The 72,089-nt window shown below is 38.4% G+C and overlaps 1 protein-coding gene across 1 annotated transcript; it reads right to left on the bottom strand.

Annotated features, from left to right (window-relative positions):
- Window positions 1-16,137: 16,137 nt before the first annotated feature.
- On the bottom strand, window positions 16,138-54,798 carry LOC147005664 (rho GTPase-activating protein 20-like). The gene is made up of 15 exons (XM_085836071.1): window positions 54,653-54,798; window positions 51,663-51,815; window positions 49,678-49,719; window positions 48,222-48,303; window positions 47,066-47,143; window positions 38,729-38,792; window positions 34,069-34,248; window positions 32,990-33,165; window positions 32,581-32,742; window positions 30,871-30,980; window positions 30,295-30,478; window positions 27,790-28,042; window positions 26,785-26,858; window positions 22,809-22,982; window positions 16,138-16,203 (listed from the first exon to the last, which is right to left on the bottom strand). The coding sequence occupies exons 1-15, from the start codon at window positions 54,796-54,798 to the stop codon at window positions 16,138-16,140; spliced, it is 1,944 nt and encodes a 647-aa protein (XP_085692197.1).
- Between the last annotated feature and the right edge of the window lie 17,291 nt (window positions 54,799-72,089).

The following is a 72,089-nucleotide window of genomic DNA, read 5'->3' as shown; positions in this document are numbered from 1 at the left end:
TAGCAGCCTTATTTACAATAGCCAGAAGCTTGAAAGTACCCAGATGCCCCTCAACAGAGGAATGGATACAAAAAAATGTGGTACATTTACACAATGGAGTACTACTCAGCTATTTAAAAGAATAAATTTATGAAATTCCTAGGCAAATGGTTGGACCTGGAGGGCATCATCCTGAGTGAGGTAATACAATCACAAAAGAACTCAAATGATATGTACTCACTGATAAGTGGATATTAGCCCAGAAACTTAGTATACCCGAGATATAAGATACAATTTGCAAAACACATGAAACTGAAGAAGAACAAAGACCAAAGTGTGGACACTTTGCCCCTTCTTAGAATTGGAAACAATCACCCATGGAAGGAGTTACAGAGACAAAGTTTGGAGCTGAGACAAAAAGATGGACCATCTAGAGACTGCCATATCCAGGGATCCATCCCATAATTAGCCTCCAAATGCTGACACCATTGCATACACTAGCAAGCGTTTGCTGAAAGGACCCTGATATAGCTGTCTCTTGTGAGACTAGGCTGGGGCCTAGCAAACACAGAAGTGGATGCTCACAGTCAGCTATTGGATGGATCACAGGGCCCCCAATGGAGGAGCTAGAGAAAGTATCCAAGGAGCTAAAGGGATCTGCAACCCTATAGGTGGAACATCAATATGAACTAACCAGTACCCCGGAGCTCGACTCTAGCTGCATATGTATCAAAAGATGGCCTAGTCGGCCATCACTGGAAAGAGAGGCCCATTGGACTTGCAAACTTTATATGCCCCAGTACAGGGGAATGCCAGGGCCAAAAAATGGGAATGGGTGGGTAGGGAAGTGGGGGGGGGGGAGGGTATGGGGGACTTTTGGGATAGCATTGGAAATGTAATTGAGGAAAATACGTAATAAAAATTATATTAAAAATAATGATAGTAATAATAAACAACCAGCTCATATTGTCTATAATCTCACTGTCCTTTTTGCTATAGGTGTTGGTAGATAGCAACCAGGTAATAGTTAACTTTTACATCTATACTACATGGAAAACATACCCTTGTATGTATATAATTTATTCCTTGAAATGTAAGTGATAGAACATTTAGTCAGCAAATATATTTTATTGCCTTTTTAAAGTTTTATTAAAATATAAATCTCAATGAAATTTTATTAGGTATGTTCATTTTCTTTACCATTGTCTAGGATTTAGGAACCAGTGACATGTTTGCTTCCGTGTTTTATATGTATTCTAGCTGGGTACAAATTTTATTTGATTTAATCCTTTGGAAGCTTGCATGACGTCTTTTGGTACCATGAAAACTTGTTCTCAGTGAGGAGACATTTATACCTGTTCTTGCTGAAGGGCATGTTTGTTTTTGACTGAAATATGTGGTGTCTTTAGCAATATGGAATCTTCGTCTACCTCTGGATTTCAACTGATGGAAATAGCCATATGCTGGCTCTGTGATGTGGGATTCCCTTGCATAGTCCTAACCACCAACTAAAGAGAGACTTCTCATGTATGGTATAGAAACCAAGTTTCTCACATGGTTCCTGGAGTTTAAACAAACAAACAAACAAACAAATAAACTTATGCTTCTGGATCAAACAATTAAAAAAATAGATATGAGCATTTATGTACATAATTGGGCATATTATAGGTGTTCTAGGTAAATAGTCAGTAGCATAATTCTTTGTGGCTTTATAGGTATCCCTATTGTTCTGATCTTCTTTCTCTGTATTTATCTACACATTCCTCTACAATATCCCCATTTTCCTATTTCCTTATCGGAGAACCCATACTATGATATCTCCTCTGTATAGGAGCCAACCTATCATAGCAATGAACCACTTTTACACGACTAGTTTCTGTATTTACTCCAGGGTATATACTCACATAGGAAGATTTGGTGCTATGGGGCTCCAATGACAGAGCATATAGCTCCTGTCTTTCCAGGTCTGGATTACCTCAGAAAGTATGATCTTTCCAATTCCATCCATTTACCTGAAAAGTTCATGCTTTTAATTTTCCTCATAACTGAATAGTGTACATGTACCACATTTTCATTATCCATCCAAACTCTGACAGGTATTTACCTTGCTTCTACTTCACATACATTGTGAATAGAGTAACAACGGACATGACTGAACAAGTATCTGTGGAGTAGGACATAGGGTCTTTTGGGCATATGACAAGGAGTGGTATAGCTGGGCTATGTGGCAGATTCCTCTTAGATGTCTAAGAATTCTCCACACTGAGTCACCAGTTTGCAGTCTCCCCAAGAGAGCCAGAGAGCTCCCCTTCCCCTTCTTACACTCCTTTACCTGTTCTGTGGTGTGTTGTTGATCCTTGTCATTCTCTCTGGAATAACATAAATTCTCCAAGTTCTTGTCACTGATTTTCCATAGCAGCAAGAGACTAAAAACATTATTTTTTAAATTGTTAGCCATTTATTCCTTTGGGAACTCTTTGGCTCTAGGCCCATTTTCAAATTAGTAACTTTTTTCTTCTTGATGTTGTGTTTGTTGTATACTTCCCCAGTTCTATTATATTTTGGAAACAAACTATCCGTCAGATATGTCATTCATAAAATGTTCATTCCTAGCCAATGACTGTTTTGACGTCCCACTTGTCAACATTGACCCTCATTCTTGGACAAATGGGTTCCTCTTTAGGAAGTCCTTTCCTATACCTACATCATTCAGGGAAGTTCCTAGTTTCTCCTTCTGTTTTCTTCTAGTACTTTTAGTGTTTCTTGTTTTATATTTAGGTCTTTGAGCTATTCAGAGTTAGTTTTTGTGCAAGGTAACAGATACAGGTGTAATTTCATTCTGCTGATGGTGGACATACATTTCTCTGAACCATTTGTTGAAGGTGTTTCCCTTTTTCTACCTTATATTTTGGCACCTTTGTCAAACATAAAATGGTTCAAGTGATTTGTATTTATGTTTACATCTTTGATTTTGAAAACACACAAGTACCATAATCTGGACTGAAAGGCTATATTTAGGAATATATACATATGTGTATCTACATATATACATACATGTAACAACTAAAAGGAAGGAGGTCATCAGATTGAAAGAGAAAGGAGGAATTGGGAAGGGGGAAAAGGAAGAAATCATTTTATTATATTATGATCTCAAAAATAAAAGGAATGTTAAAAAATAAATACGAAAACTGTATTATTTTAGTACAGGCTTAAAACTTGGATTAAGGACAGGCATGATTAAGTGCAGTTAATTTTATCTTCCTGTCTCCCTCTTTCTCTTTGTGTGTGCCTGTATGTGTGTATACACTTATGTACAACAATGTACCTGTGAATACATATATAAACTTAAGATTTTCAAAATACACTTCTCAACTTGCCAGTAGTGTTTTTCAAAGTATTCTATGTACTCCAATGGTAATTTCGTTGTTTCAGATAAATATCTTAAATTCTGTTTTCTTCTTTTCTATTTTCATTTTATTACAAATAACTATTTTCTCATATAATATATTCTGATTATGGCCTCCCTTCTCTACTCTTCCTGCTTCCTCTTTGTCTTCCCATTCTTTCATTAGAGAACATGCAGGATCCTAAAGATAATAATAAATTAAGTAGAACATAGGATGATAAAATAAAAACTAACACATTGGAATTGGCCAAAAAAAAAAAAAAACCAAAACAAAACAAAAAAAACAAACAGAAGGAAAGAAGCCAACAGAAGTCACAAGAAATAGAGACTTACTCATTTACTCACTGGGGAATTCCACAAAAATAATAAACTAGAAACCATGATGTATACTCAAAGAACCTCGTGGAGACTGTGCAGGCCTTGTGCATGCTGTCTCAGTCTCAGTGACATTATAAGAACATTGATCACATTTATTTAGATGTTCTTTTTTTCATATTGACCCCAGCCCCTCTTGCTCTTTCATGGATTTTGCCCCCTCTAATTCAGAATTCCCTGAGCCCCAAGGGGAAGGATTTTATAGTGACATCCCATTTAGGGCTCCAAGTTCTCTTATCTCTACATAAGATTTAGCTGTGGGTCTGCTGCAGAAGAAAGCTTCTCTGATGATGGCTGGGCAAGACACTGATCAATGAGTATAGAAGAATGACAATGGGAGTCATTTTATTGCTATTATAAATTTAGAATTGTACACTTTGATTTTCCCCTATGTCCCTGGGCTATCTATTCTTGTGTTCTACATCACCCAAGCAGTATCAAGAGTTGGTTCCATCTTGTGGAGTGAACCTAAGGTCAAATCAAATCTTGGCTATGTAACTCCCACAAGCTATGTGCCATTGTTGGACTAGCATAACTTTTGGGCGTGACATCATTCCAGGTCAAAGGCATTTGTGGCTGGGTGTGTTTCTGTTTCTGTTTCTGTAACATGCAAATTATCTTCCTGTAATATAGATGCTAGGATATAGTGTTGAAGGCTCTATATAGGCACGGGCTCATCCTCTCATGTTCAATATGTTGTGTTCAGCAATGGGTTCTTGTTTTTAGTTTGTGGAGATCAAACTATAGTCTTGTCAACAGCATGTGTTTGGGGAGATTCCTAAGGGATTTCTTTGGCAAACATCTCAAGAATGCTTCATCATATCACAAAGAATTTGCTAAACCATGTCATTGCTGCTCTGTTCATAACAGTCAGGTACTGGAATCAACCTGGATACCCAGATGCCCCTCAACAGAGGAATGGATACAGAAATTATGGTACATTTACACAATGGAGTACTACTCAGCTATTAAAAAGAATGAATTTATGAAATTCCTAGCCAAATGGATGGACCTGGAGGGCATCATCTTGAGTGAGGTAACACAATCACAAAGGAACTCACACAATATGTATTCACTGATAAGTGGATATTAGCCCAAAACTTAGGATACCCAAGATACAAGATACAATTTGCTAAACACATGAAACTCAAGAAGAATGAAGACCAAAGTGTGGACACTATGCCCCTTCTTAGAATTGGGAACAAAACACCCATGGAAGGAGTTACAAAGACAAAGTTTGGAGCTGTGATGAAAGGATGCACCATCTAGAGACTGCCATATACAGGGATCCATCCCATAATCAGCTTCCAAATGCTGACACCATTGCATACACTAGCAAGATTTTGCTGAAAGGACCCAGATATAGCTGTCTCTTGTGAGACTATGCCGGGGCCTAGCAAACACAGAAGTGGATGCTCACAGTCAGCTATTGGATGGAACACAGGGCCCCCAATGGAGGAGCTAAAGAAAGCACCCAAGGAGTTAAACCCTATAGGGGTATGCAACCCTATAGGGGGAACAACATGATGAACTAACCAGTACCCCGGAGCTCTTGTCTCTAGCTGCATATGTATCGAAAGATGGCCTAATCGGCCATCACTGGAAAGAGAGGCCCATTGGACTTGCAAATTTTATATGCCCCAATACAGGGGAATGCCAGGGCCAAAAGAATGGAAATGGGTGGGTAGGGAAGGAGGGGGGCTATGGGGGACTTTTGGGATAGCATTGGAAATGTAATTGAGGAAAATACGTAATAAAAAATATTTAAAATAAAAAAAAAACCTAAATTGTTAAATTGGCAAAAAAAAAAAAAGAATCAATAGGTCGTAGGTCGTATACATCCAAATTTTTTTCCTTAAGTCAAACCAGCAAATAAATTATCAGGTGTCTATTACGTGCAAATCCTATATTAGTTAATGACTTAGAATCAATTTCTGCCTAGATGATTTACACCCAAAGGATCAGGCATGTGCATAGTCATGAAATTCAGATTCTGGAGATTCTGCAGGATGCAAGGAAACAGATGTTTAAAGATAAACAAAGCAGACGTCATGTTTGCTGTGAACAGGCTGTGTTGCAATAAAAAATAAGGTGATGATGCTTTTTGTCATTGCTAACTCTGAGAGTGCAGTGAGACATGAGTAGGTGAGATTTTGAATGGGAAGAGTCCAAAATTAGAGAGTGGAAACAGTAAAGTAAGGCGATAGATGGGAGGAGCTATGCATAGATTCCTCTGCAAAGAGAGTAGAAGTTGGGAAATGTGGTGACAAGAAATTCAAACCAGGCATCCCCAATCAGACTAAGGGACTTGTGTGAGAGTAATGTCCTGAGTCACAGTTGAAAGACATCCTATGACTGGGGTCAACATGGTTGGAGGATCCTTCTGTGGGTTTTGTAGTAATAGTAGACAAAGCAGGGGGCAGCATGGTAGCACTCACCCAGTAGAAGAAGAGAGGCACGTGGTAGAGCAGGTAGAGGAGCAAAGAGCTGAAGGTGCACTGGGAGGGGCTTTTGTAAAAAGGGAAGGGTTCCAATAGAGCGAAAGGGAGGAGCAAGTGACTTAGTAAGAAGTATTGTCCACATGATGGAGCCCTGAAGGGTGTAGCAGAAATATACCTCCATGGTTGGTGCTCTAAAGAGATACCCACATAGTGGGAACCCTTAAAGACATAGCATGGAGATGCCCAGACAGGTAGGCCAGAAGTAGGTATAAAGCCCCAAGAGGCAGATAGACACTTACTGAGTAGGCAGGGAGTGACAGAATGTTAGAACAGGTAAAGGAGCAAAGTCAAGAATTTGGAGACAAATAAGTTGGGTGGCAGTAGTCTACCTGAAGGAGGGCAAACTTGGCATTATGGCTCAGCTAGGGGAGGCTGAAGCCCTTAGAAGGGAAGCTCATACATGACCTTCTCCGGTTTCAGCACCAGGTGAAGGCAAAATGGGTGCAGTAAAGAAACCAAAAGAGCTACTCTGTGGGCAAAAGGGGGAAAACTTTGGAGCAACTGCTATCTGCATTGTCAGGATATTAGTAGTTCATTTCACATGTATCATCAGAGCTGCCAAACTGCCAAAGCTTTCTCCCGGGAAAGCAGGGAGAAGTAACAGGAGAAATTATCCAGGGTTATGTGGGAATGGGAGAACAGGTTTTTGTGAGCTGGCGTGAATGTCACGAGTAGGCAGGAACTGAAGGAGCCCAGAGGCTAGCATGGATCTTGACAAGTAAGTAGTCACCACAGTTATGTTAATGGAAGAGCCACATGTCTCTTTTGTCAGAGATGAAAGAGGTACGTTTCGTTTTTGATTTTTATTTTATTTTATTTCTTTAGCAATAGGGACTTGTGGGATTCCTGTCTTTTGCCTAAATGCCCAACATTGGGAAAAGGAATTTCTTGGGGTACCAGACAGACAATGTACTTCCAAAGGGATATTTTAAATTACAAATTTAATCTAAGTGTGATGAATTTATTTATGAGTGTTTAAACTTTCATTTATCTGACAGACAAAGTCATTCCTAGTGTGCACCATCCCAGCAGCCCCTACCACACATTTTCAGGCCCACAAGGATATTTCAAGATTTTAGTTCTAACACACTCTCCTGCCTCCGGGCCAGTATGGTCTCCTATCTAGACCAGCACTTAAGTATTCTGCTCCCACTTGCAAGTCATCATTTCCTTGAGAAGGATGCACTGAAGAGTTCTAGTAGCCTTACATGTCCAGTTTGGAGAGGCAGAGGTTTGGCATTGACGGAGTTATCCTTCAGACAAGGGGCTGAATTAATGCTACAACTAGCTAGGAAGCTGGAGTTTATAGTGAAAGAATTTTCAAGAGAGACTCTGCAGGAAGAAAACAACTTAATATTAGACCTGTGTCAGATGAGTTGAATAAATTGGCCTCCAATTCCTAGAAGAGATGTCTAGTGAGATTTGACCATTTATGATAGGAGAGAGAGAAGAAGGGCTTCAGTAGTGGGTACAGCATATCAGCTCTTCCAAGTAACTACAAGGGGAGAGAGATTGTGTTGGATGGAGTAGGCTCTCTGAAGCTCCTCCTGGAAGCATCCTTGGGCTCTGAGTTCTAATGCTGTAATGTCTAGAATATTCTCTGGTACAAATGCTCATGACTTTTCACTTGTGGCATATATCTGAAGTAGAAGTTTCCCTGGAGGCTCAGTTATATCATGTGATGTCTTTCTGGAAACTGTTTTATGAGAGGATGTTTTTGCTGAAGCAGACACACTGGGGGATGTTTTGCTGAGAACTGACACTTGGTGCTTTTCTGGAAGCCGCCTGAGAAACAGGCATGTACTGTGTTGCTGAGGCGGATACTTGAGAGGTCACATATTGTTTGGAAATGTTACAAATATAACCCAACAGACAATGGACAACACTGTGTGGTGTTGGTTCACCCTTCCATTCTATGCTGGTCTAAGTTGGTCATGAATTCATAGACAGAAATGCAACAAAGAACTTCTGGTAGTGTTCCAGCAGCTTCCTGCCACTTCCACCGACTCAGCCTGATTGGCAGTCTCTCCGTTTCCTCTGGATAAAACTGCTGCTGCTGATTTGAGAACAGTGGTTGTAAGTGGATGGAGCTCTGATGATACATGTGAACTGAACTACTAATATCCTGACAGTGCAGATTGCAGTTGCTGCAAAGAACTATTTCTAAACTGCTCCACACCTCCCTTTACCCTAATAACATTTCCTTCCTATACCTCTGGTGGGTAGTGGGCTAGAAAGGAGGTTAAAATATTTAAGTCTACTTATTTTTAAAAGTTTTGAAAAATATAAGCCAACATATACCCATTAAGTTTCAAAGCAAGGACAAGTGGCTGAGGTGCCTATTTAACATGTCAAAGTGGACCTGGCCTCAGGTTCTCCCAAGGGCCCTCAGTTCCTACCTGGCTGGTATACTCTGTACTCAACCTTGTACTTTTCAGGCCAGAGACTGGACTGCCCTTCCCCCAGAGGCTCTTCCTTACATAATTCATACAGTTTAATTACCTATGCTCTCTGCCCCTTCTTTGGCTTCTGGCTACTGTACCTTGTTTCCACCTGTCCCTCCCCTTCCTCTCTTTCCCCATGCTCCAGCATCATGAGCACTCTGAACTCTCCCAGAAGTGTCTGCCTCTGGCTATGCTCTCCCACATATCTACAACCATCTTTCTCTTCTTCCATACCTAGGAGCAGTCATGTCCTTTCTCTTCTTCTGGTTTTGATGGTTTTTTTTTGTTTTGTTTTGTTTTGGTTTTGTTTTTTCAAAAATAGTTAACTTATAACACAAGGGTTTGTAGAGACTTAGCTGTGCATAGTATAGGATGCTCACTGTGTCTTCATAACTGAAAGGTACACAGAAAATAGAAAATAAAAAATGTGAGGGGGGGAGGATGTTTGAAAATATGCAAAAATTTTAGTACACTAAATTTCTTTATCTACAACTACAACCTAGTTGGAAGGCAGTCAACACATTTATTTATATACATTGTTACACAATGGGATGCAGTGCAGATACAGTGATGGAGGAGAATGTCCCATCAGAGTGCTCAAGGACTCCAGCGTCTGCCATGCTTTCCCCAGTGTGGTCTCCATAGAAAGAACTCAAGACATGTTGGCAAGATTGAAATATGAACAATAAGGAAATGAAACTGCTTTGTTCCCGAATCAGTTGCAAGTTAATAAAGAATCTAGCTAAAATTCATTCTGCTGTGAATTCAGTCATCCTTCCCAAGTATTTTAGAATGTGATTAATCTCAGAGTAATTACAGAAGAAAAAATAGTCTTGGCTGTCCCTTAAACTCTCACAACCTTCAGTCTATGCCCCTCTACACTAAATCCCCATTTAAACTTTCAAGGAAGCCAGAAAATTCAATTCCAAGGATTTTGTTATAAAGGAAGGCGAGCACCCAGAATAAGGTTACCAAAAAACCTGTCACTAATCCCAAACTGCAATTAAGCAATACTGACCCCCAACCTGAAACTTCCTTCAGAATTAATAATTCTTCCAAAACTCCCAGTGACTCCATGGAGCCTCAGTCACTCAGAACCTCCTTGGGAATGAAGGGAGAACTGTAGGCAAAATGTGTTTATGGCTCAAAGCATCCCTAAACTTATCTTTTCCATTGCTTTATGTGAGTTGGGTCTCCATGGCATTCATTGTAGGAAAAAGCCAATCTTAATAAAGATAACAGAAAAGGAAGATTGAAATTCAAAAAATAGAGTGGGAGATTTCTTTTCGGAGATTTCTTTTCGGAGGGTTGGAAGGGAGGATGTAAATTATGCATAGAATATTTAGCCTTTGTTGCTGGCTTTTCTCTAGTGGTCAGAAATACAAAGATGCAAATACATATGGAACACATAGATTTATCACTATAGTAAATATGAAGTGAAGGTACAGCTATTGATAATGTTAGATTAGGTGCCACCATCTCACAGGTCAAGCCACATTCTCTTCAACCCCCACCCCTTGCATCTGCTCTCATCTGAGGTCTTTCCTTCTAACCTTGTAGCCCTGGGAACAGAAGCAGCCTGACTGTAGACACATAGTATACTTAATAATTATGTGCCATGGTTCCTCCTTGAAACCTTTTTTAGGAGGAACCCTGTTTTGTCTGGAGAAAATTAAGGCTTTCCCTCTCTGTAGATTTCAAACATTAAGATAACCAGGTTTTCTGGAGATTCATATGTCTCCTCCCTTGGACACTGAAGATTATCTATCTCCCTTAGACAAATGAGGACTCACTAAACCAAGGAGTTTAAGAGACATATCTAAGTTCTATCTTGAATAGGGCTGGACGTAAGCCCAAGTTCTATTGACAGCAAGTCCAAAACAGTTTAAAGAGCCAAGCACCAGATTGGAAAAATATCCATATTGACACTGAGATAAGTAAAGATAGCAGAAGATATCTACATATTTTTCTTCTACAAACAAAACTAAAACACACAGCATCAGATATACACTTGGTTTATCCATTTGTATGGTCCTCATGTATGAATCCAGACATCGCTTCTTGCATGAGACAGACAGGATTTGCATGATGGAAAATTCATTAATTTTCCTAAAACGCATCAGGTGGGCTAAGAAACTCCAGACACACTGACACACTGAGACACTGACTGCATTAATCAGTAGATTGTTTTGATGTCTTTGATATTTTCCTGGTTTTTGAGTATTTTATTGAGTATATTTTGCATCAATGTGCATATCAGAAATCAGTCTGGAGTCCTCTTTGTAGAGTTTTTGTATGGTTTAGGTATCAAGATGGCTGTGGTCTCATACAATGAGGTTCACAGTATTCTTTCTGTTTCTATTTTGTGGAATAGTTGGAGGAGAATTGGTATTAGCAACTATATGGTCTGTTTTGGAGAAAGACCCAAGAGTTGGGTGAGAAGAATGTATATTCTTTTGAGTTTTATTGTATTGATGCCTGCTAGGTCAATTTGATTTATAATGGAGAGACATATGAGGGAAACAAAGTTGAGGGACTGGCCCAAATTGGGATACACCACAAGAACAAGCTCAAATGCCTGACACTATTACTAATGCCATTGTGTGCTTACAGACAGGAGCTTTGTCTGGATGCCAAGAGGACCAACAAGCAGCTTAAAGTGTCAGATGCTGATCCTTACACCCAAACAATGTACAGAAGCTGGGGATTCCTGTGTTTGAATTAGGAAAAGTGTGGCCTCCCTTCTCCCAGCCTGGAACCTGCTTGCTCAAGGGTGGAGCTTCCTGTTCATTCGTCCTGCCACGCCTACTGCTGGACCCTGCCTTTGCTGCTTGGAAGAGGCACACACGTGTTCGTCCTGCTACTGGACCCTGAGTTACTTGGCGGGAAATCGGGTTCCCTCCCCCTTCCTTTATAACTGAGTGTCTGGAAATAGTAAAATTGAGCTTTGATCAGAATCTTGTCTTAGCTCCATTCTTTCTTCCGCCCCATCTAGATTCCTCTCTTTTCAGCTCGAACTGCCATTCTCAGTTGAACCGTTCGTGTTGTGGACTGCGGGCAGGCCGCAACAGTTGGCGCCAGAACTGGGACCTGAAGAATGGCAGAGGGATGCTAAGAGAAACGACTGCTGTGTGGAGCTCCACAAGAAAGGAAAGGATCTTCGTATCGGAGCATCGGAGCAACGGACAGGTACACATGCTAGCGCTAGCCTAAAATTTCAGTTTTGTAAAGTGTTGCTGAGGATGCGGTAGGATACGAATCAAGTTTGAATCAGTGCTAACCCAACACTGGTTCTGCTTGGGGTCAGTAGTTCGTTAATCGGAACTAGATACGGAGACCGGCGGTGTGCCGCAGCTTTTTAGAAAGCTGCTTAGGTGGAAGAAGGAAGGGTTTAAAGTCATGGATCAGGCGGTTGTTTTTAGTTTTCAGGAGTTGTTTCAGGCCAGAGGAGTAAGGCTTGAAGTACAATTAGTAAGAAATTTTTTAGATAAGATAGATAGCTGTTGTCCATGGTTCAAGGAAGAAGAAATGATAGATTGTGGAACCTGGGAGAAAGTTGGTGAGGCCTTGAATATTGCTCAGACAGATAATTTTACCCTAGGCCTCTGGGCACTTGTAAATGATGCTATAAAAGATGCAACTTCTCCAGGACTAAATTGCCCTCAGGCGGAGCTTGTGGTATCTCAGGAGGAGTGCCTATCAGAGAAGGCCTCCTCAGAAAAAGATCTTCTTAACTAAAAAATTGATAAATGTGAAAACTCTGATGATGGACTGAATTTTAACAAAAATCACTCAGATAGAGGAATTGCCCATTACCTTAATGAGAATTGGTCCTCTTGCGAATCTCCCGCTTCACCTATAGTCACCACTTCGGGAGGTGCTACTCATAGGGACACACGGCTACGCGAGTTAGAGTTTGAGATTAAGCTTCAGAGGCTGACTAATGAGCTTCGGGAACTAAAAAAGATCTCAGAAGCGGAGAAGAGTAACTCTTCTGTAGTTCACCAGGTGCCGCTAGAAAGAGTTGTGAGTCAGGCTCATGGGAAAGGACAGAATTCGTCTAATACGCTAGCCTTTCCTGTGGTCGAGGTAGTTGATCAGCAAGATGCTAGGACCAGACATTACCAGACCTTGGATTTCAAGTTGATAAAAGAGTTAAAGGCGGCTGTTGTGCAATATGGTCCTTCAGCCCCATTCACTCAAGCATTACTGGACACAGTTGCGGAGTCAAACTTAACCCCCTCAGATTGGAAGACTCTTTCCAAGGCTACCCTGTCAGGAGGAGATTTTTTGCTTTGGGATTCTGAATGGCGAGACGCCAGTAAGAAAACTGCTGCTTCTAATGCTCAGGCTGGTAACTCAGACTGGGATAGCAACATGCTTTTAGGAGAGGGTCCATATGAGGGACAGACAAATCAGATTGATTTTCCCGTTGCAGTGTACGCGCAAATTGCGACAGCCGCACGCCGTGCTTGGGGAAGGTTGCCAGTTAAAGGAGATACTAGTGGAAGTTTAGCTAGCATTCGGCAGGGTTCTGATGAACCATATCAAGACTTTGTGGACAGGCTGTTGATTTCAGCTAGTAGAATCCTTGGAAGTCCAGACACCGGTAGTCCCTTCGTTATGCAACTGGCTTATGAGAATGCTAACGCAATTTGCCGAGCTGCAATTCAACCGCATAAGGGACAGACAGATTTGGCGGGATATGTCCGTCTTTGCGCAGACATCGGGCCTTCCTGCGAGTTCTCGCAGGGAACCCACGTGCAAGCAATGTTCTCGAGGAAACGAGGGAATAATGCATGCTTTAATTGTTGAAGTTTGGATCATTTTAGAAGTAATTGTCCTAAGAACAAGGTCACCAAAGGCTCATCTTGCCTTCACCTTATTTATCCTAAACTTTTTGCAAACTGACATTAAAGGTCAGTCTGCAGCGGAACGCCACTGGCACCCAGTTACTTCTAATTCTTATGCATTGGTAAAATGGAAGGACGCCCTGACTAATGAATGGAAGGGTCCGGATCCAGTTCTAATCTGGGGAAGAGGCTCGGTTTGTGTTTTTTCACGAGATGAAGATGGAGCACGGTGGCTACCAGAGAGATTAATTCGTCAGGTAAACACAGATTCTGTCTCTTCTCATAAGTATCATTCTAAAGACTAAAATTCCTCTTGTGCTTAGAATTCAGCTGGGAGTGGAAGCTCCCAGAAACGCTGTTTTCCTCTGAGCCAATTCCCCTACAGGAGGCCGGAGATTAGCTTTAGCTTTACAATTTGCATCTAAATAAAGTACCTTGACTTCTCCAAACAGAAAATTTACAGTGCTACTCTCTCATTGTTTAGATTTCTTTCTTTTCTCAAGCAGGTCAATCCACATTCTCTGGTTCTCCGCCCCTAAGAGCAAACAGGTGGTACTGCTAATCTCCCTTCCAAGGACATCCCAGCACGTGGCTTTCAGTCTGAGATAGGATTTAGATTTACCAAGAGAGCTAGGGAAGTAAAAATTTCATATATTTACAGAGATTAGTTCTTATTTTGATAGAGATGGGCTTAGTCCCTTAGCTGGCCTCTGGCTTTTCACCCTTGCTGTTACTGCAAGGTGTCCTTAGTTACTCAGGCTAGGGAATAACAGGGATGAGGAGAAAAGACTTCCAGCTCCTATTTTAACCACAATCCATGGTGTTAATACTGACATAATTCTTGTCTAGGCCTTGCTAAATCTGAGGTTGACAAGTCTCATATAGAGACCGCACATCGCTCAGAACTGCGAGTACTGATTCATAATCATATGAGTACAGTATGGGTACCACTTGGCACAGGAGATTACTGCGGAGGCAAGGTCCAGCTTGACCGTTTCTGAGTTCCCTGTGCGACACACCTGATTTGAAGGAGGTTGGTATCTGATTCCAGCTAAAAACCAAAAATACCTAAGGCTCTGCCTCCCCTCCCCAAAAGATACCAAGAGCCACAGATGTGAGTTGTTATAACGCTCACGGGAGGAATCAGGTCAATGTCCACCCAAGTCAAGGTTAAAGGCCCACTCATCTACGGATGAGAAAATCATTTGATCACCTCTGTTAAGCATTGCCTATTTAAACTTAATTAATAGGGGGGAGAGAGGTTGGAGACCTTACTGTCGAAAGGGCAAGCCCTTCACTGCCTCCCACCCAAATAAAAAAAAAAAGCCAACTGGCCTTGTACTAGGAGCCAGCCAGTCTTACCCCTTCTCCCTGTTTCCCTGCCTGTCATCCAAAATTGCGGAGGAATATCAGCTCAGTGTTATTCTAAATTTGTTTAGTTAAACTTAGCCAGGGTTCCAACGCCCTACTTAAAATGCAAACAGGTAGTTACCTATTCAGCACTAATTAGCATTATAAAGTCAGAGCCTATTCTGTTAGTGGTTTACTAGGATAATAAAGACAGTCTTAGCCAAATACAGTTTACCATTAGAAAAGTTAGGAAATCCCACGGAAACAGGTTTTTTCTTTAGCCCTAAGAACTCAGGCAGAACTATTTAGCATAGATAATTTTTCTGCCTCAGGCCAGCCCTTTCTTTTTTTGTTAACTAATGGGAGGAGATGTGGCCTCCCTTCCCCCAGCCTGGAACCTGCTTGCTCAAGGGTGGAGCTTCCTGCTCATTCGTCCTGCCACGCCTACTGCTGGACCCTGCCTCTGCTGCTTGGAAGAGGCACACACGTGTTCGTCCTGCTACTGGACCCTGAGTTACTTGGCGGGAAATCGGGTTCCCTCCCCCTTCCTTTATAACTGAGTGTCTGGAAATAGTAAAATTGAGCTTTGATCAGAATCTTGTCTTAGCTCCATTCTTTCTTCCGCCCCGTCTAGATTCCTCTCTTTTCAGCTCGAACTGCCATCCTCAGTTGAACCGTTCGTGTTGTGGACTGCGGGCAGGACGCAACAGAAAAGACTGGAAGAAGCTAAGGAGGAGGGTCACCCTCTAGGAAAACCAAGAGTTTCAACTGACCTAGAAACCTGAGATCACTCAGACACTGAGCCACCAAACAGGTAACGTATATTAGCTGATATGAAGACACCAACACATAAACAGCAGAGGAATGCCCGGGCTGGCATAAGTGAAAGAAAATGCACCTAACTTTTGAGAGACATGAGTCCCGTGAGAGTGGGAAGGCATGGTTGGGTGGGATGAGGAGGGTGGGGATATCCTCCTGGAGACTGGGGTAGGGGAAAAATGCATGGGAAAAACTATAGGAGGTTAGAGCGGGTGGAGGATAGCAACCGGACCATAAAACAAAATTAAAGATAATTCAAAAAGAGAGAAAAAATAAGTTAAATTCACATTCAAAATTTGTATCTCCTTCAATTTAGTATATTGGTTTTACCCTTGGTTTGAACCAACCACAATAACGAATGAGTGACATTGTACTATGTGATTGTATAGGAGGACGGTTTTCTCAAAACCTCAAAAGAGCATGGACTTCTCTATGTCCACATTGAGTAAGTGAAAATTAAGCTGTATCCATCTTGTCTAAAACACAAGCACATAAGAAACCTTGAGCAATTTTTATGCCAACATCACAGCAACCCTTCTCAGGCTATTCCTAGTTCTGCCCATTTACCTTCAAATATCATCATTTCATTTTTTGTTTTCGTCGTGGATGAATACTGTTTGATTGTGTAAATGTGACATGGTGTCACTCCCTGTTCATCAGGTGATATACATTTAGGCTGTTTTCAATTTCTAGCTATTATAAATAGAACAGAATTGAACAAATACAAGTAAACATCTGTAGTAGATATAGAGTCAATCAAGTGGATGGACATTGATTAAGTTTAAGTTTCTGAAGTAGTAAAAAAAAAAAGGCGTGGTCTGGCTCCTTTTTGAGAAGGGAACCATCATGACATACAGTAATAGAATATCTCAGGTGTTCCTCCTGTCCCAGCTTATTAAGTAATGACATCACTGATGTGATCCACCGTGATGGGCTTTTATGATTTGTCTTGTCAAGTTTTGAGATATAATCTTGCTATGTAGACAAAGCTGTCATGAAACTACAGTTCCTCCTGCCTCCAAATCCAAAGTGGTGGGATTATTATAGGTTTGCACAAATGTCCTGAACTAACACCTGGCTCCTTTTGTGAACCTTAGACAGGTTTTTAAACCTCTAAGCCTTGACCTAGGATGGTGGCTTAGAAGATAACAGCATTTGCTGGCAAATGTGATGCTCCTAGTAAATATGATCTACTGAGTCCTTGTACTAGGAAGGAGAGGACAAACCCTATCAAGTAGAAGCACGTGCATAAATACATGAAGACGGACACACACAGAGCTTAACAATTTACATCATATTTCACATATATCATTTTAATTGCTTAATGATGACTAACAATATACACATAATTTTCATTTTTGTTTGCTTCTTTTTATTTGTTTTGTGATCATCTAGAGTTGCCATATACCTATGTGTAATCCCAGAAATTTAAAACAATGAGACAAAAAATTATTAATTGGAGGTACCCAAAGGAAACAAAGAAGATATTCTGTTTGAGAACAGCAAGCTGCATGAAGCTATTTGTTGCCATCTATTAATTTGGGGCATACCGGTGAATTTAATGAGTGGTTGTGTCTTGACTCTTTCTTCTAGTGTCTTAGTCTTAGTTGTTTTTTATATCATTATTTATATTATTATTATTATTATTTTATCTTTTTTTATACTCCAGAATTTGTCTCCCTCCCAGCTCACCCTCTGAATTTTCCACATCTCATACCTCCTCCTTGCCCCCTATCTCCAAGAGGGAGATGACACCACCCACACCACAACAGAACTCTCTACTCCTTAAATCCTCAAGTCTCTTGAGGGTTAGGAGCAACTTCTATGACTGATCCAGGCTCTGGAGTCTTCTGCTGTATATGTGTTCAGCTCCTCATATCAGCTGGTATATGCTGCCTTGGTGGGGGCTCAGTGTCTGCGAGATCTCCGGGGTTCAGGTTAGTTGAGACTGCTGGTCTTCCTATTGGATAGCCCTCCTAACTCAGTTTCTTCCAACTTTTCCCTAGTTCAATCACCAGGGTCATCAGCTTCTTTCCACTGACTGGAAATAAATAGTTGCATCTGACTCTTCGAGCTGCTTGTTGGGTCTTTTAAAGGGCAGTCATGATAGGCCCCTTAGGTGAGCACAACATAGCATGAGTGTCAGGCCTTGCAGCCTCTTCTTGGGCTGTATCCCAACTTGGGCCTATGTAGTCTATGTTGTCAAAGAACACAGATACCAGAGTAGACTATAATACCAAGCAAAAGTAACATTCATATCAACAAAAGAGGAGAAACATTACACAGTATAATCAAATTAAGCTATTTCTCTTTAGCAATCTAGGTCTATAAATCAAAACACTAGTCTGAAGATAAGGTATATACTCTAGGATAGATATGATAAAAAACCCTTTACTCATTCATCATGGGGGGAGTAGTATATGACAACAACTGAATGACAGAGATCCATACATACTGCTCTTTGCAATGCTAAACAATAACTGTCTCACATGAATAAAAATACACAGACTACAAGATTGGATAAGAAAACGGATTCCATTATTCACCTGCATCCAAGAAACACACTTGTTTTAGATACACTTGCATACAAATGGCTAAGGGAACATGGCAGATGACTGGGAGGAATGAAAGTTTAAAAAGTCATTTCTGTAATATTGTGTCTCCTAGAAACATGAAAAGTATAAATTTTATCACACTGAAAAAGGATAGAATCAAGAGAGTATTTTAGGACAGTCATTTTTATTTTTTTACTATATTAACTTTACTGATTAATGGGCACGTGAGAATCTTTTTATTATCTAATATCTTCAATTTCTTTAAGATCTTTTTTTAATCATACAAGTCTTTCGCTTCTTGGTTAACATTAATGCAAAGATATTTTATAATTTTTAATGTTACTGTGAATAGTGGTTTTTCCCTGGTTTACTTCTCAGTACATTTGTAATCTTACAAATACACTGAAGGAATATTAATTTTGTTTGTTAATTGTATATGCTGCTACTTGTTGAGTTTACAAGCTATATGAGTTTTCTTGTGTCATTTTTAGGCTCACTTAGGTTTACTGGTCTTCAATAAAAGATACTTTGACTTATTCATTTCCAATTTGTATCACCTTGGTCTCCTTTAGTTGTAATAGTATGCCTGGTAGTTTGCAAGTCCTGTATATCAAAGAAGAGTTCCTTGAGTTTTATCAAAGATGAGCACATTCAGCCATTCTTAACAGTTCATAGGAAACTAAATAATGGGCTGCATATATTGTAAGAAAATGCCAGGTGATGCAATGATAATCATCCTTGTAGAAACAGGCAATAACTGGAAAAAACCCCAACTATTTACTTAATTCAGTATGGTAAGCTATTTAATAGGTATTCAGGTTTTTATTAGTGGAAATTTCAACTCTTCACAATTCCAGACTATAGTTGATTAAGGCTAACTGAAGACATGGAAAGTAGAAAGTGAAAGTAGACAAAAGGAAGGACTTTTATATTATAATTATTTCATTTGTTTTACATTATATTAGGAAAATGAATTTGTCAGAGAGGAGTGAAAATGTGTGACTTGGTCAAGTCACGGGACCTGCATGGGAAAATCCTATAGACAAAAATCAAGGCATAAATTGTTGAACTTTAGAAGGCTCTTCAGAATTACATTTTTTTCTAAGAAACTAGATGAAAGACCAAGATCTGTGTTCAGTTGTGAAGTAAAGAAAATAAACAAGTTTAATCAAAGACCTCTTGGATACTACCCACATGCAATTGTCACTTATTGCACCTATTATGATATCTTGATGTAAAGGTTACTGTCATCCTTCATAGGTGTTGCAGGTTGGTACAACTATCAATTACTTCCGTAGCATGTCAACTTGCCTACTGTTTTATGTGCCAGAGAAACTAAACTTCACGTTAGAGGTTTTTAAGTCATATACCACTAGAATCAGTTGAATTCAGAGTCATCCCTCTAAGATTTTTTTGACAACAGGCACTCTGTACTGGCTATTTTTGTGTCAACTTGACACAGCTGAGTTATCACAGAGAAAGGAGCTTCAGTTGAGGAAATGCCTCCATGAGATCCAACTGTAAGGCATTTTCTCAATTAGTGATCAAGGGGGAAAGGCCCCTGTGGGTGGAACCATCCCTGGGCTGGTAGTCTTGGGTTCTATAAGAGAGTAGGCTGAGCAAGCCAGGTGAGGCAAGCCATTAAAGAACAACCCTCCATGGCCTCTGCATCAGCTCCTGCTTTCTGACCTGCTTGAGTTCCAGGCCTGACTTCCTTTGGTGATGAACAGCAGTATGGAAGTGTAAGCCGAATAAACCCTTTCCTCCCCAACTGCTTCTTGGTCATGATGTTTGTGCAGGAATAGAAACCCTGACTAAAACAAATTGGTACCAGCAGAGTGGGGTATTCCTGTGACAACCTGACCATGTTTTGGGGAGGACTGTGGAAGGACTTTGGAACTTTGGGCTTGAAGATCCATTCGTTGTTAAGAGCTCTGTCAGATGTTGTGTAGGAGCTTGGAAGATAATGTTGAGAACAGTGCAGAAGATGGAGGTCTGGTTTGTGAAATTTCAGAGGGAAAATTAAAGACTCTTTTCAGGGCCATTACTGTTTTGATTGTGAAGATTTTGTAGTTCTGGTTAGCTGGGGCTGAAGAATCAGCTGTGATTAACAAGATACCAGAACTACTAAAGCAAAAACTTTGCATTACTGGGACTATTGATGCTGGTTAGCTGGAGCTAAGAAATTAGCGGTGATTAAGAAGAGACCAGCATCGTTGAGGTGACATCTTCTGGGAAGTGTTTTCTGAAAGCACAAAGAGGCTGTGTTCCAGAGATTGGCAAGGTTGTACTCCTTCTGCAGCGGGACTTGGTAATGTGTAAGGGTCACCCAGGTGGTACTGGTTTTGAAGGCATGAAGGGGTCATGCAGAGCAGCTGAGGCTAAGCACTGTGAGAGGCCATGGAAGGCCATTGGTGAAGGTGCAGCCTCAGTTGTAATTGAAGGCCCAGGACTGAAGGGGTCATGCAGTGTTTTGGAGATGCCAGTACCATGAGATGACCACCAAGAGCAGCAGCAGCAGTGGAGTATAGGCATCTGGAGCCCAGAGGACGATGTGTGTGCTACAAAGGGCATGGCTGGAGAAGTGACCCAAGCCCTTGGAGGAGCCCAGAAGATTGTGAGTTGGATCCCAGATGTTGGACAGTTGGAGATTGATTTTTGCTTTCATTGTGACTGTGCCCTGATATTTTCCCTCTTGAAGGAAGACACTGTTTTAGTGGAGCCCACAGTTAAGAGACTTTTAATTGTAAAGAGACTTTGGATTTTAAAAGAGATGGATATTTTAAAGAGATTGAAAATTTAAGAATATGTAAAGACTATGGGACTTTTAAAGTTATTTAGATCTTGGGGATAAATAAGAATGTAAGGGTTGAGGCTTACTAGTGATGTGTTTGTGTGTCAAGTTGACAAGGGGTCAATTGTACTGGCTATTTTTGTGTCAACTTGACACAGCTGAGTTATCACAGAGAAAGGAGCTTCAGTTGAGGAAATGCCTCCATGAGATCCAACTGTAAGGCATTTTCTCAATTAGTGATCAAGGGGGAAAGGCCCCTGTGGGTGGGACCATCCCTGGGCTGGTAGTCTTGGGTTCTATAAGAGAGTAGGCTGAGCAAGCCAGGTGAGGCAAGCCATTAAAGAACAACCCTCCATGGCCTCTGCATCAGCTCCTGCTTTCTGACCTGCTTGAGTTCCAGTCCTGACTTCCTTTGGTGATGAACAGCAGTATGGAAGTGTAAGCCGAATAAACCCTTTCCTCCCCAACTGCTTCTTGGTCATGATGTTTGTGCAGGAATAGAAACCCTGACTAAAACACACTCAAAGCCTCAACCCTGAGAAAAAGTCAAGTGCTACCTTAAACTTTGGTAGGTGGGGAAAGGTATTTGAAATACTTTTAACAATAGGAAATATTTCTCTGAACAGGATTGAAATCATGGCTGGTACTAGAAATCTAGTCAGATTTATGGAGATAAGGTCAGACATGAAAGTTTATCACACTAATTTGCTAGATCGGCTCAATTTCTTACAGAAGTATTCTAAATATTATTCTGATAATCACAAATAAGTGAAGCCATCAATCCTCATCAAAGCAGCCTCTGTACATTAAATGGAGACCATCATAGAAAACCAAAACTGGACACAATGAAGATATCAGTGGATTCTCTGGTCATTGAGGTCTTTGAACATTCATATATTCTTAAAAATATGATTCAACTTTAATTTTTTCATGTTTGATGATTAATGTTGGTTGTGAATGGATTTTTATTTAGAACTATCTCTGACAATATATTCTACGCATGACTCTGGGGGTATATTTAATGTCATTAACTTTCTATCTATGCTTAAGTAGCTGATGTGAGCAAACTAACAGTATAACTGGGCTGTCCTATTCCTTTCATGGTTCCTTGAATGTATAAAAAGAAGCAGCTCACTGAATATTAACATTTGTCATTCTCTGCTTCTCAACTAGAAGAATAACATCACTAACTACAACCTCCTGACATCAGAATTGCTACATGATGATATCTTGAGTCCTCAAATAATGAGCTGTTTTTTTTTTCAGAATGTATATAATTTTCTCGAGTACCTTTTCACAGAAATAAGATTTTAAATTTCTTATTAAAAAAGTATTGCTACAATGCACAGGAGTGAGTCTGATTTTATTGCACTACTAAATAGTCGATTCTTAGACATGGGGACTGCTTTATGGTGAGAATCTAGAAGAATTTGGTCAGATTAAATCCCTGACTTTCATTTATTGAGCAGCACTTAGACTGCCATTTTGATTGTAGTTTGGAAGAAAAAATTAATCAATTGATTCTAGTGGATCTGTCTCATGAATACAGGTCCCCGAGTAACAGCGGTTGAGGAGAATACTGAAAATACCATTTTTCAAAGGCTGTGGAGAATCATGAATCAGGCACATTGGAGTAAAAGCAATATAACATAATTTAATATCATTTATTATAATTAATTATAAAATGGATTATACAATATAAAATAAATATAGAGAATGAAACTACTTGTACCAAATACATATGGTTAAATAGAAACCCGAAGTTGTTTCTTCTAATAACTTCTGCTGCCTTCTTTGGGTGGGAGGTAGAAGGGGACATTGAAATACAAGGGCCGACACTTTCTGTAGGCATAACCAAGTTTCTGTTGTAGAAAGTTGTAGGTTGATCTTGATTCATTGACTCCTGCTAAGTGAAACGTAAAAATGTTATTGTTAGACAATCATTCTCAAATGATAGATTTACTCCACTTCAGATAAAACTAGTTTTTAGTACATTTTCTCAACTCTACATGAAAAAATACTTGAGTTAACAATTTATCTGATTTGTATGGTGTTACTTGTTAAATCAGGTATGTTTTAACCTCTATGACTCTTCACATATGTGGTGTAGTGGATCCCATGAAACTTAATATTTCTACAAAATGCTAAGCGTTTGGCAAGATTATCTCTCAAATGAAATTAAACAAACATCAGTGTTTTTGTACAAGGATAGCAAAGCTTGTTGATACATGGTTTAACCTTTGAGTATGTTAAACGAATTTTTAAATCAAATCATTGTTTCTAAGTGATACTTTAAAAAATATTTTCATATCTAAGCTATCCTTCATGACTTATGGACCATAGGAAAAAAGGTGCAAAATATAACAGTTAATATTCTAGAATTCGTGCAGGGGGTAAATAAGGAGTCCCTCTGTCATACATACATGTATGTAAGTATGTATAATAGTGTGTTAGTAGGTATATCTACATATATGTACATATATTCATATATTACTTAATTAAAGTATTGCTTAAAACATTTCTCATACTCTAATATCATGTCCCAATGCTGCTCTGATATATAAAAATTTATGAAATGAGGGAACAATATCATCCTTCCATCCATTTGATGACTAATTAAAACTTCTCTTAACCTGTAGGACCTTCTTCATTAGGAGGAGCAGATAAAATCTGAATTGAAATTTAATTCTTCAATATTAGCATTTGAGGTTTCCTCACTCTGGTCATCTATGGCTTTGTTCATAACAGGTGATTTACCAGCATTATTCTCTAAGGTTTTATGTCATCTGACCTCTTTTGATTATTGTTACAGATTATATGGTCATCTTCTCCAGTTGTCAACCATAATTTGTATAATAGACATCTGTAACAGCACAATGTAAAAACAAGATCCTCTGTCATTTCACAGAGTGTACAAAATTGAAGTCATTAAAAAATTGAAATCCAAAATGATGGAGGAAGATAGCAGTTACTATGAACAGATAGGAACCTGTGGAATGAAATCTGTCTGAAATGGAGACACAGTCTTTTGCAACTTACTGAACCTAGGTAAAGTTTCATACATATTGTAAAGAATGGAAGAACTACTAGAGCAAAGTAACATTTCAGAACTGACATGCTGCCAGAATAACTGTGAGTGAATCAAATTAATGGCTTCAAAGTTTTCTTGAATTGGTGACTTTTTGCAGGGCTGTGAAGAGGAGGTGGAGTTTTATGATGATGGTTTGAGTGGGGTGCCTGTCTAATTCCAGGCTTCACAGTATATGATACTATCTTTGTGACATATTTTTGGTGGGTTAAGTGTCTTGGCTTTCCTGGAAGAAGTATGTCATTGGTTAGAACTTAAGTTTACAGAATTCAGGAGCCATTTGTAGTATACTCTCTGTGCTTCATGTTTCCTGCCTAAGATGAAAGCCATAGGTCTCTGCTTCCTGTTTGGCTGTCCTTCCTTCCTGCAGCCGTGCTCCTCTGTCAGGACTTTGAAGGACTCTAATCGCTCTACATCTCTAATTCTCAAATAAACCTTTACTTCTATGAGGTACCTTAGTCCTGGTGTTTTATTACAGGAATAGAAAAATGACTAAGAAAAGAAGTTGGTGAGAAGGGGGACCACAGTTGAGAAAATGCCTCCACTACATTGACCTATTGTGTAGGGAAGTCTATGGAATATTGTCTTGATTGACAATGGAATTTGTAGGGCCCAGATCTCTAGGATGGGGCCACCCTTGAGCTTTAGTCAGGAACTATGTGAGGTACAGGACAGGAGGAAGCACTCCTACTCAGCTTCTGCTTCAGTTTTTTCGTCCAGGTTCCTGCCCTGCTTCCATTTGGGCCCTGACATTTCTCAGTAGTCAGTTGGTAACTTGAAGTAAATCCTGAAGTCTAACCCGTCCTCCATAAGTTGCTTTTTCTCAGTGTTTTATCATAGAAACTGTATCAAATTAAATTATCATAGCAACTGTATCAAATTAAGACACTTTTGACATTGAACAAGCTATTCCACAGGCTATCCTACTCCATTGTAGGTAACACGACTGTGATTTCTTTCCTATGGACCTTATTTCTGGAAACTAGTAGTTAAAATATACCCTTGCTTTCTTTTCTTTTTTTGTTGTCTTTTTCTGTTGTCTTTTCCCCCAAAAAATGTATGTTCTTTGTTGATTCTGTGAATTTCTAATCATGCCACCCAGTAACTCTCATTTTCCAGTCATTTCATATCTACCTTCTGCCCTGGTAATTTCCAATTAAATTTTTAAAAAATTAAAGAATAAGTAAATTTTTAAATTTGAACTAAATTGATGGAGGAGGGGTTGTGAGGATGGAACTTAGAGGAGGGACCTGCAATCAGGATATAAAGTAAATAAAGTAATGAAAATATTAATTCATATGCCTTTATAGTAAATTTAAGAGCTACAGAAAACAAAAGACTGAGGTACATAAGACTGTACCTGAAATAATGCAAACATATATTATTCTTTCTTATATAAATAGGATTAGTGCTTATATAAGTAGGATTAGATAAAATGAAAGTATATTGCATAGCATATATTTTATCATTATTCCTTATATCTCATATATATGTATATGTGCATATATATATATGTGTTTGTGTGTGTGTGTGTGTGTATGCTATTTTAGTTCCTGTCTGTCCTGGCCTCTACTGTGAATACTGACATTTGTGTTTTTATGGAAGCTTTTCTTTTTCACTATACTCCTGAGACTTTCATTTCCTTCGTCTGTGACTTATTTTCCCCTATCTATATCTAAAATGCTGTCACATGTAAGAATCCATGCAAATTTCAATCATTCTTCTGTGTTTTACTTTGTAGAAATGATGACCATACCCTGATTTACCCCATATTTTCTCTCTTTTCAATGAATTACATGATTATAGTCATTGATGACAAAATTCTGCTGTAAAATACATGAAGAACGGGCAGTAATTCTCATGTATCTAACATGATAAACATGTTCACATGCAACACATGCAGCACCAGGCACAGGCATAGTGCTAAAATAGATCCTGAACAGTAAATGGATATTTCCAATGGAAATCTCATAGCATATGGGAAATAGACTAAGCCATATCAGGTGGTCATTTTATATAATGCAATAGTATAAAAAGATCAATATACAGCAATGAACAGTGTGCCTATCTAATTCATTGATAATATCAAGTAAAGGTCTATAGATATTTTTAATTATAAGACTGAGTAATCTCACAGGCAATGATGTTAAGATAGACTATAGAGTAATATGAGGTCATAACACAGCTGAAAGAATTTATAGATGGAGAATCCCAGCAGGGCACTTCCAAAGATTCATTTCATCCAACAAGCTGGTGAATTTGGGTCTTTGCTGAAATCAGTGAAAAACATAGGAATACTATTTCTTCTCTCTCTCCTCTCTCTCTCTCTCTCTCTCTCTCTCTCTCTCTCTCTCTCTCTCTCTCTCCTCTTTTTTTCATTATTATTTTTTTTTAATTTGAAGACTCTAACTTCAGTGGGATTTTTCCCCATTTTTAAAGGGTCTTATTCTCATGAATAGGTTATCTATACATTCATCAGTTTAATGAGATAATTTGCTTACAACAATGGGTCCCAGAAATTATGGGAAATAGGATAGCTCTAGAAACCCAAAATAAAACTCACATATATAGGAGAAGTCAGCAAACTGTCAACACAATCAATGGATGGAAATATACATACTTGATTTTGCGTTACTGCTGGAGGAGAAGTTTCGTGTTGGGTTATATAGGCATTGCCTTCATCTTTCTGTGGATCTAATTAAGAGGAGAAATCATTATTTGTTGTAATTCAACTCACTTAGCCCTTGCACGTCCTTCCCATTTTAGAGCCTGCATGCCTTCTGCATCACCACAAATACACAGAAAATAACTAATCAGTATTATAACATTTATAATGATGTCATTACTTCATAAGGCACTGGATAGCTAGATAGCTGTATATGGCCGATACATCTGGTAAACAAGATCAACATTGTGTTTGCTTTGGTAGCTAGGTACTAGAATCAAGCAGTAATATAGTACCAATCTTTTAGTGTGAATTTCTGATTGAAGAGCCAAGAGCAACTCTAAATTAACAGCAGTATCTGCACTTCACAACACAACTTGCCTGATTGCACTTCTATTACAGTATCTGGCTTCCTGCAACCCTTGAACCGGGAGATCAAATCTGAGATCATAGTCTCTATGTGTCCCATATGGGTATATTATGCTATATTTTAAGGATTGTGTAAGAGAAAATCATGGTGGCTCATTCCTTTTTACCCAGATCTGAGAAGCTGAGCCAAGAGGATCTCTGTGAGCTTGAGGTCAGCCTGGTCTACAAAAGAAATTTAAGAAAAACCAGAGCTTTTTGTAGAGGAAACCCAATTTGGTATTGAACTGCTGTTCTATGTATTATATATATTTAAATTAATACTCAATACCTCCAAGTAAGTGACACATCATTAATTAGCTATTTAATCTCGTTTCTGGGATTTACCTCTTACATAAATTCAGGACCAGTGGAAAGAGGTACCAAAATTTGGAAGCAGTATCTTACAATAAGGAAATTATCTATAACACACAGGTGATGTTTCACTTCAATTATTTTTGTAAATTCTTCATTGTTATTTGCTATAATTCATAGTTACAGTGCTAAATGATTCTAACTTTTAAGTTATGTATGGTAGTAAACATTTCTACACACCTATAATACCCTCACAGACAAGAGGAGCAGCTGGACTTATCTGCCGTGCATGATGTCCAGGGGTGTCTGTCCTCCCACTGGGACAGCTGCTGAGTTCAGGTTCTGTTTCCTCTATGTTCCCAGTGTTAGATGTAGCATTCTGGGAACATGAGGCCTTTGCTCCTTCTGCACAAAGAAGTGGGGTTCCATCGCAATGTATGTCAATTCCAAAAATTTTAGGAGAGTTCTCAATCATAAAGGTTATGAGAGAAATCTGTGACAAAATGGGGCAAACACAGAGGGTCTCTGTCATTTTTCATGGTAGCAAATCACATTGACTTATGATTCTTGGAGGTTAAACATATGTAGTTCAAATTCTGAGAAAACATTATCTGTAATAAAATATGGTGGTGGGCTTTTTGTTAAAAGTTTAAAAGATGATTGTGAGAACAGATTTACAAGTATGATCATCACAGTGCAATACTATGGAAGAGGATGGTTTCCAGTTTTCACCTTGTGATGGCCAGTATGTGGCACATACTTTCCAGTTTCCAGTAACTTTGGTTGCCTTTGACACATTCATGGATGTGCATATTTGTGCGGATGCTTATAGATAGGCACAACTAAGGAGAGAAGATGACTTCTGAATGTGGGCACCATAATCCTGAAAGTTCCCATGAGCTAACTACAAAGCAAGAGACAGGCAAAGCCATCCATGCAGTAACAGTCACATGTCTCTGATAACTCAGTGCAGATACAATGGTAACAGCTTGAGCCTCAGGTTTTTTTATGTTGGAAGGTATTTCAAATAATGCCTATTTGGAGGAAACTGGACATTTATGGAACTCCAATGGCATGTTGTTTGGAAACCTATTATTTTTCTGTCTGATATTTGGTCCTATATAATCTGAAGAATATTGATTCTCAGTTATGCTGTCCTACAATATATTCCTTTCAGGTCCAAGGGCAGTTGATTCATTAAAAATGAATCAGAAACTCAAATACTGAGAGTCAAATATCACTATTTGATCCCAATGCTGTAGAAGTTTTGGTATTTAATTATACTATTTGAAAGGCAGCTCCCATAGAAATGTATACTCTGTAATTTCTCTAAACCAATCAAAACCAGCATCATGAGGCCAATGTTTCATTTATTCTCACTAATCAGGAGTCATATTAACAATATCTGATAAGCCAGAAGCTGGAAAGAACTCAGATGCCCCTCAACAGAAGAATGGATACAGAAAATGTGGTACATTTACCCAGTGGAGTACTATTCAGCTATTAAAAACAATGGCTATATGAAATTCTTGGACAAATGGATGTATCTGGAGGATATCATCCTTACTGGGGTAACCCAATCACAAAAGAAGTCATTAGATATACACTCACTGATAAGTGGATATTAGCCCAGAAACATAGAACACCCAAGACACAATTTCCAAAACACAAGAAATTCAAGAAGAGGGAAGACTAATGGGTGGATACTTCATTCCTCCTTAGAATAGGGAACTAGATACCCATGAAAGGAGTTACAGAGACAAAGTTTGGAGCTAAGAAGAAAGAATGGGCTATCCAGAGACTACCCCACCTGGGGTTTCATCCCATAATCAGCCACCAATCACAGACGCTATTGCATATGCCAGAAAGATTTTGCTGAAGGGACCCTGTTATAGCTGTCTCATATGAGGCTGTGCCAGTGGTTGGCAAATACAGAAGTGGATGTTCACAGTCATCTATAAGATGGAACACAGGGCCCCCAATGGAGAAGCTAGAGAAAAAAACCCAAGGAGCTGAAGGTGTCCGCAGCCCTATAGGTGGAACCACAATATGAACTAACCAGTACCTCCAGAGCTCTTATATCCAGCTGCATATGTAGTAGAAGATGGCCTAGTCGTCCATCACTGGGAAGAGCGCCCCTTGGTATTGCAAATTTTATATGCACCAGTACATGGGAATGCCAGGGTCAAGAAGCAGGAGTAGGTGGGTAGGGGAACAGGGCAGAGGGAAGGTATAGGGACCTTTTGGGATAGCATTTGAAATGTATATAAAGAAAATACCTAATAAAAAATTTAAAAACAATATCTGATAATAAAATAATCCAAATTTTATTGCCTTTGTTTTGCCTAGGAAACCACAGTGAAAACAAGTAGAATTTCACACATTCTACACTGATTACATCAGAATTCAGTCTTGCTTGTTGAACCCAGTATTCAGGATTTTTTTCTTTTTTTAATCATTTCACAGCATTTTTTTCTCAGTGGATTGGTCGAGCATATTCTAATCACAACTGACAAAAGACTGAGTCATTGGGCTGAAATACTCATTTATATTTTACTTACTTAAGGTGCACTAGTGATTCTTCCTCTCCAGAAGAACCACCACTTCAAGGTGTACTTCTTTTACAAAAACAGAAAACCAAAACCACCAGCAGCACCACCAACAACAGGCTCTAAGGATAATCCTATATTCCTGTCTCAGTGTAAAGACTTGTGAAAGCTAGACTTAAAGTTCATGTCTAATTACCTTTTGGTCAGTATCATTTATCACCTTGCGGTAGTTCGGAAGCCATAAGATGGATGATGCTATTCCGGTAGATATAATGTAAGGTTTCATTTTGTTAATGGAAGAATTGCTTGTAATTGTATGGAGTATTCTAAAAAGGTTTCCCAGCAGAGCAGCATTTGCAAGAGGAAGTTTATCTAAAAGACTGAACAAAGAGACAGTTATTTTCAAGCCAGATTACTCAATTTGTAAATACAAAGACATGGGACAGAGTAGTTGTATTTTATGTGTGGACCTTGATGAATAAAATGGAAGTAAGAATGTATACTCGAAATATTGCTTGAAATGTTTCCCCAGATTTCCAGGGAAATGACGAATGTAACTGGAAAACAAAGTTGATAATCATAAGCGTGATTCACAGTGACTCCCCAAGTCACCCTCTGTTTGAAAATGTCTTCCATGTTTGTGAACAATTGAAACTTTTTGCTATAAGTCAGCATTTTTAGTGAATATTTCTGATATATATAGCCTCTAATGTGTGCAAGCAAATATTACTTCTATTTTGTTAATGTTTTCACACAATTTAGCAGCCATTACCTCTTTACAGCTCTTAATTTGTCTTTGTCCTTGACCTTGTTGGGGACATCAAGCCACTGTTCATATAATGTCGAGGTCAGCACACAGCCTTTAATGTGTCCAAGGAATTCCTTATGAAGAGAGACAATATATTTTGTAGAAAAAAATAAATTACGGAGATTACTCAAGACATAGTCAACTCTAAAATTTAGGTTAGTTCCAACTCTCTTCACAGCTCCCAATCTTTCCTCTAGTTAGAGTGTGACTGATGTGTTGGCCCAGTAAGTTTTGTCCATCAATACTGGAAAAGTAAGAGCAAATTTTCAGATGTGCTTAAATTGCAGAAAAATCTCTCCAGAGCTCAACATGCCTCTAAATGCACAACTGAGCAAACTAGCCCACCTCAGAGATCAAAACTTCAGATCAAATACTATTTTTAAATGACAGATGTATACAGTTATGGTAACTACAATAAAGACAACCATATTAAGTTATTATCTAATCTCTAAGTTGCAGAACCTCATATCTATTACTGGAACCATGGGATCACATGAGGTCATAGCTCTTAGAGAAAGTCCTATCATCATTTCATAAATCAAGCATGGTTCCCAACTCTATTCTAAGTATTAAAGCTAATATTTATAGATAATGTAGCCCTCACCCACACATCAAAGAAAGTTCTTCTGGCAATGAATAGAGACTATTACAGAAAACCACAGCCATTCAAATGCAGAGAACAAAACATCCTGAGGCTCCAAGCCCCACTATGTGCATATTCCATATTAACTTCTGAAACTTGGGCTCCACACATTGGTTAGAAGAGTTAGAAAGACTGTACATCAGAGGATCAGGAAATCTGCTTTGAGACAGGGCCTCCTAGACATGTGTGGGAGTCTTCCCTTTTGATAGTCCAACAACTTAATATGCTTGTCAAAACAATTTCTGAATAAAACGTCAGCCACGTTACTAACACTAACTGGGAGGGAGTAAATCTTGTGAAGACAAACTTCAAAGAAATTGTCCATATACTACCAAGGATAATGGACCATTCAGGATTTTTGAACATATTTTCAGACTCATATTTATCTATATAATAATAACCAGAAATGAAAAGGGGGCATGTATTTAAGCAGAAGTGGGAGACTGACAGGAAACAAACTTAGAGCAAGAGAAAGGAAGTGGTGAAATGATATAATTAAATTTTGATTATAAAAATTATAATTTTTGGTGCTAAAGGTATGGCAGTGTGATGAAGAATAACTGTTTCACAGCATTGAGGACCTGCATTTGGGTACCAATATTTTGTGAGATAGAGACAAGTAAATCATGAGGTCCTACTAGGGATGTGTAGCAAAGAGATCCATGAAGGAGTCGCATCCTCTATACTGAGGAAGAGAAATCTGCCCCTTAGGAAGAAAAGATAGCATGTCAGAGAAAGAAGGGCAATGGTATCAAATGCATACCAGGTGACCCTCATATGCATGTATGAAGTGACCCTCCACATGGCCACATGAAAAAATTAAATAAAAGATACTTAAGTGCATTACTGTTCATTCTGACTGGAACATAGTTTGAGTCCCTATTAATTATGTTGTGAATAGCAGAAGAACCTTTGAGATTACCAGATTTCTCTCCTACATATCTACTCTCACTCAAGGGAATGCAGGAAGGAAAGTACTCATGTAAACTCAGAGAAATCCTGAGAGTGAATGATGCAAGGACTTTCCATACCTTGAGTAGCCAAGCAACTTCGTGCACCGAGTGTTTGTTCAGGTCTAATTCTTCCCCTGATTCTAATTTCTCTTTTAGAGCTTTGCATGATGTCTCTTCAGGAGCAATCACGAATATGCCCTCTGTTGAAGGGCCGTGTTTCCTTATGACAGACAGAATGTCCTGAGAGGAAGAAAGGAAAGTACCTGTCACTCATGCAGCACAGAGCACTATTTGCTCATGAGAACCAGACCATTTTGTGCACAGGACAAGGGCTGGCATGGACAAGGAGGACCTTGAACTGGTTTTGTACCTCAATCTTTTCATGTACACATTCCACTCTAATGTTAACCATGAAGATCAGGCAACACTTATGCTTTTTTTCTCACACTTTCCTTAGGAAACCAGAAATGAACCATGTGAGACCTACCACAATGACTTTGGGCCATTTTCCCTCATGATAAATGCAACTCAGGTCTGTCCCGAAGAGTTTTCCATTATTAGCTGTAGGAACAGTACACACTTGATCTTGGTGGGCCACAGAGCCCCTGTGGAAGCAAGATGTCCAAACCGGTCTTTGTACTTTAGAATGACTTTCCTCTGCACCTAAGAGGAGATGAGATCATTACCTGTAGTAGTGTAATTTACACGGCTCTTTTAAAAAACCAAATTTCAATTGTATAATATCCTTGTTGTAATGGGTTAGGCTTCCTGTAGTGTATATATATTCTTATTCCCTATACTCTACACTGTTACTAATCTTAGAGATGTCTCTCAGACACAATCTAATGTTCTCTAAGACATGATCCAGTGGGAATTCTCACAAGATGATGCTATCTAAGTTGCACTGAATCATAAGATAATTGATATTTAATTGAACAAGTTCCCTAATCTATGTATAAGCCATTGCATTACCAGTCATATCAATTTTCATAACCACCCTCACTTCTTTTTTTTTAAGATTTATTTATTGATTATATGTAAGTACACTGTAGCTGTCTTCAGACACACCAGAAGAGGGAGTCAGATCTTGTTACGGATGGTTGTGAGCCACCATGTGGTTGCTGGGATTTGAACTCTGGACCTTCAGAAGAGCAGTCAGGTGCTCTTACCCACTGAGCCATCTCACCAGCCCCACCACCCTCACTTCTATTCATATCAATCAGTTTTCTATTATCTTCAAATGTCATAGTGAAGCACTTCGCATTCTTAGTTTTCTTGTTAAGGTTTTAGAAGAACCATTGTTAAATTCCCCTCATCAGCAGTATGTCTCTTTCATGAGAATGTATACATTCTATTTGTCTGGAACAAATGGAATGCTCTCCCTATCATCAAGCTTAGTCTTGATATCAGCATACAGAGAGCTCAAGCTGGACCTGGGGCATATTGTTTTGGTGTGTTTTCTACAATGCCCCTCCCCTAATCAAGAAAATGACACCATGCATTGATATTTTAAGCCACATTGAAATGGAAACTGAGGTGGTACTTGAAGGAAGGTGGAGGACTCACTTTGCTGCTGGTTTAGAGCTGGGTGTCTGGGCTTTAAGATGAAATGGCCCTGAGCATCTGAGTTTGGGTCTTTAACAAACAACCCAGGTAAGGCAGGAAAACCTGTGAAAATTCTTGAGTTCGATGTATTGCAGGTGTTTTGAAAGTTGCTCATGATAATAATATGTGGATACTCGAAGCCTATAAGAAGAAAATAAGAACATGTATTGAAACTAATAATGATGAGATTGAGCAACCCTTCCAATGGAATTTAGCATGCACTGTACTATTTTATATCTCATTCTTCTTCTGGACAATGTAGACTGTACCCCTAAAGCATTAGGAGACTTACGGGGTATTACGATAGGGGGAAATTGAGTAAGGTAAGAACTCTAAAATCAAGGAGAAGAATTTCAATTTGTCACTTTATTTAGACCCATAAGAACACTTTGTAAGGCACACTTTTGCTGTGTTCTATTTTGACAGTGTTAAGATTGGCCTGTTTTGGGCTCCCAGCGGAGGAGCTAGAGAAAGTACCCAAGGAGCTGAAGGGGTCTGCAACCCTATAGGTGGAATAACAAAATGAACTAACTAGTACCCCCAGAGCTTGTGTCTCTAGCTGCATATGTACCAGAAGATGGCCTAGTTGGCCATTATTGGGAAGAGAAGCCCCTTGTTCTTGCAAACTTTGTATGCCCCAGTATAGGAGAAAACCAGGGCCAAGAAGTGGGAGTGGGTAGGTAGGGGAGCAGGGTGGGGGGGGAGTGTATGGGGGACTTTCAGGATAGCATTTGAAATGTAAATGAAGAAAATATCTAATATAAAATTGAAAAAAAAAAGATCTGCCTGTTTTAGTCTTTGATATCAATAAGATTTTTATATCCCCACTGAATATATGCATATATATATATATATATATATATATATATATATATATATATATTGTTTGGAGGCTAACACTCTAAGTAATTCTATTAGTCATGTCAATCACTTCTCTGTCATTTTTTCTCATGATGACAGCCATATATAGAGAGTCCAATTCCATCCCCAGTATAAGCACAGAGTTTCTTGGAATCAGTGAAATGGAATGACCTCTACTTCTTCCCATTGATGTTCTCTTGGAACAATGGTCAGGCTGATGCTGTATGCTGTAGAAAACACATGAGCACTTCTGGACACACAAATGGTATTAGGACTCTAGTTGGGGACAAGGATCTGGGAGAATGTGGCCTACTAATGAGGCAGGATGAAGTTCTCTGGAATAGATAACTTTTCTCTGCACTTCAGATAGTTTGTAATCTGAGGGTTAAGAAGAATCATCAGAGGAAAGGGTACAATCACACAGCTGGATGAGATAAAACATGTGTCTCCATAGAAGCCTAAGAACAATAACAGTTAAAGTAAACTCTCTCCTATCTGCTACAATTAGTGAGGGCACCAAAACACATTCAATGAACAATTCAATGTCTTTAAAGAAACTGCACTCCCAAGACTTTTTTCTTGTTTGTGTATGTGAAGATTTCTCACAAGCAGCAAGAATAACTCCTTTCTCACAACACCATGTTTAGACTGTTGCAATTAACAGTGACTCTAGGGCAGAACTACAAATACAAAATTGGAATTAAATCTAGGTGCTTGATGTGCTGCCCCCTGTGTTTTAAGTTATTTCTTCTCTGAAGAATTTTTTAGAGTATGTGCTGTGTTGTGGATTTCTAGGAAGTATGACGCCTTGGCTTTGTCCATTTCTGATGAATCACCAATATGATTAGTCTTGATTTGCCTTTGTTTCTGACACAGATAGATGTCAGTGCTATAATCAGAGCAAGATTTACAGCAACATTGAGATAAAAGGACTCCAGATCCTTTCAAAGGATCATTATGGAAAAAAACCTAGACATGATGGATACATGTGAATGGCCTGTTGGCTGAAATACACCTTCCAAATGATGCTGATAAAATAACAAGAGCTTTAAATTCTTAGGATTTCTGAAACATCAATGACATACAAACCTCTTTGAAATGTTAGAATTAAATATTATCAAGGTGATGCATTTCACTCAGTAACTTTACTTTAGAATGTGCCACTCCACATTTGTCTTTTCACTGACAGAGTACTGCTATTATGTCCACCTTAGAAAAAGTGAAAAGACCAGATGATTTTGGCACATGCCTATATTTTTAGCACTCATTTGATTGAAACTGAGACTTCCTTACCTGCCTGGACTCATAGCAATAGTGTTGCCTAAAGCGAAATGAAGTCAAATGTGTAGTTTGAGTTTGTGCTGCTTATTATCTAGTGTATTAAAACCTTGAAAATAAATATTGAGGATATTAGCCCAGAAACTTAGTATACCTGAGATATAAGAGACAATTTGTAAAACACATGAAACTGAAGAAGAATGAAAACCAAAGTGTGGACACTTTGCCCCTTCTTAGAATTGGAAACAATCACCCATGGAAGGAGTTACAGAGACAAAGTTTGGAGCTGAGACAAAAGGATGGAACATCTAGAGACTGCCATATCCAGGGATCCATCCCATAATTAGCCTCCAAACGATGACACCATTGCATACACTAGCAAGATTTTGCTGAAAGGACCCTGATATAGCTGTCTCTTGTGAGACTAGGCCGGGGCCTAGCAAACACAGAAGTGGATGCTCATACTCAGCTATTGGATGGATCACAGGGCCCCCAATGGAGGAGCTAGAGAAAGTATCCAAGGAGCTATAGAGATCTGCAACCCTGTAGGTGCAACAACATTATGAACTAACCAGTACCCCGGAGCTCTTGACTCTAGCTGCATATGTATCAAAAGATGGCCTAGTCAGCCATCAGTGGAAAGAGAGGCCCATTGGACATGCAAACTTTATATGCCCCAGTACAGGGGAACGCCAGGGCCAAAATGTGGGAATGGGTGGGTAGGGAAGTGGTGGGGAGGGTATGGGGGACTTTTGGGATAGCATTGGAAATGTAATTGAGGAAAACACGTAATAAAAAAAAATAAAAAAAATAAAAGTAGTCCAGTTTTAGTCTCCTTCAAATAATCAAAATATCACCACTGATTCTTTTCATGATACAATGAGAAAAATTTGACTAACAATGTTCTCTGATCTCTAAAAGACACTGTTACTCTCACTTGTCTGAAGTTCACTTTAGGCATTAGAACTTCACCTTTTTGTTAGCTTTTAAAAGATCACACTTGCAAACACACTTGATGATCTCATAATTTTAAATCTTATCCAAATGCTTCTGATAATTTCATTAGTATTATTTACTTGGCAATAATTAAGTTAGTGAGAAATATTTTTTTAAAAAGGCAATAGAAGGACCAGTAGGGGATTCAGTCAGAAAGTCTCCAATAATCTGAATATGAGCTCTCATTCAGTTGGAGAATTGCTGGTTATAGTGAGATGTGACATGCATATTTCACATCGACTCAGAAATATGGTTACATTTACAAGCTTCATTACAAAACAGAATCTGCATACTGTGGATTGAAAAGTATATTTTTGCTTGTTTGTTTGTAAGGTGTGCACTTTTATTAAAATGGTCTCAAGTCAGCCCTGGCTGCCTCAACAACTCAACCCACTCCCAGTGAGACGAAAGCATCCATCCATCAAGTTGAGGGACAAAAAATTGGAGAGTGGGCACAATGGATGACCATTCAGAGGTTAAAAACAAAAATGAAGAAGGATTAAGGGTAAAGATTTAAAAAAGAATTTGCAGTACATAATTTACACAGAAGCAATGCGGTCACCTTCCTTGATGTAGACCCAGAGCATGGACTTGGCCATCCTCTTCTTAGGAGTGGGTGTGATTTTGGGGAAGCCGAGGGGCTTCCTGTAACCATCTATTTTATACATACTTGGAAAGTCTTTTATTAAAAAGAACAAAACGAAAACAAACAATGCACACTCAAGTCCTCAGGCACATTGTAGATAGTTGGAGATGTTTGCTCCAACCTACTGCTGTCTCCTTCACCTTCCTTTTTTTAATCCTGAGTCAAAAGCACCAACAAAAAACAAATAGAATACTTTTTAAAGTCACTGAATGTCTTACTAATTATGAGAAATCTTCAAACACAAAAGAGAAAAAAAAATCTTGTGAGTGAAGTTTCCTTGAAGACACTGAATTGTTCTTTGAATGTGTTTTCGTTTCAGAAGTGTTTTTCTTTGTAACTGTTTTGCTCAGATGTATATCATTGTATCATATTGAGCCTGGTACCTGAGCAGGTCAGACCAGGGAATTTGATCCCCTGAAACTGGAGTGATGGATGCCTATGAGCAATCACCTGAGTGCTGTGAATCGATAAAAAGTTTCTTTTGCTAGTAGGATTTTCTGTAATGATTACCAAATGATTTTTTATCAAGTTATTTTCTTCAGAAACAATATATCCAGAGTTTTGTTTTGTATCTCTTTTTAGGAAAATTATGTTTCTCTAGTTGAAAACACAGAACTTTCTGTTATTTTTTTTGGTCAGACCACAGACTCTTTCATAATGAGATGTTATCATGTGCCTCAAGGCTATAATAGTTATTATTTATGAATTTAATAAATGAAATACTGTTTAGTTATTTTGTTTGGTTTGTACTTATACTTATGAGTAAATGATGAAAACATGGAAATTGCACCGTTAGCACAGAACTCAATTAGTCCTTCCATAGATTTCCCTGTTACTCACCTTGGAGTGCTCTTGGAGCTTCCTCATGGCTAGGACTAAACCACAATTGGTAATCTTCACTTTTCTGAGAGCAAAAAAGAAACCAATCATCACAAATAATCTGACACTAGAGTCTTGAAGAATCTCGTGATTTTCTTTCCTTACAATCTCCAGCTCTATAGCAAGGGTAATTATTAGGGCCTGTATTGATGGCGTGTCTTCTGACCATAGGTTTGAGTCATCAGGACCGATTTCAGGAGAAAACCCTTGGGTACTTGCCTTTCCTCTCTGAGGGAACTTTGGTCTATTGATCCACAGTAGAATTAGAAATTTCATTCAGCCATCAACACTAAACAAGACCAATATTATAACAAAATGACTCACATAGGTCTCTCCAGTCTGTCAGTGGAATATTGAAAGTTGATTTGACCTGAGCACACAACATATTACTCAACGAGTCATATACTCAGTGATTATGATGCCTTGATAAAGAGATAAAGAAGATTAGAAAGATATGGTTACTTCAGCAAATAGACAAAAAAACAGTCTTTGAAGGTGTGTAGGAGTACACAAAACCATTGGATTTCATTCAGAGATAGCCAGTTTGTGGAGAAGAATTGTCTAACCTGAAAAATAGGCCAGATATTGGAAAGAAGTTCCACAACATAAGTATTTCACACAGTTATGAATCCATTTGAAACAATCATATAAATAGAATGTTCTGTTGAAATAGTTAACAACCTCCAGGAGTTACTAAAATGATAATATTCTCTATTTGGAGTTACCATTAATTGTACTTTCTTGTTGATTCATGACTGAAACCAAGGAATTGTCACATAGATTTCTTAACTATTACACTAGGGTACAAAAAAAAATCCCTTTAAGCAGACATTCAAACCTCTACCCACACAAACATACAAGGAGAGAAAAGAGTGAGACAGACAGAGAGAGAGAGAGAGAGAGAGAGAGTAATAGAGATAGAGAAACAGACTGACACTCAGAGATTCATTATACAAACTCACAAATCTCACAGGAAGAGATAGAAGAGGGGCATACAAACATACAGAGGAACACACACACACACAGAGATAGATAGATAGGAAGGAAGGAAGGAAGGAAGGAAGGAAGGAAGGAAGGAAGGAAGGAAGAAAGAAAGAAAGAAAGAAAGAAAGAAAGAAAGAAAGAAAGGAAGGAAGGAAGGAAGGAAGAAAGGAGGAAAGGAAGAAAGGGAAAGAAAATAAGGAAGATCTTGTTGCCTGTAAGATTGGCATACTTTAAATCAAGTGTGTGCATAGGAGCAATTAATCTCACTTTATTACAATGTATTTTTATTTTCTAGTGGTAATAAAAGTATAGCTCAGACTCCTAGTTGATCTGCTTCCATGATCCATCCTAGAAGACCTGCTGCTCTCAGAGCAGTTGAGAATCCTCTGCACCCAGAGAAGTTGGGAGCCTTTGGCACTCAGAGCAGTTGAGGATCTGCTGCACTCACAGCAGGTGGAAAACAATTTGACTGGTCCATTGAAGACCCAACTGAAAGGTCCCACAGGTGGTCTCATACAGCCAGGGCCACAGACCCACTGGGAGACATGAAGCAACCCAGGGACAAAAGAGGCAGATTACAGTCACCCAGACCAACAAACACCAGGGATTTCCGGAGGGCAAAAGGCAAGTGTAAAACAATAAGCCAAAATACATGGGCATTCTTGGTACCCAGTACTTCCACCACAGCAAGCTATGAATACACCAATTCACCTGAAAATCAGGAATCTGTCCTAAAATCCTATCTCATGTACTTAATAGAATCCTTGAAGGAGGATATCAATCACTCACTGAAAGAAATACAGGAAAATACAGGTAAAAAGATGAAAGAATTAAATAAAAGTGATGCAAGTCCTAAATGTGGAAAAAGAAACAATAAAGAAAACACAAATGGAGGCAAGCTTAGAAAGGGAAAACCTAGGAAAAAGGTTAGGAATTACAGAAGTAAGTATCACCAACATAATACAAGAGGTTGAAGACAATATCAGGTATAGAAGATACAGTAGAAAAGATTGACATAGCTGTCAAAGAAAATTCAAAACATAAAAAAAAATCCTAACCCAAAGCATCAAAGAAATTCAGGACACAATGAAAGGACCAAATCTAAGAAAAATCAGAATAGAGGAGAATGAAGATTCCCAGGTCAACAGACCTGAAAATATCTTCAACAAAATCATGGAAGAAAACTTCCCCAACCTAAAAATAGAGATGGATGTGATTTTAAAAAACTGCATGGTACTGGTATAGGGACAGACAAGTAAACCAATGGAATAGAATTGAAGACCCAGAAATGAACCCATACACCTATGGTCACTTGATCTTTGACAAGGGAACTAAAACCATCCAGTGGAAAAAAGACAGCATTTTCAACAAATGGTGCTGGCACAACTGGCAGTTAACATGTAGAAGAATGCAAATTGATCCATTCCTATCTCCTTGAACTAAGGTCAAATCAAAGTAGATCAATGAACTCCACATAAAACCAGAGACAGTGAAACATGTAGAGGTGAAAGTGATGAAAAGCCTCAAAGATATGGGCATAGGGGAAAAATTCCTGAATGGAACAGCAATGGCTTGTGCTGTAAGATCGAGAATTTACAAATGGGACCTCCTAAAATTGCAAAGCTTCTGTAAGGCAAAACACACCATCAATAAGATAAAAAGGCCACTAACAGATTGGGAAAGGATCTTTACCTATCCTAAATCAGATAGGGGACTAATATCCAATATATATAAAGAACTCAAAAAGGTGGACTCCAGAAAATCAAATATCCCCATTAAAAAATGGGGCTCAGAGCTAAATAAAGAATTCTCACCTAAGGAATACCAAATGGCTGAGAAGCATCTGAAAAAAATGTTCAGCATCCTTATTCATCAGGGAAATGCAAATCAAAACAACACTGAGATTCAACTTCACACCAGTCAGAATGGCTAAGATCAAAAATGCAGGAGAGAGCAGATGCTGGCAAGGATGTGGAGAAAAAGGAACACTCCTCCATTGTTGGTGGGATTGCAAGCTTGTACAACCACTCTGGATATCAGTCTGGCAGCTCCTCAGAAAATTGGACATAGTACTACTGGAGGATCCCCCAATACCTCTTCTGGGCATATATCCAGAAGATGTTCCAACCGGTAAGAAGGACACATGCTCCACTATGGTAATAGCAGTCTTATTTATAATAGGCAGAAACTGGAAACAACCCAGATGCCCCTCAACAGAGGAACAGATACAGAAAATGTGTTACATTTACACAATGGAGTACTACTCACTCAGCTATGAAAAAGAATGAATTTATGAAATTCTTAGGCAAATGGATGGACCTGGAGGGCTTCATCCTGAGTGATATAACCCAATCACAAAAGAACTCACATGATATGTACTCACTGATGTGCATGATGTACATAATTGAGTACATGATATGAACTCAATTAACATAGATGGACAAACAAAAAAATTCCAGGACAAAACCAAATTTATACATTATCTATCTACCAACCCAGCCCTACAAAGAATCCTGAAAGGAAAACTCCAACACAAGGAAGATACCTGCACCAAGGAAAGGACAAGATATTAAGCATTTCACAACAAAGTCAAAAGCAGAGTGCCACAAGCACATAAAGCCTCCTACAAAAACAAAGATATCAGGAACCAAGGGTCATCTCTCTTTAATATTTCTCTATATTAATGGGCTCAACTCACCTATAAAAAGATATAAGCTAACAGACTGAATATGCAAACAAAGTACCAGCATTTTCTGCATACAATAAACACACCTCCATGACAAAGACAGAGAATATCTCAGAGTAAAAGGTTGGAAAAAGAACTTCCAAGCAAATGGTCCCAGGAAACAACCAGCAGTTGCCATCATGAAGAAGGACACTTCATATTTATCAAGGGGAAACTCCACCAAGAGTAAGTCTCAATTCTGAACATCTATGCCCCAAATGCAAGAGCACACAAATTCATAAAAGAAATTCTACTAAAGCCTCAAAACATACATTGAACCCCACACAATAATAGTGGAAGATATCAACACCCCACTCTCACCAATGCACAGGTCATTGAAATGGAAACTAAAGAGACACAGAGAAACTAAGCAAGGTTATGAACCAGATGGGTTTAAGAGATCTCTACAGAACCTCTCTTCCTAAAACAAAAGAATGTACCTTCTTCTCAGCCCTTCATTATACCTTCTCCAAAATTGAATACATAATTGTTCAAAAAACAACCTTCAAAAGATACAAGAAGATTGAACTAACACGATGCATCCCATCAGATCACCATGGCCTAAGGCTGGTCTTCAATAAGAGCAAAAACTACAGGAAGCCCAAATATACGTGGAAACTGAACAACTCTTTACTCAATGATAACTTGGTCAAGGGAGAAATAAAGAAAATAAAACTTCCTGGGATTTAATGAAAATGTTGACACATCATTCACAAACTCGTGGGACACAATGAAAGCAGTGCTAAGAGATAACTTCATAAAATTAAGTACCCCGTAAAGAAACTGAAAAGATCTTACACTAACAACTTAACAGCACACCGAGAGCTCTAGAACAAAAAGAAGTAAACTCACCCAAGAGGAGTAGGAGGCAGGAAATATTTAAACTCAGTGCTGAAATCAACCAAACAGAAACAAAGAAAACAGTACAAAGAAACAACAAAACTAGAAGCTGGTTCTTTGAGAGCAGCAACAAGATAGAAAAACCCCTAGCCAAACTAACTAAAGGACTCAACAAAATTGGAAAATCTATACGAAATGGGTGATTTTATACACAGATGCCATATATCAAAGTTAAATGAAGAGCAGGTAAACTATCTAAATAGGCCCACATCACATAAGGAAATAGAATAAGTCATTAAAAAACCTCCCAAGCAATTAAAGCCCAGGATCAGATGGATTCAGTACAGAATTCTATCAGATCTTCAAAGAAGACCTGATACCAATTTTCATCAAACTATTCCATAAAATCAAAGGAGAATGTATACTACCTAACTCGTTTTATGAAGCCACAATTACTCTGATACCTAAACCACACAAGGACCCAAATAAAAAAGAGAACTTCAGACCAATCTTGCTTATGAATATCGATGCAAAAATATTCAGTGAAATTCTTGCAAACTGAATCCAAGAACACATCAAACAATCATTCACCATCATCAAATAAGCTTCACCCCATGGATGCAACGTTGTTTAATATAAAAAAATCCATTAACCTAATACACTATTTAAACAAAATCAAAGGAAAAATCACATGATCATCTCCTTAGATTATCTCCTTAGATGCAGAAAAAACATTTGACAAAATACAACACCCCTTCATGTTGAAAGTATTGGAGAGATCAGCAATTCATGGCCCATATCTAAACATAATAAAAGCAATTTACTGCATACCAAAAGCCAATATCAAATTAAATGGAGACATACTTGAAGCAAACCCAGTGAAAGATATGGGTACAGTGACAAGGATGACCACTGTACCCATATCTATTCAATATAGTACTTGAAGTGTTAGCTAGAACAATAAGACCACAAAAAGAGATCAAGGGGTTACAAATTGGTAAAGAAGTAATAACAACATCACTATTTGCAGATTCTATGATAGTATATGTAACAGACCGCAAAACCTCTACCAGAGAACTTCTCTAGCTGACAAACAAATTCAGCAAAGTGGTCAGATATAAAATTAACTCAAATAAATCAGTAACCTTCCTGTATAGAAAGGATAAACAAGCTGAGAAAGAAATTACGGAAACAACTCCCTTCACAATAGCCCCAAATAGGATAAAATATCTTGGAGTATCTCTGACAAAACAAGTGAAAGACCTTTATGACAATAACTTCAAGTCTCTCAAGAAGGAAATTGAAGAAGATCTTAGAAAATGGAGAAGCTCTCCCATTCTCATGCATTGGGAGAATTAACATGTAGAAATAACCATCCTACCGAAGATAATCTGTAGATTTAATGCAATCCCCTTCAAAATTCCAACAGAATTTTTCAAAGACACAGAAAGAGAAATTCTCAAATTCATCTGGAAAGGCAACAAAACCAGAATAGCAAAAACTATTCTTAACAATAAAAGAACAGCTTGGAAAATCACTATTCCTGACCTCAAGCTTTACTGCAAAGCTATAGTGATTTAAAAAAAAAAACAACAAAAAAAAAAAAACTGCCTGATATTGAAACAAAGACAGACATGACACATGTTGCTCAATGGAATAGAATTGAAGACCCAGAAATCAAACCACAATCTTAACTGTCACTTGATCTTTGATAAGGTGCCAAGAAATATACAATGGAAAAAAGAAAGCATCTTCAATAAATGGTGCTAGTCTAACTGTCTGGTTCTATGTAGAAGGATGAAAGTAGACCCATATTTGCCACCTAGTACAAAGCTCAAGTCCAACTGGATCAAGGACCACAACCTAAATCCAAATACACTGAATCTAATAGAAGAGAAAGTGGGAAAGAGCTTTGAACTCATTAGCACAGGGGGAAATTTCCAAAACAGAACTCCAGTGGCTCATGCTCTCAGACTGAGAATTGATAAATGGATTCTCATGAAACTGGAAAGATTTGCCTTCTGGAAGGCAAAGGACATAGTCAATAAGATAAATCAGCAACATACAATTTGGTAAAAAATCTTTGCTAAATCCACATCTGATAGAGATCTAATATCCAAAATACATAAAGAACTCAAGAAGTTAATCACCAAAAGACCAAACAACACAATCAAAAAATAGTGTAAAAAAATGGTGTATAAAACTAAACAGAGAATTCAGAACTGAGGAATCTCAAATGGCTGAAAGGCACTTAAAGAAATGTTCAAAGTCCTTAGTGATCAGAGAAATGCAAATCAAAATGACCCTGAAATTTCACCTTACAACAATCAGAATGGCTAAGAAAAAAACCTCAGGTGATAATACAAGTGGAAGAGAATGTTGACAAAAAGGAACATTCCTCCATTACTGGTGGGATGGCTAACTGATGCAACCACTATGGAAATCAATCTGGAGGTTCCTAAAATAATGGAAATATATCTACCTGAAGACTCAGCTATACAACTCTTGGGAATATACTCAAAAGATACCTCATAATACCACAGGGGTTCCACTATGTTCACAGTGGCCTTACTTGTGATAGCCAGAAGCTGGAAACAACCTAGATATCCCATGACAAAAGAATGGATACAGAAAATGTTTTTCATTTACACAATGAAATACTACTCAGCTATTAAGAATGAGGACATCCTGGGTTTTGCAGACAAATGGATGGAAATAGAAAATACCATCCTGATTATGTTAACTGAGACCCAAAAGGACATACATGGTATGTACTCACTAATATGTGGATATTAGCCAAAAAAAAAAAAATGAGTACAAAATAACCAAGATACACTCCACAGAACTCAAAAAGGCCAGCAAACTGAAGTGCCCAAATGAGGACATCTCACATTTCAGTGCCAATTGGGAGAGAGAAGAAAGCAATCATAAGTGGGAAGGAGGGAGGGGTCTGGGAGGAAAAATTGGATGTGGGGATGGGGAGTTGGGGGAAGAGGGTAACCTGATTTGGTATTGGGTGAGGGAAAAGGACTGAAGATCTTTCCAGAAGACCCAACAAGTAGCTGAAAGAGTCAGAGGCAGATGTTTGCACCCAACCATTGGACAGAAACAACTGACCCCTGTATTTGAATTAGGGAAGGCTGAAAGAAGCTGAGAAGGGCAATCCTGATGAAGGACCAGCAGTCTCAATTTATCTGGACCCCAGAGATCATTCAAACACTGTACCACCAGCAGGCAGCATACACCAGCTGCTATGAGGCCCACAACACACATACAGTAGAGGACTGTGTTCATTAAGAGATGATGCACCTAACCCTCAGGAGACTGGAGGCCCCAGGGTGTTTAGAGGTCAGCTGGAGTGGGGGTGGTGACATCCACGTGGAGACAGGGGTTTGGGGAGGAGATAAGGAATGTGGAACAGTCAGAGGGTGGATGGGTGTGTATGTGTGGATAAAATATGGAGTGTAAAAAATAAATTAATTTTTCAAAAAGTAAAAAAAAAGTATAGCTCAATACCATAGGGTTTCATATCTATGGAAACAGACAAGAAATTCAAGAAAAAGTCCCTCTCAAGACTATTATTATATCTTAGATGACTTTAGTTCCAATAGGAAAAGATTGTAAACTATGATTTGTAAATTCATCATGATTGTTTAATCTGTATTATTTATATGAATAAACATTTGTGCATATGTGGATCTCAAAAACACACTTCAATTTTAACTCTAGGTAACTTGAAAATAACTTACACGCATTCTTATCATCGGCAGTAACTTCTCGATTATATCATTCACTGTATCAAGGTTTGTTGCTGTTACAGATAAAATCTATGAAAAGTACAGAGAAATATCGTATAAAATAACTTTGAAGCTTATGATTACAAAATTAGTTTTTATTTAATCATTACTTATAACCTACAGTCTTCAGGCATACCAGAAGGGGACATCAGAGTCCATTACAGATGGTTATGAGGCACCCTGTAGTTGCTGAGAATTGAACTCAGGACCACTGGAAGAATAGTCAGTGCTCATAACCACTGATTCATCTCTCCAGCCCCAAATAGACAATTATTTAATAGCTAAGTTGTTAAACTCAATGATAAAACTACTACAATGTAGTATGTGTGAAGTTATGAGTTTTATCCTAAGCACTGTAAACACATATGACCACACTCACACACACACAAACAAATCAATGGAAAGTTTATAAAACTGATTTCTAAATGGAAATTACATGAAAAGATATCCATCCCTATGCCTAGAACATGCAAATAAACACGAGAATAAAGAGTCATGATTATGTAGCTGGCCTTCCTAAGAAGGTGTGATGATGCACAAAGAAATGCCGGAAGGGCAGAGGACAAAGGGAAAGACATAAAATGTTATGAAACATGTGGATGCGTAGAGCAAATTAATTCTTGACAATCTTTTGTCCTGTTTAAGATTTGTTTATGGTTAACTTATATAATAATTTTTTTTCATTAGACAGAAATATTTTAGAAGAAATAGTAGTTGAACAACACAAAAGTTAATATATAAGCAATAAGAACTCTGGGGAAAAAGCAGTTTAATTCTATTAATAATAATTGGCATGGAAATGTACGCTGATGCAACTAAGTGATGTAATTTTCAGTCATTTAAGAAAAAAATTCATATACATATGTATATACGTGTATATATACATATATATGTATATATATAAATATATTGCTTTAGCATGTGGATTAATCTTGCTTCATATTTTTCTCACATACAAAAAACACAGGTGTGCATACCATATCTATACAGCTTTTCCATAGGCATAAATTCTTGCTACCACTCCCATCCACTCTCTTACACTACAACCAGACTGTCTATCTGGAACTCATAAACTAGAAATATCAGTTTTGGGTTTGTATTCACATACACTGTCACAGGTTGGGATATCTTCAGTATGTATCTGCAGTGATAAATTTGTCTTGATACCGTTCCTGGCTTCAAGAATTGATCTGTGCAAATGCAATAAAAATAAATGAAATAGTAAAATTAACTTGCTAGTGGCTTCTTTTAATCACTGTTAGTATTTTGTAAGATTCATCTTAGTGTTAAGTACCAGACAAGCAGTTCAGCAATATGCATTATTGGATTAGGGAATATTTAAAAGTGTTTCAGAACCAAAGACATGGTCAGGTAATAGCAAATTGACCTAGGAAGCACAACCAGTCCTTAGAACATTTTGTTTACAAGGTTGTTGTCAAGTGAACTTCACCTGGAATGAACTACAATCCAGAAATGGAGGGTACACCTGTGATCCAGATCTTGAGGCTGACTAGGACCTTGACATGGAGACCTTGAGGCATAGTAGCCATGAAAAACTTAGGCCCAGGCAAGGTAGAACACAGCTATCATTAATCCCTAGAGAATGAGGGAAGTGGATCTGAGTTCAAGGTCAGCCTGGGAGAAAGCAAGGTCCAGATCTAGGCATGGTGGTATACACCTTTAATCTGAGCAACACCTTATACTGGAGGCCTACATAAGGACATTGAAGAATGAAGACTCACTCCAGAGACAGTCCATAAATTCTGTGGCTCTAGGGAAGATCTGTAACTAATAACCACAAAAAAAAAGGCAAAAATCTGCTTGACCTCAAAGGAGGAAGTATCAGATTGTTGGAATGGATTTGATAGAGTAACATCTATAGAGTGGAATTCAAAGTAAGACTGAAGAGCACTGTTTATTCCAATATAAAAAGGAGATGAAGAATGCAGAAATTCCTCAAAATTAAAATATGCTATAGACAAGAGAATCTAAAGAAGTATCTAGTGACCATCTAATCAACAACATATTTGGAGGCAGTCTCCCAAATATATGCTGAAAGAGTCAGATGCAGATACTTGTACCCAACCAATGGACAGAAGCAGCTGACCCCTCTTGTTGAATTAGGTAAGGCTGAAAGAAGCTGGAGAGAAGGGTGATCCTGTAGGAGGACCAGCAGTATCAATTAATCTGGACCCCTAAGATCTTACAAACATTGGACCACCAGACAGGATACACCATTGGATTTGAGGCCCCCAGAACACATACAGTAAAGGACTTCTGGGTCTGTGTTCATTCAGAGATGATGCACCTAATCCTCAAGAGACTGGAGGCTTCAGGGAGTTTAGAGGTCAGGTGGGGTGGGTGGTGGCTTCCATGTGGAGAAAGAGTGTGGTGGGGAGGAGTTGTGGGATGTGGAGCTTTGGGGGACAGATGGGGGAGGGACAGAGAATGGAATATGGAGTGTAAAAGTGAATTGAAAATAAAATAAAATTTCAAAAAGAAATGAAGCAAAACTGCAATTCCCATATTAGTATGGAATAAATGTACAATCACAAGTAAAATACCTTTGTAGAAAATAGTGCCACTTATCTTTCTGTTCTTGTGAACTATAATGTTAAAAGAGAAAAACAAGATTAGAGTCTTGATGATGCTAAGACTTTTAAGATTATTGCTCCTAAAAATTAAAATCCAATGTCCATCATGAGGGTGCAGGTGTAGATGGTATTTTCCACATGACTGCCCTTATGAATGACATGTTTCACTGGAACACTTGTATGACAGGAAGTTCACTATAATGTGGAAGCTAGTTGGGAATTTCAAAACCTGTGTATGTTCCAAGAGCTGTGTGACTACTTCTGCGCCATCAATGACTCCTAGCTTTAGTTTCGTGTATAAAGGATAGCTAAGACAGTGTACTCTTAGTGTGAGGTCCTTTTCACATAGTAAGGGATCATTATTCACACTAAACCACAGGGGAGCTATATGACCTTTGTTTAGAACACACAAGACAGGGGGAACACCTTTTAAGAAAAAATAAATTGTTTATTTCCTCCTGTGGACTACAGAATTGACATACAGGACAGGAGTCCTAGAAACCAGTGCTTCATCTGTGTGAGTCATCATATCAACTCTCCTGGTACAAATTAATAATCAGCCCACGACCATTCCACTGTATCATGTAATACTCTAATTGAGATGGGTTAAATATGAATCACCATGCTAATTTTTATAACTGCAAATTTTAGGTTGAATGAGTTATACCTCTTTGATATTTGACAAATCCACAGTCTTACAGGCATCAACATTGTCTTGATGATCAATGTTTTGCTTTTCCAAGCAGCAACCCCTACCCAATGCACTATTGCTCTTCCCCATGCTCACAACCCTATGTCAGGTATAATTTTCCATCTGTACGCTAATGTGTACATTGTTTCCTCTTTCTGAAAATAATTATCCATGCTGCAAAGATCTCACATTCAAATATTTTCTTCTCCATTTTGCCATAATTCTAACATCTGTAACTCAAACTGACTTCGTATGGAACTGATTCTTGCCCAGAGACTGGCACTTCCATGTTCCTGCCCTTAACTGCTCACCCACTCTATTCTCTGACTGCAACCATTTTTATCACCATGCTACAGACAGAAAAAGAGTCACCACCAGCCATGTGAGATCTAACATATATTGGCCATTGGCTGCTTCCCTAACTGACTTGGGGGTAGCGAGTAGGAGATTAGAAACATAATTAAGCTGGGGGTGGATCTGGGGTGCTGAACTAGGAATAAGGTGACTGATCAAACAAAGTTGAGAGCAGATTCAGAGGTGTTGAGCTGGGGGAGAAAAGAAGGGTATGGGCACTGAAGAAGGCTTAGAAGAACCTCTTCATTGAGCTAAGGCATATCAAAATGAGATAATATGCATGTCTATCATCTGTGGATCCAATGGAATCTTACCCCTTGATCTTTTATCCTTACCAGTTGACTATTCAACACCAGTGATATTCTGCTACACAGATATTCAAATACTTGAACATTCTATGAGAAACTATTTTTATCTGTCCAATTAAATACTATTTTTATGGAAATTAACTGGGAAGTACTGCAGATATTGGTCAAATTTAAGTATACTATGCAATATTATTGGAGAGAAATCAATGTATGTATTTTCAAAACCTAGATAATACCAGGCATTATGGGGGAAAGAATGAGGAGGATATGGTAAATCCTTGTTTAGTCCACATCCTTCTTAGAAGACAAGGTACATCTGCTTTTCCCCAGAATCTTTGGGAGACCAATGAACATCACAGATAAAAAACTAAGGAATCTATGTCCATGTGAAATGTATGTTGTGAAAAGTATAGACAAACTAGGGTCATCATAGAAGGAGAAAATCTGAGTTGGTATCTTCTATACAATCAGACTAAACTGGATTCTTATTTTTGCCAACATTCTGGTTAATTGGTTTAACCTGTGAATTACAAACCACTAAGCTGCCCACCAATTTCTATAGCTCTCTTCCTGTGAATACAGGTCCAAACTGTAAGTCTTACCGAAAGGTGGCCCAAAAGTGTCCACTGGGCCAATGCAGATAAAGGGTCTTGCAAGTACAGATTTCCTTTTTTGTGCATTGGGCCACATGATCCATCATCACCCACAGGAGATGCAGTGGGATGATGCACTTTATCTTAAACTCTTTTTTATTCCTAGAAGAAAATAAAGTATCTTTGTTAGTTTGATTTGCATTGTAGTTGGTATTGCTTGTAGAAATACCCAGTTCCTCCTGCCCCAGAGCAGAGGAGGACTCCTCCATTTTATCACTAAGGCACAGTTGAAACCAGGGTAGATGGAATTCAACAATGCGAGTGTTGAAAAGGTTGCTGGATAGAAGCTTCTCAATGCTCACAAATAGAGATAGCCTGATCATTTTTTGGACTGGAGAATGTTTATAATGAATATACTATGAATATACCTCACTACAATAGCTCCTGTACGAAACATACAAAGCACAACTAATACAAGTGCCCAAAGATGATTATTTATCCCAGTAATTTAAACAAATAGTTGGAAATATGTCTTCCTATCAATCATTCTGATTTAACTGAAAGTGTTTGTAAGAAACAGTAACCTTGGAAGCATAGCTTTCCTTCTTTCATCATTATATGGAGCTAGCCTTTGAAAAATTCAGATACATATACAATGTGTTCTGATAATTTTGTTTTTTGCTCTCTGCTTTCCCTTCTATCTTTTAACAGAATCCTTTGCAGATTTGTGTCTTTTCTATTATTTTATGATAGACTGAATATTACATCTGTGTGTGTGTATGTGTGTGTGTGTGTGTGTGTGTGAATTGAGTACATAACTCTGCATTGGACACTGTTAATGTAATATGATGGTCAAAAACTGAAAATACTTACTCTGTCACTCTCAGATTCAGGAAACAATATAACACAATATAAACCCTGATTCAAAAATAATGAGCACACACACATACACACACACACACACACACACACACGAGTATGAGAATGTATATATATCATTCTAAAATTCAAAAGTGTGACATTTTTAAAACAAGCTACTACAGAGAAAATTTCTAACACTCTCTACTGTACCATGTAACAGTCGAAATACAAGCATATTATGGAATATTTACTAAAGGATACACATGCACACTGACACAAACATATACACACATGACTACATCATATGAAACATTTGTACTTATATTTTCTCTCCAAATCAAGACATCCAATTGTATATAGACATAGACATATATATTCATATATATGAAGCAAAATTCAGAAGATATGCTTGAACCTAAAATCTCTAATTTAAATGTCTGATAAGAGATAATCATCCTTGAAAATGACAATAATGACAATCATCTCCTATGAAACTAATAGTGCTCTTACCATAATATGAATGGCAATCTCAAAATAATTTCAATTTTTATTATTACTCAGCAGAAACAGAAGAAATATATGGTGTTTCAAGGAATGCATTCATTTTAGTCTCCTTTACTCTCAAAAACCAAAGTGAATTTCACTTACTTTCACCAACTACACTTAAAAGACACACTACCAGTATACATACATTTTTAATTGAAATGAGTCAGTTACTTAGAGGAGCGAGAGGGGAAAGAGGCAGATGCCCAGGAGCTGAGCCACTGCAGTGGCAGGCAGTTGGAGGCAGTTGGAGGCAGAGGCAGAGGCTGAGAAGGGAGGGGGGAAAACGGAGGAGGTCCCAGACCAGACTAGACCAGACTACACCAGACCAGTTCCTCCTTCTCCAGCTCCAGAACCACCCCAACGCCCACAACCACTTGCTTCGGGACCTGGTATGTGACTCCTGGCTGTCGATTCTTGTCTTTAATGGGGGGTGGGGGAAATTTGAGGATTTCCAAGTGTGGACTGAAGGTGAGTTGAGTAGAAATGACAAAAAGGAAGACAGATTGATAGCCAGACCATTCATTTATTTTGAGCCTGCATCAGTCAGACACTAACTACCATTTTCTATGCTGGGAGCTTACAGTGACTGATCAGGGTTGAAAAACAAATTTACTCCATTATTCTCTTTTGAAGATTTCATTTTCTCACAATGGTGGAAGTGGATCTTCAGGAATATTATTTAAGGATGGCCAGAACGCTTATCCCCTATGCTAAATAAATTATTGATGCCTGTCCTCCAAACCATGTACAAACTTATGAGAACATACCTTACATTATTTACTTGATAATGTCAGTACCAACTTCATACCTTCTAGAATAATATGAAGGCTATGATCATGGTCCGTGGAGATTATATGTGATGTGGTCCCAGAAAACACCTCCATGGTTATAAATTACAATGAACCATGTTATCATTTAATCACAGCACTTTCCCCTAGTTTGTGCAGAATCACCATCCAGGAACTTCTCAGTCCCTGCAGTTTCCCCTGATTAGTAGTTGCTATGAGTAGGGATAGCAGCTGCTTCTCATCTCTTCATACTGATTCGGCAACTATGAGGTCAAGAAGCTTACATGTGTTGTCACATGTGTGCAAGGATTGTAATCAGGGATCCCCCACTCTTGCTGCTTGAATCTATCTGGAAACAACAAGCAAGAGGACACCTGGTTCTCATATTTCAAATATGTTATTTTGAGAAGATGTCTCTCAGTACACTCCACATATCTCACAAAGTTTCAGTACTCATATGTCAGCTTTAACAGTGCTAGAATCACTGGCATGTGCTTCCACATCTGCCTCCTTTTCAAATTTGCTGTTACTCTTTCCACAGATTCAAATAGTAGGATAACACCTTAAAGATATCGTTTTTTAAAAATGTGTCTAAAACTTGTGACAAAATAAATTGAGAAATGTGGAGGAGGTTCACCAAACCTCAACCATGATAGAGGAAAAAGAAGTTGCAAATATGAAGTAATGAAGTAAATATAATGTTTTTTAAAAAAATAAGTAAAAGAACGTATTTTATTTTTGTACAGAAAGAACTAATTAAAGTGTAGCCTCTCATAATGAGGAATGCATGTTACAAATACTCACCGGATACGCGACACAACCAAAACATCGTTAAATAAGGAGAGATGTCTTTTTTTTCTCATTTTCTGGAAACATTTGAGTTTCACGGGGCCTTGGCACAGCAAGGTTTGATGTATTCCTCCCATGTCTTTCTTCACAACGGTTTCCATATAGAAAAAAAAAGATGCTCCTGAGCCAGGTCTCCACCTAACAGAACAAGTATTCAGTGGATAAGTTATAAGACCAATGTTCACACTAAATTTTAAAGGGTTCATGGTATTAAAACACAGGAAATAAATTTGAAAGAGAAGATCAGAGGGATCTATAGCAACATTTATAATGTTAACAGTTATGATATGGTATACCTGTATGAAATTCAAAATAAGTATGGGATATTGAAAGATAATCGTAACTCTTAACATAAATAGTATTCTAATGGGAAAGATAGTAAGAAATGTTAAAAAACTAACTGCAGTTAAAATTTTTAGACTGTTTTTAAACATGTGAACACTCTAGCCTTTCCTATATTGCCCTATATGTCTGTTTCCTTCACAAATTTCTTTTTAATGTAATTGTTCCTTCCCAAACTGTCTTGAATGGTGAAAACATAGAAATGAACAGCTGGTGTATATTGTTTTCCAAAGGTGTAATTGTATTAATCGAAACAACTCAAGCCAAAGACCTCTGCTATAGTGATCCTGGTGTTCATTCAGCTGAGCTGTCAAAACTGTTATAATCAACTAGATCACTGTCAAATCAGAAAAACAAACAAACAAACCCTCCAGCACTCCAAACTCTTTGTGAAAGTCGGCCTTGTCCAGACGGAGAGGTCATTTCCCTTGCCTCTTGCCTGTGGCTTCTATAAGGATATCAACATTTTCTCTGGAAACTAAAAATGTTTGTACATTTTAAAGTCTCCTCCTAGATTCCTGTACCTCTCCAAACCTCTCCATTTCCTCTGCTATGTTAACTCCAGAACCCCTGCCAACCATATTTATGGTTGTGAAGTTTCTCCTACTCAACTTATCCCCTTTTTTCTCTCCTGATATTCTTCCTTCTCTATTACCCAGCCTTGGCCGTACCAAATCTATTTTCTTTTTCTCTGTATTCTGAACTCTTCCAGCTGCCTCTGAACATGTTTCCTCTCTTATCCATAATGAAATTCTTCCCGTGATAGAAGAGCGACTAAACTTCTGGTGGTTTCTTTACTGTGACCTGCTCATACAAATGGAATATTTATGATATATGTTTTCTTTAAGGGAATATAATTCTGCCCAAAACATGTTACATCTCTCAAAAATTATGTACAGAGGCAACATATATTTTACTTGGAAAACATTTAGGATCCCTGAGAATCAAAATGTCAAAGAGATACAGCAGCCAATAGTTGTCATCACACACTTCAAATAATAATGTAAAGATATGTCAAAAATACTACTAATTCAATTTCATAATGAACAAAATTGAAAGTAAATGAACATGTCGGGAAAGTAGTTCCTGTCTAATCTGAATTAATGTGCAAATGCTCAGAAATACATTTCATAAACACAATATATGTTGGAAACTATAACAATCTGAAGAAAAGCAGATACTCAGCGTCTACCAAAAAGATGAGACCAAACTTATTTTAAAAATACTTGTAGTCATGGTGGTTAATACAATTGAGTTGCACAGAAAATAATTCTTATTCCTACCTTGGACTGATTTTTTTTTAAGTTTACAGAAACCATTCTATTGTATGCTCAAAACATACTTCTCATATAATAATGTTGTTTCTAGACAAGGTAGGTACTGAATATTCCTACCTTTTCAGGAAACCACTGCTGAGTTGAGAGTTAGCTCATATGATCTAGAGGAATCCAAAGAGAACACTTCCTGATATAATTAATCTATCATGAAAACCAAATTAGTTATAGAAATACCTCTTCTGTGGAGGGTAGAAGGAAGAAATAATAAACTTGAAAAATTCTTTTGCCTTCCTACTCCGAACACCAAACTGGTGACTACAGTTGGTAGACAAACTACTGAAGTCTGTGGTTTCTGTCCTAGTCAGGCTGAAGGACCATTGTGATGTCAGTAGTCTATGGCTCATGCCATCTGACAAAGTGACACATGCATTTCCTTTCCTTATACTTAGCAACTTTAAAACCTTTTCCAAACATTTATTGAACTGCAAGTCTTTGGAAGGAATAACATATTTTCACAACCATTGATATGTATATGAAAGTTATCTAGGTGACAGTTAGAATATAGAGACAGATGGATGATAGATCAATAGACAGACTGATAGCTACTCTGTGGTGGCTGTTTACTCTACTGTGCTCATACAATTTGAATACTAAAGCATATAGTAAGTGAATATCATGCTGTCCAAAACATACGAAATATCTTTCAAAGATATGTAGAGAGACACCAGCATTTACGTCGAAATCATTTAAGACCCATGGGATGAAAGGAGTCAGGAGGAACAGAAGCCAATGGTTATCATAGCAAACATAAAACAATAATGCAAGGATACTTTACAAACGTACTACCAGTTCAATTTCATAATATTCAAAATTAAAAGTAAGTGAACATATGTGGAAAATGATCCCTTTCTATCTGAATGAACATTAAAATATTTAAAACTTTTTAAACATCACAACATAATTAGGAAAAATAACAATTTGCTGAAAACCAGAGAGTTCATAGGTTTTAGGTTGAAGTCTGACCAGTTTACAAGAAAAGTTTGTGTTCATAGTAAGGAAAAAAAATCTAGAAATCATCTAGAAAATACTCCTCTCATATGTCCAGGATAGATATTTTTTGAAGCCTTATAGAAAGCATTTTCCTAGAAGCTCAATACATACTTCCCCATTCCTGGTAGTGATAACTTTGTTTCTTTAAGGGATTGCACTGGATATTGCTAATGTGTAACTTTTCATGAAGCCACTGCCAAGATCAAAGCTAGTTTACAAGATCTGGAGAATCAAGTTAGAGCACTTCCTGATTCCATACGGCTATCATAAGAATCAGTTCATTATTTTACACATACCTTTACAGTGGAGCCTGGAATTGAGAACCAGTCAAAGACTTTAAATTATTGCTTTTCTTCTAGGCACTAAATACCGAACTGGAGACTGCTGTTGGTCAGCAAACCACTGAAGTCTGAGGATGCTTCAGTATTCAAGGTAGCAGGCCATTGTGATGTCAAGAATCAAAGGCCCATGCTATAACTGACAAGTGCAGAAGAGCCTTCTGTGTCTTTCAATCTTTTGGCTTTGAAAACATATTTTTTTAACAATTGTTGAACCATAGGTATCTATATTAAATAACAAATCTTCATAAAATATAAATGATATGATAGATGAGATAGAAAGATAGATAGAAAGAAAGAAAGAAAGAAAGAAAGAAAGAAAGAAAGAAAGAAAGAAAGGAAGGAAGAAAGAAAGAGAAAGAGAAAGAGAAAGAGAAAGAAAGAAAGAGAGAGTGAAAGGAAGGGAGAGGAAAGAAAGAAAGAAAGAAAGAAAGAAAGAAAGAAAGAAAGAAAGAAAGAAAGAAAGAAAGAAAGAAAGGAAGGGGAAAGAAAAAGAAATATTGATTTCAGGAATAATACCTGTTCAAGAAGAGAAAGAATATTTTTGCAAAACATTGTGAAATGCAAATTCATTCTCAAACATTCTCAATACCTAATTCTTTTTTAAACTATCAAATATATACATGAAAATTCAGGATCATTAACAACGTGAACCTTATTGACCAACATGTCTGGGAAAAGATACACACACACACACACACACACAAACACACACACACACACACACCTCCTTCCACATCTGGGTTCAGTCCATTTCTTTCTCTCATTTGAAATGAACAGGCTTCTTAGAGATAATGACATAAGATATCAAAATAAAATACAGTAAGATAAACAAAAGCATTATATTAAAATATGACAAGGTAAGCTAACAGAGAGCAAAAGAGCCCCAACACAAGGCAATTGATTCAGAGGCTCACTAGCTTACACATTCCTAATATATGTCCAGAGGATCCTTATAGACTCATGTAGACCTTGTGTTCCTGCTTCAGTTCCCATGAGGTATTTGGGCTTTGTTCATTTATTTTGCTCTCCTGGTCTTCCATCCCCTTATGGACCCCTCAATCCCAGAGTAGAAAAGCAGTCTTTAAAATCTTTATTACAGAATTTGAACCCTAAACATTTTCATTACTTTTTAGAATATATTCAAAATATGTATTGATAAATTTTGTAATATGGGAACTGGTAGACTGAGGTAAATGATCAAAGTTTCCATTGACGCAAGGTTAGTTAATTTCAGTCGGGTAATGGTGATTTTGATTATACAGATTTTTTTCTGTATTTAAATATCATTTTATGTACTCTCTTAGAATAAGCAATTAATTAATTTAGTCTGCAAATATTGTTTCTCTATCAGCAATTATAGATTGGAATATAATCCACTTGGCAATGCTGAGACAATCAGTTTGTTCCTCTTGAACAATGTGTAGTAAACTGAGGATATTTACTTCACGGTAAGTCATACAAGGTCCAAAAATAGAAACAGATATTCATGTTTGTCAGAACATAGTTCAAGAACCGAGTTGTATGAGAATTGTGAATGCTTGTGAGTCAGCTCCAGGAAACAAGATGTGAATCTTGTAGCCTCGGTTCCTTCAAACACAGAATTGTACTGGGAATGTTTTCTTGAGCTCCACCCAGGGGTAGTACATAGGTGTGAATTTACTTCAGGTGTTATTATTAACATGACTCAATGAAAATACATGTTTTTGCCATGTGTTCTGGCAATTGAGCTCCTTACTCCTGTGACTCTATTTCTTTTTCTTTTTCTTTCTTCTCCCCATCCCCCCACCACACACACTCCAAAGCACTTCAAGTCTGCAAGGTTAGGTGCTCCATCTCCTGTTGAAACCAGCAAAGTAGCCCAGCTAGAACACATCCCCCATATAAGCAACAGCTTCTAATATAGCCCTTATTCCAGTTATTTGTGACTCACATGAAAACTCAAGCTGCACATCAGCTGCAAATGTGTGTGGAGGCCTAGGTTCAGCTCTTGTATGTTCTGTGTTTGGTGGTTAGGTGGGATGGGGCTCTGAGAGCCCCAAGGATCCAGGTGATTTGACTCTGATGGTCTTTCAGTGGAGTTCCTATCCCATTTGGTGTTGAATTTTTTTGTGGGTGGGTTGGAGAGTCTATCCTCAACTATGGTTCCTGCCTGGCTATCAGTGGCAGCCTCTTCAGGTTGCAGATCCCCAATGTAGTGAGACACAGATAAGGTCATCTTCTTTGATTCTTAGGTGCCTCCCTTGTCCCAGGTCTCTTTCTTGTTCTGTCCATGCCAGCCATCTTCTCACACCTCACTTGCAAATATCTATTAATTTTCAGGGCCATCTAGCCATCTCTCTTGGCCTTCCCTTACCTGTTCCTAAACCTCATATTCCCCTCCCCATCACCCTCCCTCCAACATCCCTCTCTCCACCTAACTCTTATGAGTATTTAATTCCCCACTCAAAGTGAGACACATTCTTAGGCTTGCTTTCCTGTTTAAGTTCTTTGAGTCTGGGGAGTGTAGCATGGTATCAGCATTTTATGGATAATATATACTTATAAGTGAGTTCGTACCCCACATATTATTTTGGGACTGAGTTACCTTACTTTGGATGATATTCTTAACTTTGATCCAGTTGCCTGCAAAATTCATGACGTCGTTTTTATAGCTAAATACTATTACATTCTTTAGATGTACAACATCTCTTTGTTGTTTGTATGATATTATTATTTTATCTACTCATCCATTGGGGGACATTTCTTTCTTTCTGTTCCTCTTTCTTTCTTTCTTTCTTTCTTTCTTTCTTTCTTCCTTCCTTTCCTTTCCTTTCCTTTCCTTTCCTTTCCTTTCCTTTCCTTTCCTTTCCTTTCCTTTCCTTTCCTTTCCTTTCCTTTCCTTTCCTTTCCTTTCCTTTCCTTTCCTTTCCTTTCCTTTCCTTTCCTTTCCTTTCCTTTTCTTTCCTTCTTTCTTTCTTTCTTTCTTTCTTTCTTTCTTTCTTTCTTTCTTTCTTTCTTTCTTTCTTTCTTTCTTTCCTTCTTTCCTTCCTTTTGTTTCTGGCTATTACTAATAAAGCTGCTATGAACATATTTCATTGGAACAACTTTTGTGTATGCTTCCAGGAGTGGTATAGGTGGATCTTGAGATAGAACTAGCCCCAGCTTTGTCAGAAATCTCCAAGTTAATTTGCATTGAGATTACAAGTTTACACTCACAACAATGAAGTGTTCCCATTGCTCCAAATTATCCTCTGCATGTGCTATCTCTTGAGGATTTGATCTTAGCCATTCTGCTGGGTTCAGAGTTGTTTTGATTTGCCTTGCTCTCATGACTAAGGACTTTGAATATTTCATTATGTTTTATTTTTTGTTTTAATTTTATTTAATCCTTGGTTTTTACACTCCAGAATTTATTCCCCTTTCTGTCCACCCTCTGATAGCTCCAGATCCCATACTTTCTCCAACTATCTCCACAAGGTTGACTCCACACCTATCAACCCACCCCACAAAATCTCTCCATTCCAAGAGTTCTCTAGTCTCTTGAGGGTTAGGTGTATCTTCTCTGAATGAAACCTGACCTGGCAAGTCCTCTTCTGTGTATGTGTTTTGGACCTCATATCACCTGGTGTATGCTGCCTGATTGGTGATCCAGTGTCTGAGAGATCTTGGAGGTTCAGGTTAATTGAGTCTGCTGGTCCTCCTACAGTTTCATCCACCTCCTCAGCCTCTTCCAGCCTTTCCCTAATTCAACCACAGGTGTCAGCAGCTTCTGTCCATTGGTTGGGTATAAATATCTGCATCTTACTCTCCCAGCTGCTTTTTGGGTGTTTCAGAGTGCAATCATGATAGGTCCCTTTTTGTGTGCACTCTATAACCCCAGGAATAGTATCAGACCTTGGATCGGCCACTTAAGCTCGATCCCACTTTGGGACTGTCACTGGACCTCCTTTTCCTCAGACTCTTCTCTATTTTTGTCCCTACGGTTCTATCAGATAGGAAAAATTCTGGGTCAGAATTTTCTAAGGTCCTGAGTCCTGAGAGTCTCTCACCTCCCAGGTCTATGGAACATTCTGGAGTGTTCCCTACCTCCTACCTCCTGGCATTGGCTGTTTCCATTCTTTCTGCTGGCATTCAGGTCCTCAGTCCTTTTCCCCACCCAATATCTAACCATGTTCCCCTCATCCATTCCCTGTCCCCTTTCTCACTTGGGTGCCTCTCTCCCTAACTCCTCCTGTGATTACTTCTTCATCCCAAGTGGGACTGAAGAGTGCTCACTTGGTCCCTCTGGCTTGTTATCCTTTGAGTTCTGTGGATGGTTTCTTGGGTGTTCTATAATTGTTTTGTTCATATCCACTTAGTAGTGGCTACATATCATGCATGTCTTTTTTTTTAACTTTTTTTATTACATATTTTCCTCAATTACATTGCCAATGCTATCCCAAAAGTCCCCCATAGCGCCCCCCACTTCCCTACCCACCCATTCCCATTCTTTTGGCCCTGGCATTCCCCTATATTGGGGCATATAAAGTTTGCAAGTCCAATGGGCCTCTCTTTCCATTGATGGCCGACTAGACCATCTTTCGATACATATGCAGCTAGGGACAAGAGCTCCGGGGTACTGGTTAGTTCATCATGTTGTTCCAACTATAGGGTTGCAGATCCCTTTAGCTCCTTGGGTACTTTCTCTAGCTTCTCCATTGGGAGCCCTGTGATACATCCAATAGCTGACTGTGAGCATCCACTTCTGTGTTTGCTAGGCCCCGGCATCGTCTCACAAGAGACAGCTATATTTGGGTCCTTTCAGCAAAAGCTTGCTAGTGTATGCAATGGTGTCAGCATTTGGAAGCTGATTATGTGATGGATCCCTGGATATGGCAGTCTCTAGATGGTCCATCCTTTAATCACAGCTCCAAACTTTGTCTCTGTAACTCCTTCCCTGAGTGTTTTGTTCCCATTGTAAGAAGGGGCACAGTGTCCACACTTTGGTCTTCATTCTTCTTGAGTTTCATGCGTTTAGCAAATTGTATCTTATATCTTGGGTATCCTAAGTTTTGGGCTAATATCCACTTATCAGTGAATACATATTGTGTGAGTCGTGCATGTCTTTTGGGGTCTGAATTATATCACTCAGGATGGGATTTTCTAGTTCCATCCATATGCCTTCCAAATTCAGAATGTCCTCAGTCTTAATATCTGAGCAGTATTCCATTTTGTAACTGAAAAATGAAACTCAGGAAGCTGAACATTTCTTTAAGTGCTTCTTAGCCACTCGAGATTCCACTGTTGAGAATTCTCTGTTCAGTTCTGTACCCCATTTTTAAACTGTGTTATCTGAGTTGCTGGTGTTTCACTTCTTGCATTTTTATAAATTTTGGGTATTAGCACTCTATTATGTGTATTACTGGTGAAGATGTTTTTACTATCAATAGGCTGCTGATTTACTCTACTGAGAGTGTGCTGTGCCTTAAAAAAGCTTTGGAGTTTCATGAGGATAAATTTATCAATTGTTTATCTTAGAGCCTGAGCCAGTGGTGTTCTGTTTAGGAAAATTGTCTCCTTTATCTATGCTTTCAAAGGTATTTCACACTATATCTTCTAAGAGAATTAGTGTATCTTGTTTTATGTTGAGTTCCTTGATCCACTTAAATTTGAGTTTCATGCAGAGTGATAAGTTTGGATCTATTTTCACTCTTCTACACATAGACATCCTGCTAGAACAGCACCATCTGTGGAAGATGCTTTTATTTTTACATAGTGTGATTTGGATTCTTTATCAAAATGAAGTTTACATAGGTATATGGGTTTAGATTTCTGCCTTGATTTGAATCCATTAATCAACTTCTTTCTGTCCCAATACCATTCATTTTAAAATGACTATTGCTCTGTAATACAGGTTAAAGTCAGTGATGCTGATGCCTTACAAATTTCTTTTATTCTTCTGAATTGTTTTGAATAAGCTTGGTTGATTATTTACTTATATGAAGTTCAGAATTGATTTTAGAAGTGTATAAAAACTTGGTTGGAATTGGCATGGAGATTGCATTGAATCAGTAGACTCTTTGATGTCTTTGATATGTTCCTGGATTCTGTTCTTCAGTATTTTATTGAGTATCATTTTTTTATTACATCTTTTCCTCAATTACATTTCCAATGCTATCCCAAAAGTCCCCCATACCCTCCCCCCTACTTCCCTACCCACCCATTCCCATTTTTTTGGCCCTGGTGTTCCCCTGTACTGGGGCATATAAAGTTTGCATGTCCAATGGGCCTCTCTTTCCAGTGATGGCCAACTAGGCCATCTTTCGATACATATGCAGCTAGAGTCAAGAGCTCTGGGGTACTAGTTAGTTCATAATGTTGTTCCACCTATAGGGTTGCAGATCCCTTCAGCTCCTTCGGTACTTTCTCCAGCCCCTCCATTGGGGGCCCTGTGATCCATTCACTAGCTGACTGTGAGCATCCACTTCTGTGTTTGCCAGAAACGGCATAGTCTCACAAGAGACAGCTATATCTGGGTCCTTTCAGCAAAATCTTGCTAGTGAATGCAATGGTGTCAGAGTTTGGAAGCTGATGGATCTCTGGATATGGCAGTCTCTAGATGGTCCATCCTTTCGTCACAGCTCCAAACTTTGTCTCTGTAACTCCTTCCATGGGTGTTCTGTTCCCAATTCTAAGGAGGGGCATAGTGTCCACACTTCAGTCTTCATTCTTCTTGAGTTTCATGTGTTTAGCAAAATGTATCTTATATCTTGGGTATCCTAAGTTTTGGGCTAATATCCACTTATCAGTGAGTACATATTGTGTGAGTTCCTTTGTGATTTTGTTACCTCACTCAGGATGATGCCCTCCAGGTCCATCCATTTGCCCAAGAATTTCATAAATTCATTCTTTTTAATAGCTGAGTAGTACTCCATTGTGTAAATGTACCACATTTTCTGTATCCATTCCTCTGTTGAGGGGCATCTGGGTTCTTTCCAGCTTCTGGCTATTATAAATAAGGCTGCTATGAACATAGTGGAGCATGTTTCCTTCTTACCGGTTGGGGCATCTTCAGGATATATGCCCAGGAGAGGTATTGCTGGATCCTCCGGTAGTACTATGTCCAGTTTTCTAAGGAACCGCCAGATTGATTTCCAGAGTGGTTGTACAAGCTTGCAATCCCACCAACAATGGAGGAGTGTTCCTCTTTCTCCACATCCTTGCCAGCATCTCCTGTCACCTGAAGTTTTGATCTTAGCCATTCTGACTGGTGTGAGGTAGAATCTCAGGGTTGTTTTGATTTGCATTTCCCTGATGATTAAGGATGTTGAACATTTTTTCAGGTGCTTCCCTGCCATTTGGTATTCCTCAGGTGAGAATTCTTTGTTCAGTTCTGAGCCCCATTTTTTAATGGGGTTATTTGATTTTCTGGAGTCCACCTTCTTGAGTTCTTTATATATATTGGATATTAGTCCCCTATCTGATTTAGGATAGGTAAAGGTCCTTTCCCTTTCTGTTGGTGGTCTTTTTGTCTTATTGACGGTGTCTTTTGCCTTGCAGAAGCTTTGCAGTTTCATGAAGTCCCATTTGCATCAATGTGCATATCAGAAGTCAGTCTGGAGTTTTCTTCTTTGTAGAGTTTTTGTATGTTTTCAGTATCAGGGTGTCTGTGGCCTCATAGAATGAGGTTAACAGTGCTATTTCTGTTTCTACTTTGTGGAATAGTTTGATGACTTTGGTATTAGTAACTATGTGGTCAGTTTTGGAGAACGATCCTTGACTTGGTGAGAATAACATATATTCTTTTGTGTTTTATTTTATTGATGCCTGTTTGATCAATTTCATTTATAATATGTGTTAGTGTCATTATTTCTCCAGTTTGTTTTTTCTGGACGTCCTGTAAATTGGTGAGAGTGGGGTGTTGAAAAATCCCACTATTAATGTGTGGGGTTTAATGTGAAATATAAGTTTTAGCAATGTTTGTTTTCAGATGTGCGTGACCATGTGTTTGGTGTATAGATATTCAGAATTAAGATTGCATATTGACAGATCTTTCCTTTGATGAGTGTGAACCGTCTTTCCCTGTGTCTCTTGATTAATTTTAGTTGAACGTCTATTTTATTATATATCAGAGTGGCTAATCCAGCTTGTTTCTTGTAACTCTTTGCTTGGAAAATTTTTAGCCCTTTACTCTGAAGTCTATCTTTATGGCTGAGGCGTGTTTCCTATAAGCAGCATAAGGATGGATTCTGCTTTTGCATCCATTCTGTTATCATATGTCTTATTAATGGTGAATTGAGTCCATTGATGTTGAGTGGTGTATTAATGACTAGTGATTTTTGTTTCCTGTTATTTTGATAGTGATGGTGGTGGTAGTTTGTGTGTGTGTGTTTATGTGTTTGTGTGTTCTTTCTTGTTTTGCTGGTATGGGCTTACTTATTTTCTGTGGGTATTTTTTGGGGGGTATGGGATATTGTTATCATCCTTGGGTTGAAATTTCCTTCTAGTATATGTTTTTGTAGAGCTGGATTTGTGGGTAGATATTGTTTGAATTAGGGTTTGTCTTGACATATCTTGTTTTCTCCATCTATGGTGGCTTGAGAGTCTTGTCTGGTATAATAATCTAGCTTCTCAACTGTGGTCTTTTAGAGATTACAAGATATCTGATATCTGGTTTTTCTTTGTGCACTTCCCCAAGTTTTTACTGTATCATTACCTTGTATAGCAGAAATTTTTCCAAGCAGAGATTCTTCATCAAGGACACTAATTAAATTTTCATATAAATCTAAAGAAAGAAAGATTTCTTATATATTTCTAATATGATCCTTTTTCAATGAAAAAAAAACACATGAATATTAATCGTCTATGTATATTGTAGAAAGGATTTGAGAAACATTTTGTTAAAAATAGCAGGTTATACTAGTGATTCTTATCTTGTGTGTCACAATCCTTGTGGGGTTCACATATCCTGCATATCAGAAATTCCATACATTCCCCATTATATTTCATAATAGTAGCAAAAATTCAGTTATGAAATAACAGCAAAATGAAGACATGGTTAGGGATGTCTACAGAATGATGAACTATATTTATTTCACAGGACTAGGAAGGCTAAAACCCACTGGCTGAGATCCTACTTCTTTAAGAGATTCCCAAACTATCACCAACCAGAATTTTGGCTTAAAAATGGAAACTACAGGGAGGAACTTAGGTGTTCTTACCTAACACTGGAATCAAAAAAGCAGATCAATATCAATAAAGTAACCCAACTCAATGTTGTAATTGCCTTTCCTGGCTTCCAGTCCACAATACTACCGGCAATCAGAGACCTGCACTCCACTTTTAATCCTGAAGCTCTGTCTGTCTCAAAGGAGGCCGTCTCTTCCATGGGACATCCAGACAGAAGTCTATCATAAATGCTTTCTGAGAGGCTTCACCCAACAGCTGACTAAGACAGATAAATTGTCTCAGAGCCAAACATTGGATGGAGCTCAGGGACTCTTATGGAAGAGTTGGGGAAAGGAGTCAGTGGACTGAATGAGATAGGGACTCCACAGGAAAACTGACAGAATCAACTAACCTGGAACAGTGAGAGCTATCAAGGACTGAGCACCAACCAAAAAGCATACAGAAGCTATATCATGATCCATGGCACGTTTGTAGTAAATGTGCAGCTCAGTCTTCATGTTGGTCCACCAACACGTGGAGCAGGGGCTATCCCTAAAGCTGTTGACTGTCTGTGGAAACACGTCACCAACTAACCTCAGTAGAAGAAGAGGTGTTAACCCTGAAGAGAGTTGATATGCCAGGTTTCCAGGATAAACCAGGGGACCATAACCTACTAAAAGGAGAAGGAAAGAGACCCCATGAAGGAAAAACAGGTAGGAGGCAGCACTCAAGACATAAACTAACATAATAATAATAATAATAATAATAGTTTAAAAATAATAAATGAACAGTAACTATAAAAAAAACAAAAAAAAAACCCAAACAATCATACAAAAAACCCAAGTACTCTTCCTAAGAATAAGCAACCATTAAAAATTGGGTAAAATGAAAGTAAAAATGTATACTCAAAATATTGTTTCCCCAGATTAGGGGGAAAATGACAAATTTACCTGGAATAGAATGCTGATAATCATAAGCATGTCCTACTGTGACTTCCCAAGTCACACTTCTGTTCAAAACTGTCTTCCATATTTATGAACAATTGAAACCATTTGCTGTCTCTCAGTATTTTTAGTGAATATTTCTGGTATATATAATCTCTAATGTGTGTAAGCAAATATTACTTCTATTTTGTTGATGTTTTTTACACATTTTGCCAGCCATTACCTCAGTACTGCTTCTAATTTGTCTTGGCTATTGACCTTTTGGTGTATAGAAAGCCACTTATTGTATAATTTGCAAGTCAATAGACTGCCTTTGCTGTTTCCAAGAAACTCCTTATATAGAGAGAAAATATATTTTTTCAGAAAAAATAAATTATGGAGATTACTGAAAACATAGTCAGCTCTAAAATTTAATTCCAACTTTCTTCACAGCTCTCAAACTTTCCCCAAGGGAGAATGTTGACTGATATGTAGGCCCAATAAGTTTTGTCTATCAAAAATGGAGAAAAAAAAAGAGTACATTTTCAGATGTGCTTGGATTGCAGGGAAAAAAAAAATCTCTTCTTAAATCAATATGCCTCTAATGGAAAACTGAACAAACTAGCCCACTTAAGGTATCAATACCTCTGGGTTTGGTGGTGGTTTATGGGATAGATCCACAAGTGGGGCAGTCCCTGGATTCCTTCTGGCTCTGCTCCAAACTTTGTTTCTGTAACTCCTTCCATGGGTATTTTGTTCCCCCTTCTAAGAAGGAATGAAGTATCCACACTTTGGTAGTCCTTCTTCTTGAGTGTCATGGGTTTTGCAAATTGTATCTTTGGTTTTCTAAGTTTCTGGATTACTATCCACTTATCAGTGAGAGCATATCAAGTGTGTTCTTTTGTGATTGGATTACCTCACTCAGCATGATATCCTCCAGATCTATCCATTTGCCTAAGAATTAGTCTATATACTACCAAGCATAATGGACTTATCAGATTGTTAAAACAGGCCATGTCTTTTAGCAGAAGTGGGAGATTGACAGAAAACAAATTTAGAGCAAGGGAGGGGAAGGAGTGAAATGGTGCAATTGAATTTATATTTTAATAATAAAATTAAAATATACAATTTTATGGAGATGAAGGTATGGCAGAGTAGTTAAGGATACTTGTCTCACAGCCATGAGGGCCTGCATTTGGGTACCAATATTTCATGAGATAAAGACAAGCAAATCATGAGATCCTATGAGGGATGTGTAACCAAAAAATCCATGAAGGAGTCACATACTCTATACTGAGGAAGGGAAATCTGCCTCTCAGACAAAAATGGGAGAGTGACAGAGAATGAAGGACACTGGTAGTCATATGCATCCGAGTAGGAATGCATACCAGTTGACACTCATATACATGTATGAAGTGACCCTCCACATGGCCACATGAAGAAAATTCAAATGAAAGGTTAGTTATATTATTGCTCATTTTGACTGGATTTTTGTTTGAGTCCCTATTTTTTGTTGTGAATACCAGAGGAATGTTTGAGCTTACCAGATATCTTTCATATGTATCTACTACTTAAGGGGATGCATGATATAGCAGACTACTCGTGTAAACTCAGAGAAATCCTGAGGGTGGATGATGCACGGAATTTCTCTACCTTTAAGATCCATGCTACTTCATGCACTGAGTGCTTTTTTATGTCTACTTTTTCCCCAGCATCCAAATTTTTCTGTAGGGTTTTATTATGATGTTCCACTGGGAGATATGATAAATATGCCCTCTGTTGTGAGACCTTTATCTCTAATGAATGACAGGATGTCCTGAGAGGAAGACAGGGAAAGAACCTGTCACATACCATGCAGCACGAAGCACTATTTGCTTGTGAGAACCTGACCAATGGTATGCACAGGTACAGTGCAAGGGCTGGCATGGACAAAGAGGACCTTGAACTGGTTTTGTGTCTCAATCTTTTCTAGTACACACCCCACCATAATGTTAACCCTGAAAGATCAGGCGACACTTATTTTTTTTTTTATATCAGATTATCCTTAGGAAAGCCAGAAATGAATCATTTGAGACCCACCAGAATTGCTGTGAGGCAATGGCCATCATGTCAACTGGAACTCACCTCTTTTCCAACGAATTTTCCTCTGTTTTTAACTCTTAGGACTTTGTATACTTTGTCCTCATGGGGAACATAGGCCCTGTGGAAACATGATTTTATACAAGGTCTTTCTTTCTTACAAGGTCTTTTCTTTTCATCTAAGGAGGACATGAGATCATTACCTGGTATAGTGTAATTTATATGGCTCTTTTAAAAAAAACAAATTTAAATTGCATAGTGTCCCTGTTGTAATGGGTTAGGCATTCTCTAGTGTCTATATGTTCTTCTTCCTAATCTATACTGTTATTAATCTCTGAGATGTCTCTAAGACATGATCTAAGATGATCCAGTGGGAATTCTCACAAGATGATGCTGTCAAAGTTGCACCTCATCCTAAGAAAATTGATATCTGGCATGGTGGCACATGCCTTTAATCCCAGTACTCGGGAGGCAGAGGCAGGCAGATTTCTGGGTTCGAGGCCAGCCTGGTCTACAAGGTGAGTTCCAGGATAGCCAGGGCTATACAGAGAAACCCTGTCTAGAAAAACAAAAACAAACAAACAAACAAACAAACAAACAAAAAAGATATCTAATTAACCAGATTCCCTAAACTATGTATAGGTAGTTGCATCACTAGTCATATCTATTTTCATAGCCACCCTCACTTTTATTCACATCAATCAGTGTTCTATTGTCTTCAGATGTCATAGTGAAGCTCTTCCCATTCTTAGTTTTCTTGTAGAGCTTTTTAAAGAACCGTTGTTAAATTCCCCTTCATGAGAATATATACATGACTATTTTGTCAAACTCTGGAACCTGGTTTCCATAGTATAAGTTCAAAGCTGAGATCAAAGTTCATTTTTCTCCTCTAAGTCTTCTTTTCAAAAATTGGACCATAATGAATTCTTATATATGCTACTAAATGCTGCAGGATTTCTCTGTCCACTTACATGAGTGCAGAGGAAGACTGTGATTGGACAGAAAAAAGGGAGGCAGAGCTAAGAGTTGAAAGACATACAGCATCTGGGGGACTAGGGGGAGAACCAAGATGGATTCAGACATGTACCCGTGTGGCATTTACCAAAAACAAGTAGCTATGATTTCACAAGTTAGAAATATTGGGATAAAGTGTTTATAATTATCAATTGGCTCTGAAATTATTTCATTAGCATATTGTTAATTGTTATATTTTGATACAAAAATCTGTTTGGTTAATTAAGCTTTAAGAATCATGATTCTGAGGAACCTGCAAACTGATTTCCAGAGTGGTTGTACATGCTGGCAATCCCACCAACAATGGAGGAGTGTTCCTCTTTCTCCACATCCTCGCCAGCATCTGCTGTCACCTGAAGTTTTGACCTTAGCCATTCTGACTGGTGTGAGGTAGAATCTCAGGGTTGTTTTGATTTGCATTTCCCTGATGATTAAGGATGTTGAACATTTTTTCAGGTGCTTCCCTGCCATTTGGTATTCCTCAGGTGAGAATTCTTTGTTCAGTTCTGAGCCCTAATTTTTAATGGGGTTATTTGATTTTCTGGAGTCCACCTTCTTGAGTTCTTTATATATATATATTGGGTATTAGTCCCCTATCTGATTTAGGATAGGTAAAGATCCTTTCCCAATCTGTTGGTGGTCTTTTTGTCTTATTGACGGTGTCTTTTGACTTGCAGAAGCTTTGCAACTTTATGAGGTCCCATTTATCGAGGTTGGCAGTTTCATTTAGTTATTGGAATGTGGGATCACAGAATACAGGGGTTTATGGAGGAGAGGAAACTAGTGGCTCTAGGGAAAAGCAAGTCACAGCTGTGAACACAGTTGGGATGCAGAAGTGGGTAGGGGTGGGGATGGAGCTATCTCAGAGAGATTGTCTGGCTCAGGGACAAGAACATGCTGAGCGATACCTGCCAGTGCCAGTACTAGAGCTGGAATATGTTCCAGCAGGGCGGGAGAGTTGGAGGGATCATTTTTTAATATTTTCCACAATAACTGGCTCCCTATGTGGGGCTGGGCTTGAATCCACTAGAAATATAAGATTAGTAGCCTGAGAGTTAGAGTTTTATTTTCTTTTGTTGAGTAACAAGGTAGTGTTAAATACAAGTCATGTGACTCTAGCACAGGATCATTGAAACAAAGAGACTGCTGGCAGCACTGGAGACCCCTGCTGTGGGAATGTACAGGCTGCTCTGAGTTAGGAGAAGAATGGGATTTGCCTACCTCTTGGAAGACATGAAAG

This window comes from Mus caroli, unplaced genomic scaffold (genome assembly GCF_978045245.1).
Source record: "Mus caroli unplaced genomic scaffold, Mus_caroli_1 scaffold_3, whole genome shotgun sequence".
In the NCBI taxonomy this organism is placed as follows: Eukaryota; Metazoa; Chordata; class Mammalia; order Rodentia; family Muridae; genus Mus; species Mus caroli.
Note: the sequence above shows the minus strand (reverse complement) of the source record. Positions and strands in the feature narration are given on the sequence as shown.

Bases quoted from the DNA above. Each gene is read 5' to 3' on its own strand.
- LOC147005664 (XM_085836071.1), bottom strand. From the start codon at position 54,798: ATGGAAACCGTTGTGAAGAAAGACATGGGAGGAATACATCAAACCTTG. The intron at 34,249-38,728 runs GTGAGTAACAGG...TTCTTCTTATAG, and splicing joins AGCTCCAAGAGCACTCCAAG to GCTTCGAGTATCCACATATT. The intron at 28,043-30,294 runs GTAATTAGACAT...ATTTTGTCACAG, and splicing joins TAAATGATACTGACCAAAAG to ATTTCTCTCATAACCTTTAT.